Below are 72,089 nucleotides of genomic sequence, written 5' to 3' on the forward strand. Positions count from 1 at the left end.
GTAGTACAATTAGCAAGAGTAGAGATAGCCCCATCAACTTTGGGGATCTTTTCCCAAAACTCCAATGTAACTGCTGGCAAAAAAGATACATTTTTTTATATTAAAGTAATTTTTATTAACATTTTTATATCTTTACAAAGACAATAAAAAGGGCAAAAACAGTAACAATGTGTTGAATCATCATCTAACAGCGTTAATACTTTACCCATAAAGACTCGGCTGAAATTAACATGCTGTAGACATTCAATTGACATGTAAGGTTTCTTAACATAATAAAAGAAAACATAACAACACGTCTCATCACCATATAAAATGGAAAAACATTGTATAACGATATTTATTTTGCCTAATAGAAGAAATAGTAGAGAGTAGAGATAAGGAAGAAGAAAAAAAAGGAGTGAGGTTGGGGAGGGAAGGGAGGGATAGTAGGTGTAGGACTGTAGTGGTTTTAAACCATCTGATATGCTTTTACTGGTTTAACAAATCTTGAGACATTATTAAGACATGAGGGGACCCCGTGGCTGTGAATATAACAAGGCTGACAACATGGGCTCCTCGTTACTTCTGGACCCTAAACTATAGCGCGTCGTGCATAATCCAATAGTACCAAACCTTCTAGAAGGTTTCTTGTGTGTCCTGGATAATATCTGCTTGTTCTGACATATTATAATAATGTTTGATCTTGAGAACAACCTCCCCCCAAGATGGAGCTCCCACCTTCCAGTGTCGCGCTATACATACTCTTGTAGCTGTGCAGGTTATTCTAATGAATTGATTTATATGCTTGTCGAACTCTCTTAGTCTAGTGTGTAGTAGTGCTTGGTCCATAGTTAGACTGATGGGGCTATTTAAAATTGTGCTTAAGAGTTGAGATAATTGATTCCATGTTCTATTTGAGTGAGGGCAATCCCACCACATGTGTCTGTAACTGCCCTCTTCCCACATCCCCTATAGCAGAGCTTGGAGCCATTTCTTAACATGTGTGAGGTTATCAATGGGGTTAAATACCATCAAAAATTGGTTTTGATTACAGCTTTCAAGCATATCTGCGCCCTGTAAGCCCCTGCCCGTGTTGAATAATATTAGATGCCAGTTTTCTATATCAATTTCGAAGTTGAGGTCTCTTTCCCATTTAATTTGCAGAGGGGTTTTGGTTTTCCCCCCCGGCTGCTTTGATTGCCTGATATATGTGTAATATTGTTTTCTTAGGTCTGGAGGGTGAGCTACATATAGATTCTAGTGTGGTGGGGGGTTCTCCTATCCCTAAAGGGAAAAGATGGTGCACAGTTGATGTGATTTGCAAGTAAAAAACCACTCAAGTTTAATTGGATTTAATTTATCTTGTAGTTGTCTAAAGGTGAGTAGTTTACCTCTTTCACCAAGTCAGCTATCCTGTATAGTCCTCTGTTTTCCCACTTCCGAATAGTTAGTTTATGTTCTGTTTTAATTATACATCTAAGCAGGGTTTTAATGGATCTGTAAGGTAGTAGCTTAAGAGTTGAGGTTCATTTGGACCACTGTTCAGTCATGAAGTCTGAGATTGGAAATCTCTTGGGGATTTTATCTGGTTGTTGCTTTGGAACCCATAGAATCGATTCACGTGAGTCATTGTCTGTAATGTTTGACTTTAGGTTCATCCATATTATTTTGTCTTCTAATTTATTAAGAAGAATGGTTTGTGCAAGTCTAGCCGCCTGGTAGTAATGCTTGAAATTTGGAGCTCCAATCCCCCCCACCCTTCTGTGTCTATTAAGGATGTTTGAGGAAATTCTAGCTTTTTTATTACCCCTAATAAAGCTGTCAGTACAGTATCCGTGGTAGCACTGTCATCTTAATCGCCAATAACCTCCCAAACCAGGAGAATCCTAGTTTGTTCCAGTTATTCAAATTTTGTTTTACAGACTTATATAATGGGGGATAGTTGGCCTGATATAGCTCTGATGAGTGACTAGTTAGATTGATCCCCAAATAGTTTAGGTGATTTTTGACCCATTTGAATTCAAAGTTTAATTCTATCAGCTTTCTAGTATGAGCTGGGAGTTCTATGGGCATGGCTTCGCACTTTTCTAAATTTACTTTTTATCCAGAGATTTTGGAGAATAACTCAAGAGTTTCATACAAGTTTGGTAAGGTAATCAAGGGTCTGGTCAGAGATAGGAGAATGTCATCCGCGAAAAGAGTAAGCTTGTAGTCGCACTGTTTTATGGTGACCCCAGTAATATCAGGAGATTTTCTGATGTGTTGAGCCAGAGGCTCTATACACATTGCGAACAGTAGAGGGGATAGTGGGCACCCCTGACGGGTGCCATTAAGGACCGCAAATCTATCTGACTGGTGACCCATAGCCCTGACTCGTGCCGTGGGGGAGGAATAAATATTTTTAATAGCAGCCATAAATGATCCCTTTATACCAAACTCCGACAAGACCGCTTGCATAAAGTCACAATCAATTCTGTCAAACTCCTTCTCTGTGTTCAATGATTGCAGCAGAGAAGGTGTCTTTTTCTCATGTAGATAATCTAACAGTGCCACCATTCTTCTAATATTGTCTGGGGATTCTCTATTTTTAATGAAGCCCACCTGGTCAGGGTAGATAATTTTGGGAAGAAGATGTTTGAGGCGATTGGCTAAAATTTTTGTAAAGATTTTTAGGTCTTGATTAATTAGAGATATTGGTCTGTAGTTATGGCATAACGTCTTATCTTTACTTGGTTTGGGAAGGACTATAATCTTGGCCTCTAAAAGTTCGGAGGGGATAGTGTGCCCTTGAAGAATATGATTACATAATTTGACCAATTGAGGTATCAGAGAGGATTTAAATACCTTATAATAGTCTGCAGGGAAGCCATCAGGACCAGCCGCTTTCCCTGGTTTCAATTCTTGTAATACATGTAGTACCTCAATGTTCGTGATATCTGCATTTAGGGTGTCTAGCTCGTGCTGAGTAATATTGGGCAAGTCCGCCTCCATTAGGAATTTGTCAAGTAAGTTTTGTGTAAGCTTAGATTTATTGACTTTTCTCCCATCATATAATGTGCTGTAATAAGAGGCGAATATGTTGACTATGTCAATTGGTTTAGAGGTCATTACCCCTTCAGAGTTGCGAAGTGTAGGGATGGAGATGTCCTTGATTTTGTTTCTAATTTTATTGGCTAAATATCTGTCCGGCTTATTCGCGTAGATGAAGTATTTAGACTGTAGCCGTAACCCTGCCCTTATCGATTGATCGTTAAGTAAGGTATCTAAAGCTTGACTTTGTCCTGTAATGTTTTATATATGCTAGCAGAACCAGTCAGTTTGTGTCTCTTTTCTAAAATTGCTATTTCCGCTTGTAAAGTGGTAAACAGCTCTTTCGCTTTATGTTTAGCCCGTGATTTAATTTGAACTAGTAAACCCCTCAAGACAGATTTGTGGGCCGCCCACACCTGTATAGGATTATCTACCGTGTCAGTGTTAATGTCCCAGAATTCTAACATATTCCTCAATATTGCCTCTCTATGTAAAGGGTTTTTCATAACTGTGGGGTCGTAAGTCCAACTTTTCATGTAGCAGGGCAGGAGAAGCCCCTCCATTTTTAATTTGACTATGGAATGGTCAGATCATACACATGGGGAAATGGAGGAGGATCTCACATTGGTTAAAAGTGTTTGGCTCACAAATATGTAGTCCAACCTAAAATATTTGTGGTGAGCCATAGAGAAAAAGGTATGGTCTGAGGTTGCTCCATATAGAGCAATCCAGGAGTCTATAAGATTATGACCTTCCTTAGGCCTAGATTTGGAGTTCGGCGGTAGCCGTCAAAACCAGCGTTAGAGGCTCCTAACGCTGGTTTTGGGCGCCCGCTGGTATTTGGAGTCAGTGATTAAAGGGTCTAACGCTCACTTTTCAGCCGCGACTTTTCCATACCGCAGATCCCCCTACGCCATTTGCGTAGCCTATCTTTTCAATGGGATCTTTCTAACGCTGGTATTTAGAGTCGTTTCTGAAGTGAGCGTTAGAGCTCTAACGACAAGATTCCAGCCGCCTGAAAATAGCAGGAGTTAAGAGCTTTCTGGCTAACGCCGGTTTATAAAGCTCTTAACTACTGTACCCTAAAGTACACTAATACCCATAAACTACCTATGTACCCCTAAACCGAGCTCCCCCCACATCGCCGCCACTCGATTAAAATTTTTAACCTCTAATCTGCCGACCGCCACCTACGTTATCCCTATGTACCCCTAATCTGCTACCCCTAACACCGCCGACCCCTATATTATATTTATTAACCCCTAATCTGCCCCCCACAATGTCGCCGACACCTGCCTACACTTATTAACTCCTAATCTGCCGAGCGGACCTGAGCGCTACTATAATAAAGTTATTAACCCCTAATCCGCCTCACTAACCCTATCATAAATAGTATTAACCCCTAATCTGCCCTCCCTAACATCGCCGACACCTACCTTCAATTATTAACCCCTAATCTTCCGATCGGAGCTCACCGCTATTCTAATAAATGTATTAACCCCTAAAGCTAAGTCTAACCCTAACACTAACACCCCCCTAAATTAAATATAATTTTTATCTAACGAAATAAATTAACTCTTATTAAATAAATGATTCCTATTTAAAGCTAAATACTTACCTGTAAAATAAACCCTAATATAGCTACAATATAAATTATAATTATATTATAGCTATTTTAGGATTAATATTTATTTTACAGGCAACTTTGTAATTATTTTAACCAGGTACAATAGCTATTAAATAGTTAAGAACTATTTAATAGTTACCTAGTTAAAATAATAACAAATTTACCTGTAAAATAAATCCTAACCTAAGATATAATTAAACCTAACACTACCCTATCAATAAAATAATTAAATAAACTACCTACAATTACCTACAATTAACCTAACACTACACTATCAATAAATTAATTAAACACAATTCCTACAAATAAATACAATTAAATAAACTAGCTAAAGTACAAAAAATAAAAAAGAACTAAGTTACAGAAAATAAAAAAATATTTACAAACATAAGAAAAATATTACAACAATTTTAAACTAATTACACCTACTCTAAGCCCCCTAATAAAATAACAAAGCCCCCCAAAATAAAAAATTCCCTACCCTATTCTAAATTAAAAAAGTTACAAGCTCTTTTACCTTACCAGCCCTGAACAGGGCCCTTTGCGGGGCATGCCCCAAGAATTTCAGCTCTTTTGCCTGTAAAAAAAAACATACAATACCCCCCCCCCCCCAACATTACAACCTACCACCCACATACCCCTAATCTAACCCAAACCCCCCTTAAATAAACCTAACACTAATCCCCTGAAGATCTTCCTACCTTGTCTTCACCATCTAGGTATCACCGATCCGTCCTGGCTCCAAGATCTTCATCCAACCCAAGCGGGGGTTGGCGATCCATAATCCGGTGCTGAAGAGGTCCAGAAGAGGCTCCAAAGTCTTCCTCCTATCCGGCAAGAAGAGGACATCCGGACCGGCAAACATCTTCTCCAAGCGGCATCTTCGATCTTCTTCCATCCGGAGCGAAGCGGCAGGATCCTGAAGACCTCCAGCGCGGAACATCCATCCGGACCGACGACTGAACGACGAATGACTGTTCCTTTAAGGGACGTCATCCAAGATGGCGTCCCTCGAATTCCGATTGGCTGATAGGATTCTATCAGCCAATCGGAATTAAGGTAGGAATTTTCTGATTGGCTGATGGAATCAGCCAATCAGAATCTAGTTCAATCCGATTGGCCGATCCAATCAGCCAATCAGATTGAGCTCGCATTCTATTGGCTGATCGGAACAGCCAATAGAATGCGAGCTCAATCTGATTGGCTGATTGGATCAGGGGTATGTGGGTGGTGGGTTTAGGGGTATGTGGGTGGTGGGTTGTAATGTTGGGGGGGGGGTATTGTATTTTTTTTTTACAGGCAAAAGAGCTGAAATTCTTGGGGCATGCCCCGCAAAGGGCCCTGTTCAGGGCTGGTAAGGTAAAAGAGCTTGTAACTTTTTTAATTTAGAATAGGGTAGGGAATTTTTTATTTTGGGGGGCTTTGTTATTTTATTTGGCGGGCTTAGAGTAGGTGTAATTAGTTTAAAATTGTTGTAATATTTTTCTTATGTTTTATAAATATTTTTTTATTTTCTGTAACTTAGTTCTTTTTTATTTTTTGTACTTTAGCTAGTTTATTTAATTGTATTTATTTGTAGGAATTGTGTTTAATTAATTTATTGATAGTGTAGTGTTAGGTTAATTGTAGGTAATTGTAGGTAGTTTATTTAATTATTTTATTGATAGGGTAGTGTTAGGTTTAATTATATCTTAGGTTAGGATTTATTTTACAGGTAAATTTGTTATTATTTTAACTAGGTAACTATTAAATAGTTCTTAACTATTTAATAGCTATTGTACCTGGTTAAAATAATTACAAAGTTGCCTGTAAAATAAATATTAATCCTAAAATAGCTATAATATAATTATAATTTATATTGTAGCTATATTAGGATTTATTTTACAGGTAAGTATTTAGCTTTAAATAGGAATCATTTATTTAATAAGAGTTAATTTATTTCGTTAGATAAAAATTATATTTAACTTAGGGGGGTGTTAGTGTTAGGGTTAGACTTAGCTTTAGGGGTTAATCCATTTATTAGAATAGCGGTGAGCTCCGATCGGAAGATTAGGGGTTAATAATTGAAGGTAGGTGTCGGCGATGTTAGGGAGGGCAGATTAGGGGTTAATACTATTTATGATAGGGTTAGTGAGGCGGATTAGGGGTTAATAACTTTATTATAGTAGCGCTCAGGTCCGCTCGGCAGATTAGGGGTTAATAAGTGTAGGCAGGTGGAGGCGACGTTGTGGGGGGCAGATTAGGGGTTAGTAAATATAATATAGGGGTCGGCGATGTTAGGGCAGCAGATTAGGGGTACATAGGGATAACGTAGGTGGCGGCGGTTTACGGAGCGGCAGATTAGGGGTTTAAAAAAATATGCAGGGGTCAGCGATAGCGGGGGCGGCAGATTAGGGGTTAATAAGTGTAAGGTTAGGGGTCTTTAGACTCGGGGTACATGTTAGAGTGTTAGGTGCAGACGTAGGAAGTGTTTCCCCATAGGAAACAATGGGGCTGCGTTAGGAGCTGAACGCTGCTTTTTTGCAGGTGTTAGGTTTTTTTTCAGCTCAAACAGCCCCATTGTTTCCTATGGGGGAATCGTGCACAAGCACGTTTTTGAGGCCGGCCGCGTCCGTAAGCAACTCTGGTATCGAGAGTTGCATTTGTGGTAAAAATGCTCTACGCTCCTTTTTTGGAGCCTAACGCAGCATTTGTTTGAACTCTCGATACCAGAGTTAAATTTATGGTGCGGCCAGAAAAAAGCCCGCGGAGCGTTAACAGCCCTTTTACCGCCGAACTCCAAATCTAGGCCATAATGTTTAATATTGTTTTAATTTTCTTATTATTTCTATAGTGCAGGGTATGCTGATGTGTATATGGTGTGTGACCTTGATTATATAGATCCAACCCAATAAGAGAGCATAGAGCAGTAACAGTAAAGTAAAACGTAGCTTTTATTGAAGCAAAAACATTAAAAAGTTCATGGAGGAACGGAGATACAAATGGAGTAAAAACAGTATACGCGTTTCGGCAATGTGCCGTAATCACTACTGCTGGAAACACTCTGTAAGCTTACTTGTTTAAAAAGGGTGTGTAAAGCCCCTATTGGTTAAAATTTATTCAAATAAGGATACTCCTTATATGACATCACAAATTGTATCTAATGAGACAATGAACCTGTCAAAATCTATGTCTAACATAGCAAACAATGATAGAATTGATCCTGTATTCCTGAGACTCATATATGTATATCCAAACATCATTATGTAAAAATAAGCATTTATAAATAAATGAAAATTAAATAAATGAAGAAAGCATAAGTCCTAAATCTAGAATTCTAATTAGTTGTAAAATAAGCCCATAGCCAATATAACTATATATAAGAATGTATATATATATATATATATATATATATATATATATAGTTTTATGTTGGGTCATAGCAACAGAATTATGATAGGACAAATCTTATCATCCAACATAAACGATGTGTATAGGTTGGTAAAAATCACTAAAACATAATATAGTAAATATGAGAACATGCAATGTATCAATGATAGACTAGGGTAAAATGTTATATAATCACTAAGGTTGAATACCACACAGACAGCAAACACAGGTGTGTAATATTGTGGAGTTTTTGAATATCTATTGGAAGAGAATCATTCCCAATAGTTTATTAGGTCATACTCGGCATTGAGGCCTACGGGTATTTTAGTAGAAAGTTTAAATATCCAAAGCATCTCACACTTTTCAAGCAGATTTTGTCTATCCCCACCCCTTTTTGGAGTAGGTATGTAATCTATAGCCTGCCATTTGAAGGAGGAGTCGTCTTTGCTATGTTTAGTGCAAAAATGTTGGACTATGGGCGAGGATGATTTCCCTACTCTAATAGTGGACAGATGTTCCCTAATACGGAATCTTATGTCCCTTGTTGTAAGCCCTACGTACTGAACATTGCACAATGTACAAGTTATAAGGTATATTACAAACTGGGATGTGCAATTCAGACAAAAGTTTATCTTGAATTTGCGTTGAGTGACACAGAACGTGAAGGTGTCAGATATGTTTATGTAGTCACACGGTTTGCACCTACTGCTCTCATACCTGAACATACCCCTGTGGGTAAGCCATGAGCTCACAGTGGCCTGAGGATTACTCAAAACTGTGGGTGACAAATAATTGCCAAGTGTTTTGTTACGGCGATAGGAACACCTCATCCCTTCAGCCACACAGTTAGTGAGTTTATCATCTGCCACTAAGAGTTTAAAAGCTGGAAAGGAACATTACTAAAGCATTTTGCAACTTGCTTCTTGCATATATTGTTTTTTTCCTGGAACTGTCACCCAATTATTATATCACACTACGGGGGGTAGTTATCAAGACGTCTACTTTTCTGCCTTCGCCGGCCCAATACGCCGGCCTAAGCTCGCCTACCTTCGCCGCCGCGGACCTTGAATACGTTCGCCTAAGTTATCAAATAAAGCTGTCAAAAAGCCGCGGGGCGATGAGCAGCGGACTGTGAGAGTTATCTCTCATCCGATTTCGCTGCTCTTCGGCTTTATTGCTAGCCTGTCACTAAGCACTCACACTAAACTACACTGTTCTATCCCTATACCAGCGCCCCCGGAGCCTCCCGCAACTCAATAAAGTTACTAACCCCTAAACCGCCGCTCCTAGACCCTGCCGCAACTCTTATAAATGTATTAACCCCTAAACCGCCGCTCCTAGACCCTGCTGCAACTCTGATAAATGTATTAACCCCTAAACCGCCGCTCCCGGACACCGCTGCCACCTACAGTATACCTAGTAACCTCTATCCTGCCCCCCCTATACCGTCGCCCTCTATAATAAAATTATTAACCCCTATCCTGCTGATCCCGCACCTCGCCGCAACTAAATAAATAGTTTAACCCCTAAACCGCCGCTCCCTGAACCCGCCGCAACCTATATTAAACCTATTAACCCCTATCCTGCCCCCCCTACACCGTTGTCACCTATAATAAATTTATTAACCCCTATCCTGCCCCCCACTACACCGCCGCCACTGTAATAAAATTATTAACCCCTAAACCTAAGTCTAACACTAACCCTAACGCCCCCCTAACTTAAATATTAATTAAATAAATCTAAATAATATTTCTATTATTAACTAAATTAATCCTATTTAAAACTAAATACTTACCTTTAAAATAAACCCTAATATAGCTACAATATAAATAATAATTATATTGTAGCTATCTTAGGATTTATATTTATTTTACAGGCAACTTTCAATTTATTTTAACTAGGTACAATAGCTATTAAATAGTTATTAACTATTTAATAGCTTACCTAACTAAAATAAACTGAAATTTACCTGTAAAATAAATCCTAACCTAAGTTATAATTACACCTAACACTACACTATACTTTAATAAATTATTCCTTTTTAAAGCTAAATACTTACCTGTAAAATAAACCCTAATATAGCTACAATATAAATAATAATTATATTGTAGCTATCTTAGGATTTATATTTATTTTACAGGTGACTTTGCATTTATATTAGCTAGTTAGAATAGTTATTAAATAGTTATTAACTATTTAATAACTACCTAGCTAAAAGAAATACAAAATTATATCTAGGAAGGAAAGGATAGAGGGCGCCACATGGTGCAGATCATAAAAATAAATAAAAACAGCAGCAAATGGATCACAAGAATCCTACTCACACAGTGTAGAGCACTAATGTGCAGTATTCGCAGTCCGGAACCACACGTCGTCCGGTAGACCTCTTTCAGGGGATGTTGTCAGGTGGGATTCCTCGTCTCACCAGGGAGAGTCCAGGGAAATCCAAAATGGTATGATGGGAGCAAGTCAGTATCCAATATGGTTCATACCAGATAGTCCCCAAAAAAAACAAATGGATGGTAGTGATATAAAATTGGCCTAGGCCAAAAATGATGCAGCAGATAGAGAGTTAAAATGTAATAAAATTTATTCCAAATTAAAACAACAGCAACGCGTTTCTCAGTGTTCAACACTTTTTCATCAGGCTATCTTTCCTTCTCCTTTCCTTCCTAGATATATCATCTGTGTTGCGGCACAACACCCTGGAGGAGCAGCCTATACTATCTTGGAATACCCTCACCTGTCTATCAGCTTCTGGAATTGCCATTGTATATTCTTGGACTCTGTATCAGAATACACACATTGAACTTTACAGGTTTTATTGTTACTTTTACTTTTATTTTTTGAGTGTCATTACAAGCAATGTTCTGATACTAATATTATAATACTGCTATTGCCATTTCTGATACTAATATTATAATACTGCTATTGCCATTTTATATACATTATTATATTTAATTATTTTTTTTATTATTTTTATCTTTACAGTTCATATATTCTTTATATTATTAATCTTTGCAATACTTATCCTAGGCGCATCTTATAAGTGTTTTAGTGATATCTTCACTGAAACACTAGTTATTGTAAATACAAAATTACCTGTAAAATAAATCCTAACCTAAGTTACAATTAAACCTAATACTACACTATCATTAAATTAATTAAATAAACTACCTACAAATAACTACAATTAAATACAATTACATAAACTAACTAAGGTACAAAAAATAAAAAAAAACTAAGTTACAAAAAATAAAAAAATAAGTTACAAACATTTTAAAAATATTACAACAATTTTAAGCTATTTACACCTAATCTAAGCCCCCTAATAAAATAACAACCCTCCCCAAAATAAAAAAATGCCCTATCCTATTCTAAATAAATAAAGTTCAAAGCTCTTTTACCTTACCAGCCCTTAAAAGGGCCATTTGTGGGGGCATGCCCCAAAATGTTCAGCTCTTTTGCCTGTAAAAGAAAAATACAACCCCCCCCCCAACATTAAAACCCACCACCCACATACCCCTAATCTAATCTAACCCAAACCCCCCTTACAAAAACCTAACACTAATCCCCTGAAGATCATCCTACCTTGAGTCGTCTTCACTCAGCCGAGCAGCGATGGAACTGAAGTGGACATCCGGAGCGGAAGAAGTTAATCCTCCAAGCGGCGCTGAAGAAATCTTCCATCCAATGAAGTCATCATCCAGGCGGCGCTGAAGAAGTCTTCGATCCGGGCGATGTCATCTTCCAAGAGGCGCTGAAGAGGTCTTCTATCCGGGCGGTCATCTTCCAAGCCGGGTCTTGAATCTTCCTCCCGCTGACGCGGAACATCCTTCTTCACCGACGGACTACGACGAATGAAGGCTCCTTTAAGGGACGTCATCCAAGATGGCGTCCCCTCAATTCCAATTGGCTGATAGGATTCTATCAGCCAATCGGAATTAAGGTAGGAAAAATCTGATTGGCTGATGGAATCAGCCAATCAGATTGAGCTCGCATTCTATTGGCTGTTCCGATCAGCCAATAGAATGCGAGCTCAATCTAATTAGGTTTTATTTTATTAGGTTTAATTGTAACTTAGGTTAGGTTAGGATTTATTTTACAGGTAATTTTTGTATTTCTTTTAGCTAGGTAGTTATTAAATAGTTAATAACTATTTAATAACTATTCTAACTAGCTAAAATAAATTGAAAGTTACCTGTAAAATAAATATAAATCCTAGATAGCTACAATATAATTATTATTTATATTGTAGCTATATTAGGGTTTACTTTAAAGGTAAGTATTTAGTTTTAAATAGGATTAATTTAGTTAATAATAAAAATATTATTTAGATTTATTTAATTAATATTTAAGTTAGGGGGGCGTTAGGGTTAGTGTTAGACTTAGGTTTAGGGGTTAATAATTTTATTACAGTGGCGGCGGCGTAGTGGGGGGCAGGATAGGGGTTCATAAATTTATTATAGGTGGCGACGGTGTGGGGGGGGCAGATTAGGGGTTAATAAGTTTAATATAGGTTGCGGTGGGCTCCGGGAGCGGCAGTTTAGGGGTTAATACATATATTATAGTTGCGGTGGGCTCCGGGAGCGGCGGTTTAGGGGTTAATATGTATAGAGTAACTTGCGGTGGGCTCCGGGAGCGGCGGTTTATGGGGTAATAACTTTATTTAGTTGCGGCCGTGTAGGGGGGGCAGATTAGTGGTGTTTAGACTCGGGGTACATGTTAGGGTGTAGAAATCAATGGGATGTCTGTCAGCAGCGAACTTGTACTTTCGCTATGGTCAGACTCCCATTGATTCCTATGGGATCCGCCGCCTCCAGGGGTGGCGGTTTGAAAACCAGGTACGCTGGGCCGTAAAAGTGCCGAGCATACCTGCTAGTCATTTGATAACTAGCAAAAGTAGTGAGATTGTGCCGCACTTGTGTGCGGAACATCTGGAGTGACGTAAGAATCGATCTGTGTCGGACTGAGTCCGGCGGATCAAAGTTTACATCACAAAATTCTACTTTTGCCGGTCTCGAGCCTTTGATAACTAAGGCGAATCAGCCTCGCCACAAATACGCTGCGGAATTCCAGCGTATTTAAATTTGACGGCTTGATAACTACCCCCCTACGTGATCTTTACGGCCACATTAACCTCTTCCTCACCTTGCATACTTTTGGTCTATTCATTCTTGATTATATAGAGACACATTAAAATCCCCTGCGAGAAAAATCCTGGTCGAGTTCCAATCTGAGAGGAGATAGGACAATTTATTAAAGAACTGCTCCTGCCGCTCATTGGGAGCATACACATTGCAAAGAACAATCTCCACGTTATTTAAGGTACCTCTAACAATGATGTACCTGCCCTCTTTATCTGTGATGGTGTCTATGGATTTAAAATTCAGAGAAGAGTGCAACATAATTGAAACTCCTCTTTTTTTCTTATCAATAGTTGAGTGGAAATGCAGGGGGAACTGCCTCGCCCAGTATTTCGGAATTTGCCCAGTCTTAAAATGTGTCTCCTGCAAAAATATCATATTAGCTCCCAACTGTCTGTATTGTGAAATGGCTTTTCTTCTCTTAATAACAGAATTGAGGCCTCTCACATTATGTGAGATCAATATAATACTAGTGGATGCCATAGGAACAGATATTGTGTAAGATGAGTCCCCCGTGTCTTGTACCTGCTCAAATAAATGAGGTGCTACAACCGGCTCACCCAGTCCTTTGGCACCGAGGACCCAGACAGAAAAATCTGCCCTCCGCGAGAGTGTTACATATCTTTGCAGTCCTTTTGGGGGAAAGAGTATAGAGGGGGTATCAAGGAAAGAGAAAGGCGAAAAAAGAGAAAAAAGCAGGTTATTAACAGTTAAAACAATGTAAATGATCTGTATAGGCAAACCTGAAGTGAAAAACAAAAATTTATAAATCTGAAGTGACATATAATAATCTAGGGGGGAACATGAGAACTAGAGAGATGCCCTCAAACTCCTAGTATGGTTCTTCTTGCAGAGATTTATGAGACATCTTAGAAACTCAGTGAGTCAGAATAGATAACCACTCTTACTAAGTTTATTATAAAGTGGGGGAAAACTCTCTTAACTAAATTAGTTGCTACTGTACAATTTAACCTAGAATCCCGGGGACATACAGTATACCTGAAAATTATAGCATACAATTTAACAGACTTGTCAGCATAGACCTGCAGTATGGATGTCCATCCTGAAATTCAGTAAGAAACGCCAACCAAGACAATCTGCAAGAATGGAAAAAAAGGGAAAAGGGACCAGACATTTAATAATGAGTCTTTCACTTATTCCTTTGTTTCTTCTTAGGGGTCCTAGCCCACTGTGATCTCTGTGATTTCAGGGGAAGTCTTTGTGGTCTGGGTTTCTCCTGTTGTGGTGAAGGTTCTGAGGTGGCCGGGGCTTCTAGGCCCAGTGCTTCACAAATGTCCAGAATCCCAATGGCATCCCTGATTGTAAGAGTTTTGTTATCTTTGGTGATATGCAGAGCAAACGGGTAACCCCTCCTATAGGGTATTTGATTTTTTCGTAATAAAGTGGTTAGAGGGCGTAGCGCCCCCCTTCTTTGAAGAGTTCTAGTTCTCAAATCCTGAAAAAAGTGGATGACATTGCCTCTGAACTTGAAAGTTGGCTGTTTGGCTGCTTCCCTGAGAATATTATCTTTCTCCGGATATATTAAGAAAGCCACAATAACGTCTCTGGGTGGGAGATCAGCCTTGGGTCTGGGCTTCAAGGCTCTCTGAGCTCTTTCAATTTATTTTCAGTGGAGGAGTCCACCCCTGTTATGGCACAGAATAGAAGATGGAGGTAGGAGGGAAGATTTTCATTTTTGACAGATTCTGGAATACCTTTCAGTCGGATGTTACTTCTCCTATTTCTGTTTTCCATATCTTCAATCTTATAAAGCAGCTCATTGACCACTTGCTGTTGTTGTGATACCTGTTGGACCGCCATCTCCACATCTTCCACTAAGTTATCATTGTTGTCCTCTAAGGTTTCAACTCTTGTACCCAGCTCCTAAATGTCCTTTTTAATGTTGTTTAGGCTCTCATTCATAGAGGTGTGCATAGTGTCCATTTTGGCCCACAACTTGTCAAAGCTGCTAGTTATGTCTTGTTTAGAGACAAGCAAATGTAGGTCAGCTCTGGTTAAAGGGGTGTTATCCCCCAAATGGTCAGACCCTGTCGTTGCAGTCTCACTACTTGCCTCCATTTCCCTGTGCTGATCTTGAGAGTTATCCCCCTGGGAAGGTTTGAAAAAGGAAGTGACGGATGTGGGTTTGTTTGGCTTCTCTGGTTTATTTAGGCGTTTTGCAGCCATTCCACTCTCCCTAACCTTATTGACAAAGAGGAAGAGAGGTGAAAAAGAAAAAAAAAAGCCTTGTATCTAATTTCTGTACTCTTTATGTTCCTTTATTTTCGCCTGTTGAATGGCTGATAAGTAGTTTGGTAAACTTTACCACCTTTGGCCACAGGGTGTCAGTCTTGTACTGCGTGTGAAAAGTTGCTTGAATAAATGAAACTAGCAGAGGAGTTAGGAGTAGGCCCAAATCATGGACTACATTATTTCTAAAAGCCCAGCTCTTGTGTTTTTTTAGGGAGATGGGCCCTGAATGTAAAACACACCCAGTGACCAGTAATAGTAATAAAAAAATATTCAAAAGTGTCTGTCCCAAGGAAATCTCCTTATCTATCTGTTAAGGTGTATTTAAGAGCTCTTGCTGCCCCTACCACATGTAGTAAGAAGAAACAAACAGCCTTGTGTTGACTATAATGCAGCTTATAAGAACTGCACTTATTTCTGAGTGATGGGCTAATAATGTGAAGAAAGCGTTATGTTGCTTGATGAAAGTCCAACACCTCAGATGTGCATTTTTATATGGTGTAACGATTAACCCAGCAGTGGCTGATTGCCCTCTGAGACTGGGAACAAGCTTGCAGTCTTTTGCTGTGCTGATACGGCACCTTGAGCCCCTCTACTAGCTAGTGCTCACTTTATTACCTCCATCCACACGCAACCTCTGCGACCAACACCAGAGACCTCTTTTTATTTTTAGGGCCCGTGGTAATGACTTGACCGGTACTCACTGCGTATGTGCCTCTCGCAAGGCGAGATATCAGTTGCTGGTCCTTTTAGGGATTAGATGCCGGGCCATCGGGTGATCATCATCTGAGTTGTCCTCTCCAGTGCCTGTTAGTGAGATCTGCGCTGCGTATGTTAGCCTTGAGAGGAAGATGGCGACGTCCGTAGTTCGGGTAACAGTTCTCTGACACTTGCAGCCTTTATTGCGCTCCTCCAAAGGATTTCCTCCTTATGCCCAGCAACTTCATAGGGTGTTTTAGTTAGTTGGAACCTCTCATATTAGCCTGTTAGAGGAGTGATGGCTATTCTCTCCAGTTCCCTTAGCGGAGCTCTAGCTATAGACCTCCATCTTGGAGCTCCGTGAAGATACAATTTTTTAAACCTTGAAGAAGGAATAAAAGAAATACCAGGCCTATTCCTTTCCTTAGAAATCATATCAGAAATAGCATCAGGAGCTGGAAAAACCTCTGGAAAAACCACAGAAGGTTTATAAATAGTGATGTCGCGAACCTAAAATTTTCGGTTCGCGAACAGCGGACTCGAACTTCCGGTATTGAACCGCGCGTTCCGGTATTGAACCACCATTGAATTCAATAGGCAGGCGAACTTTAAAACCTACAAGGACTCTTTCTGGCCACAATAGTGATGGAAAAGTTGTTTCAAGGGTACTAACACCTGGAGTGTCGCATGCTGGAGGGGGATCCCTGGCAAAACTCCCATGGAAAATTACAAAGTTTATGCAGAGTCTGCTTTTAAGCCATAATGGGCCTAAATCAACTAACATTCCCAAAGTGGCTGTATCAAAACATCCCGGACAGAAGATAGATTGATAGATAGGATAGATAGATATACATAGATTGATAGTTAGATAGAATCGATAGAAGAGAAATAGATAGATTTGTTAGATATATAATTACCCTAATAAAGTCTAATAATTAAACATGTGTTCTTGGACCCAACTAGCTTGTGTTAAATAGTACTTTTCTTAGCACTTTAATCCCTGTTCCCCCCCCTATCGGGGGTGTTCTATATGGCCTGCCAGATTACCCTGAAAAAATATAATAATTAGACATGCGGTCTGGTACCCATTTTAACTAGGTTGTGTTTTAAGTACTACCATTCTTAGCACTTTAATCTCTGTAACTCCCCCTATTTGGTGAGGTCTATATGGCCTGGATGATTACCCATACAAAATATAATAATAAGACATCTGCTCTTGGTCTGCGACCCATGGTAACTATGTTAATTAGTAATGTCCCTCGCATTTTAATAGCTGTTACTCATACTCACCCTATCGGTGGAGGTCTATATGGCCTGCATGATTACCCTTACAAAATATAATAACCAAACATATGCTCTGGGACCCATGGAAAGTAGGTTGTGTTAAGTAGTACTGTTCTTTGCAGTTTAATACCTGTTACAACACCAAATGGTGGCAGGTCTATCTGGCCTTAATGATTAGCTGCACCCAAACCCAAAAAAAGCTGAGTGGTCTTAGACTAACACCCATGGCTAACTCGGTTGTTTCAATTAGTACTATTCTTAGCACTTTCATCCCTGTTACGGGTGGTCTACATGGCCATCATGATTAGCCGAACAAAATACTACAATCCAACCTTTGCTCAGTCTTCATAGGCCCTTCATTGGCTGTATTTTGATAGTACAGTTCTTATTATTTTTATAGCTGATACAACACCAAATGGTGGCAGCTCTATATGGCCTGCATGATTAGCCGCACCCAATACAAAAATAAATCCAAGCCTTCTTGGATTAACACCCATGGCTAACTCTGTTGTTTCAAGTAGTACTATTCTTAGCACTTTCATCTCATCATCCCTGTTACTTCCAGGACTCTCGGTGGTGGTCTACATGGCCATCATGATTAGCCTAACCAAATACTACAATCCAACCTTGGCTCAGTCTTCATAAGGCCCTTCATTGGCTGTATTTTGGTAGTACTGTTCTTATTAGTTTAATAGCTGATACGACACCGAATGGTGGCAGCTCTATATGGCCTGCATGAATAGCCGCACCTAAAGCCAAAAAAAAGCCAAGCGGTCTTGCACTAACACCCATGGCTAACTCTGTTGTTTCAAGTTCTACTATTCTTAGCTCTTTCATCTCATCCCTGTTACTTCCAGGACTCTCAGTGGTGGTGGTCTACATGGCCATCATGATTACCCTCACCAAAATATAACAACAATACATGTGTGCAGGGAACCATGGTAAGCTTACTTCCTTTTGCAAAATCGAGTATAACAGTTGCAGGCAGAGGTTCTGACCCTGCATTATGGCTGCACCTCTCCCTAAAAGAGGCATGCGTTACAGAGTCTGTGGGCATGTATGCAAAGAGCTGGCCTGCCTAAAAAGAGGAGCAAGGCTGTACAGGTTGTTCTCCTTCAGCCGTTTTATACGCTGCCCCACGGCCACGACCCTCAACAACCAAAACAGAATGAAACACCACATATTCCATCCTTTTGAACGACAGAGTACAGGTATGGCATTGATTTTAGTTACACGGCTATATTTATTATGAACCGTGAAATTGAAAACAAAAACATGATTGGACACCAAGTACAGTACAGGTCATTCTCCTTTGGCCTTTTTAGAATAGTGTTCCGGACCCCCAACAAAAACAACAGCAGGAAGAAAGACATATGACATCCTTTTAAACAATAGATGACAGGTAAGGCATAGATTTTACAAAGCCATAGATAATTTTTTTGCAACTGTGAAATAAAAAAAAACATTGATTGGACATCCAGCACACTTCTTTATCCTTAGGCCTTTTTATAAGAGGCTCCCGGAGCCTCAACTGAAACAACAGCATGAAAGAGGACATATGGCATCCTTGTGAACAATTGATTACAGGAAAGGCATTGATTTTAGTATCCCAGAGATCATTTATATGACCCGGGAAATAGAAAAAAACATTGATTAGACACCCAGTATACTTATTTATTCTTAGGCCTTTTTAATAAGAGGGTCCCGGAGCCTCAACCCAAACAACAGCATGAAAGAGGACATATGTCATCCTTTTGAATAATAGATTACAGGAAAGGCATTGATTTTAGAATCCCAGAGATCATTTATATGACCCGGGAAATAGAAAAAAACATTGATTAGACACCCAGTACACTTATTTATCCTTAGGCCTTTTTAATAAGAGGGTCCCGGAGCCTCAACCGAAACAACAGCATGAAAGAGGAGATATTTCATCCTTTTGAATAATAGATTACAGGAAAGGCATTGATTTTAGAATCCCAGAGATCATTTATATGACCCGGGAAATAGAAAAAAACATTGATTAGACACCCAGTACACTTATTTATCCTCAGGCCTTTTTAATAAGAGGGTCCCGGAGCCTCAACCGAAACAACAGCATGAAAGAGGAGATATGTCATCCTTTTGAATAATAGATTACAGGAAAGGCATTGATTTTAGAATCCTAGAGATCATTTATATGACCCGGGAAATAGAAAAAATCATTGATTAGACACCCAGTACACTTATTTATCTTAGCCCTTTTTAATAAGAGGGTCCCGGAGCCTCAACTGAAAAAACAGCATGAAAGAGGAGATATGTCATCCTTTTGAATAATAGATTACAGGAAAGGCATTGATTTTAGAATCCCAGAGATCATTTATATGACACAGGAAATAGAAAAAAAAATTGATTAGACACCCAGTACACTTATTTATCCTCAGGCCTTTTTAATAAGAGGGTCCCGGAGCCTCAACCAAAACAACAGCATGAAAGAGGACATATGTCATCCTTTTGAATAATATATTACAGGAAAGGCATTGATTTTAGAATCCCAGAGATCATTTATATGACCCGGGAAATAGAAAAAATCATTGATTAGACACCCAGTACACTTATTTATTCTTAGGCCTTTTTAATAAGAGGGTCCCGGAGCCTCAACCGAAGCAACAGCATGAAAGAGGACATATGTCATCCTTTTGAATAATAGATTACAGGAAAGGCATTGATTTTAGAATCCCAGGGATCATTTATATGACCCGGGAAATAGAAAAAAACATTAATTAGACACCCAGTACACTTATTTATCCTCAGGCCTTTTTAATAAGAGGGTCCCGGAGCATCAACCGAAACAACAGCATGAAAGAGGAGATATGTCATCCTTTTGAATAATAGATTACAGGAAAGGCATTGATTTTAGAATCCCAGAGATAATTTATATGACCCGGGAAATAGAAAAAATCATTGATTAGACACCCAGTACACTTATTTAGTCTTAGGCCTTTTTAATAAGAGGGTCCCGGAGCCTCAACCGAAACAACAGCATGAAAGAGGCCATATGTAATCCTTTTGAATAATAGATTACAGGTAAGGCATTGATTTTAGAATCCCAGAGATCATTTATATGACCCGGGAAATAGAAAAAAAAATTGATTAGACACCCAGTACACTTATTTATCCTCAGGCCTTTTTAATAAGAGGGTCCCTGAGCCTCAACCTAAACAACAGCATGAAAGAGGACATATGTCATCCTTTTGAATAATAGATTACAGGAAAGGCATTGATTTTAGAAACCCACAGATCATTATTTGCAACTGTGAAATAGAAAAAAAAATTGTTTAGACACCCAGTACACTTATTTATCCTTAGGCCTTTTTAATACGAGGGTCCCTGAGCCTCAACCGAAACAACAGCATGAAAGAGGACATATGTCATCCTTTTGAATAATAGATTACAGGAAAGGCATTGATTTTAGAATCCCAGAGATCATTTATATGACCCGGGAAATAGAAAAAAACATTGATTTGACACCCAGTACACTTATTTATTCTTAGGCCTTTTTAATAAGAGGGTCCAGGAGCCTCAACCGAAACAACAGCATGAAAGAGGACATATGTCATCCTTTTGAATAATAGATTACAGGATAGGCATTGATTTTAGAATCCCAGAGATCATTTATATGACCCGGGAAATAGAAAAAAACATTGATTAGACACCCAGTACACTTATTTATTCTTAGGCCTTTTTAATAAGAGGGTCCCGGAGCCTCAACCGAAACAACAGCATGAAAGAGGACATATGTCATCCTTTTGAATGATAGATTACAGGAAAGGCATTGATTTTAGAATCCCAGATATCATTTATATGACCTGGGAAATAGAAAAAAAACATTGATTAGACACCCAGTACACTTATTTATCCTCAGGCCTTTTTAATAAGAGGGTCCCGGAGCCTCAACCGAAACAACAGCATGAAAGAGGAGATATGTCATCTTTTTGAACAATAGATTACAGGAAAGGCATTGATTTTAGAATCCCAGAGATTATTTATATGACCCGGGAAATAGAAAAAAACATTGATTATACACCCAGTACACTTATTTATCCTCAGGCCTTTTTAATAAGAGGGTCCCGGAGCCTCAACCGAAACAACAGCATGAAAGAGGACATATGCCATCCTTTTGAATTATAGATTACAGGAAAGGCATTGATTTTAGAAACCCACAGATCATTATTTGCAACCGTGAAATAGAAAAAAACATTGATTAGACACCCAGTACACTTATTTTTCCTCAGGCCTTTTTAATAAGAGGGTCCCGGAGCCTCAACCGAAACAACAGCATGAAAGAGGACATATGTCATCCTTTTAAATAATAGATTACAGGAAAGGCATTGATTTTAGAAACCCACAGATCATTATTTGCAACCGGGAAATAGAAAAAAAACATTGTTTAGACACCCAGTACACTTATTTATCCTCAGGCCTTTTTAATAAGAGGGTCCCGGAGCCTCAACCGAAACAACAGCATGAAAGAGGAGATATGTCATCCTTTTGAATAATAGATTACAGGAAAGGCATTGATTTTAGAATCCCAGAGATAATTTATATGACCCGGGAAATAGAAAAAATCATTGATTAGACACCCAGTACACTTATTTAGTCTTAGGCCTTTTTAATAAGAGGGTCCCGGAGCCTCAACCGAAACAACAGCATGAAAGAGGCCATATGTAATCCTTTTGAATAATAGATTACAGGTAAGGCATTGATTTTAGAATCCCAGAGATCATTTATATGACCCGGGAAATAAAAAAAAAAATTGATTAGACACCCAGTACACTTATTTATCCTCAGGCCTTTTTAATAAGAGGGTCCCTGAGCCTCAACCTAAACAACAGCATGAAAGAGGACATATGTCATCCTTTTGAATAATAGATTACAGGAAAGGCATTGATTTTAGAAACCCACAGATCATTATTTGCAACTGTGAAATAGAAAAAAAAATTGTTTAGACACCCAGTACACTTATTTATCCTTAGGCCTTTTTAATACGAGGGTCCCTGAGCCTCAACCGAAACAACAGCATGAAAGAGGACATATGTCATCCTTTTGAATAATAGATTACAGGAAAGGCATTGATTTTAGAATCCCAGAGATCATTTATATGACCCGGGAAATAGAAAAAAACATTGATTTGACACCCAGTACACTTATTTATTCTTAGGCCTTTTTAATAAGAGGGTCCAGGAGCCTCAACCGAAACAACAGCATGAAAGAGGACATATGTCATCCTTTTGAATAATAGATTACAGGATAGGCATTGATTTTAGAATCCCAGAGATCATTTATATGACCCGGGAAATAGAAAAAAACATTGATTAGACACCCAGTACACTTATTTATTCTTAGGCCTTTTTAATAAGAGGGTCCCGGAGCCTCAACCGAAACAACAGCATGAAAGAGGACATATGTCATCCTTTTGAATGATAGATTACAGGAAAGGCATTGATTTTAGAATCCCAGATATCATTTATATGACCTGGGAAATAGAAAAAAAACATTGATTAGACACCCAGTACACTTATTTATCCTCAGGCCTTTTTAATAAGAGGGTCCCGGAGCCTCAACCGAAACAACAGCATGAAAGAGGAGATATGTCATCTTTTTGAACAATAGATTACAGGAAAGGCATTGATTTTAGAATCCCAGAGATTATTTATATGACCCGGGAAATAGAAAAAAACATTGATTATACACCCAGTACACTTATTTATCCTCAGGCCTTTTTAATAAGAGGGTCCCGGAGCCTCAACCGAAACAACAGCATGAAAGAGGACATATGCCATCCTTTTGAATTATAGATTACAGGAAAGGCATTGATTTTAGAAACCCACAGATCATTATTTGCAACCGTGAAATAGAAAAAAACATTGATTAGACACCCAGTGCACTTATTTTTCCTCAGGCCTTTTTAATAAGAGGGTCCCGGAGCCTCAACCGAAACAACAGCATGAAAGAGGACATATGTCATCCTTTTAAATAATAGATTACAGGAAAGGCATTGATTTTAGAAACCCACAGATCATTATTTGCAACCGGGAAATAGAAAAAAAACATTGTTTAGACACCCAGTACACTTATTTATCCTCAGGCCTTTTTAATAAGTGGGTCACGGAGCCTCAACCGAAACAACAGCATGAAAGAGAAGATATGTCATCCTTTTGAATAATAGATTACAGGAAAGGCATTGATTTTTGAAACCCACAGATCATTATTTGCAACCGTGAAATAGAAAAAAAAATTGTTTAGACACCCAGTACACTTATTTATCCTTAGGCCTTTTTAATAAGAGGGTCCCTGAGCCTCAACCGAAACAACAGCATGAAAGAGGACATATGTCATCCTTTTGAATAATAGATTACAGGAAAGGCATTGATTTTAGAATCCCAGAGATCATTTATATGACCCGGGAAATAGAAAAAAAACATTGATTATACACCCAGTACACTTATTTATTCTTAGGCCTTTTTAATAAGAGGATCCCGGAGCCTCAACCGAAACAACAGCATGAAAGAGGACATATGTCATCCTTTTGAATACTAGATTACAGGAAAGGCATTGATTTTAGAATCCCAGAGATCATTTATATGACCCGGGAATTAGAAAAAAAACATTGATTAGACACCCAGTACACTTATTTATTCTTAGGCCTTTTTAATAAGAGGGTCCCGGAGCCTCAACCGAAACAACAGCATGAAAGAGGACATATGTCATCCTTTTGAAAAATAGATTACAGGAAAGGCATTGATTTTAGAATCCCAGAGATCATTTATATGACCTGGGAAATAGAAAAAAGCATTGATTAGACACCCAGTACACTTATTTATCCTCAGGCCTTTTTAATAAGAGGGTCCCGGAGCCTCATCCGAAACAACAGCATGAAAGAGGAGATATGTCATCCTTTTGAATAATAGATTACAGGAAAGGCATTGATTTTAGAATCCCAGAGATCATTTATATGACCCTGGAAATAGAAAAAAACATTGATTAGACACCCAGTACACTTATTTTTCCTCAGGCCTTTTTAATAAGAGGGTCCCGGAGCCTCAACCGAAACAACAGCATGAAACAGGACATATGTCATCCTTTTGAATAATAGATTACAGGAAAGGCATTGATTTTAGAATCCCAGAGATCATTTATATGACCCGGGAAATAGAAAAAAACATTGATTTGACACCCAGTACACTTATTTATTCTTAGGCCTTTTTAATAAGAGGGTCCCGGAGCCTCAACCGGAACAACAGCATGAAAGAGGACATATGTCATCCTTTTGAAAAATAGATTACAGGTAAGGCATTGATTTTAGAATCCCAGAGATCATTTATATGACCCGGGAAATAGAAAAAAAAATTGATTAGACACCCAGTACACTTATTTATCCTCAGGCCTTTTTAATAAGAGGGTCCCGGAGCCTCAACCGAAACAACAGCATGAAAGAGGACATATGTCATCCTTTTGAATAATAGATTACAGGAAAGGCATTGATTTTAGAATCCCAGAGATCATTTATATGACCTGGGAAATAGTAAATATCATTGATTAGACACCCAGTACACTTATTTATTCTTAGGCCTTTTTAATAAGAGGTCCCGGAGCCTCAACCGAAGCAACAGCATGAAAGAGGACATATGTCATCCTTTTGAATAATAGATTACAGGAAAGGCATTGATTTTAGAATCCCAGAGATAATTTATATGACCCGGGAAATAGAAAAAATCATTGTTTAGACACCCAGTACACTTATTTATCCTTAGGCCTTTTTAATACGAGGGTCCCTGAGCCTCAACCGAAACAACAGCATGAAAGAGGACATATGTCATCCTTTTGAATAATAGATTACAGGAAAGGCATTGATTTTAGAATCCCAGAGATCATTTATATGACCCGGGAAATAGAAAAAAACATTGATTTGACACCCAGTACACTTATTTATTCTTAGGCCTTTTTAATAAGAGGGTCCCGGAGCCTCAACCGGAACAACAGCATGAAAGAGGACATATGTCATCCTTTTGAAAAATAGATTACAGGTAAGGCATTGATTTTAGAATCCCAGAGATCATTTATATGACCCGGGAAATAGAAAAAAAAAATTGATTAGACACCCAGTACACTTATTTATCCTCAGGCCTTTTTAATAAGAGGGTCCCGGAGCCTCAACCTAAACAACAGCATGAAAGAGGACATATGTCATCCTTTTGAATAATAGATTACAGGAAAGGCATTGATTTTAGAAACCCACAGATCATTATTTGCAACCGTGAATTAGAAAAAAAAATTGTTTAGACACCCAGTACACTTATTTATCCTTAGGCCTTTTTAATACGAGGGTCCCTGAGCCTCAACCGAAACAACAGCATGAAAGAGGACATATGTCATCCTTTTGAATAATAGATTACAGGAAAGGCATTGATTTTAGAATCCCAGAGATCATTTATATGACCCGGGAAATAGAAAAAAACATTGATTTGACACCCAGTACACTTATTTATTCTTAGGCCTTTTTAATAAGAGGGTCCCGGAGCCTCAACCGAAACAACAGCATGAAAGAGGACATATGTCATCCTTTTGAATAATAGATTACAGGAAAGGCATTGATTTTAGAATCCCAGAGATCATTTATATGACCCGGGAAATAGAAAAAAACATTGATTAGACACCCAGTACACTTATTTATTCTTAGGCCTTTTTAATAAGAGGGTACCGGAGCCTCAACCGAAACAACAGCATGAAAGAGGACATATGTCATCCTTTTGAATGATAAATTACAGGAAAGGCATTGATTTTAGAATCCCAGATATCATTTATATGACCTTTGAAATAGAAAAAAACATTGATTAGACACCCAGTACACTTATTTATCCTCAGGCCTTTTTAATAAGAGGGTCCTGGAGCCTCAACCGAAACAACAGCATGAAAGAGGACATATGTCATCCTTTTGAATTATAGATTACAGGAAAGGCATTGATTTTAGAAACCCACAGATCATTATTTGCAACCGTGAAATAGAAAAAAACATTGATTAGACACCCAGTACACTTATTTTTCCTTAGGCCTTTTTAATAAGAGGGTCCCGGATTCTCAACCGAAACAACAGCATGAAAGAGGACATATGTCATCCTTTTAAATAATAGATTACAGGAAAGGCATTGATTTTAGAAACCCACAGATCATTATTTGCAACCGGGAAATAGAAAGAAAACATTGTTTAGACACCCAGTACACTTATTTATCCTCAGGCCTTTTTAATAAGAGGGTCACGGAGCCTCAACCGAAACAACAGCATGAAAGAGGACATATGTCATCCTTTTGAATAATAGATTACAGGAAAGGCATTGATTTTTGAAACCCACAGATCATTATTTGCAACCGTGAAATAGAAAAAAAAATTGTTTAGACACCCAGTACACTTATTTATCCTTAGGCCTTTTTAATAAGAGGGTCCCTGAGCCTCAACCGAAACAACAGCATGAAAGAGGACATATGTCATCCTTTTGAATAATAGATTACAGGAAAGGCATTGATTTTAGAATCCCAGAGATCATTTATATGATCCGGGAAATAGAAAAAAACATTGATTAGACACCCAGTACACTTATTTATTCTTAGGCCTTTTTTTTTTTTTTTTTTTTTTTTTTATAAATCAAAGTTTTTTATTAAGGTATTTAGCAGAATTACAGTTACATTGCAATTTCATGGAAATTACCTCCACATTAAGAAAACAATCTCAGATTTACATGACTCATTATAGACACACAACTCCCGATATTCATCAGAAGCTAAATAATTGAGCTTATATAAGAGGATCATATAGCACGTGGAGGCCTGTAAAATCCATTCTTAGGGCTAATATGTCATATCATAATTCTGGCATAAAACAGTTTCCCAAATTGCTGAACTTACAATGATACCTTACATTTTTCATTTAGTGTACTTAACTATAGGACCTTTTTATCATGATAAAGTGCCTATTAGAATGAAACTTGAAATGAAACTATTTAACAAAATAATTAACTACCTTAACTGAGAGGTATAATTCTTTATGAAATTAAAATTAAGCTGCGGATGAATACCACTGAGGAATTAACCATACTGGGTGAATTTAAATAAAGGTTGCATATGTTAAAGCAACATAGGGAAAATACCAGTAACACTGAACATACTTTAGCAACCTTAGATATGTGTAAGCAGGGTGCAAGACTGGGTCTGAACGGTGAAGACTAGAATAAACTATTATGAATGGCTGAGGTTATTATTATTAGTCCCTTCTGACAATCCCCATTCTTTAGTGGGTAACACCTCTACCTAATCCGGTATTAGGGACTCAAATACTGTAGTAGCAATATAATAAAATAGTTTACCGCATAATACAATTCCCTGAGGATAAGGCATGACTTGGACCATAGGCATACATGCTGAGATAGGGGGTATACTCTTATGTTAATCCAATAATTAACTACATAACTTGTAAAAAAAAATTCATGACCCTTGTATAAAGTTCCTAAGTTGAGGGATTTAGTTTATAATGAATTCAGAGGGTGCTTGCTTTTTATGCTAGGTCTGTAAGAATTATCTAACAAATTGCCATTACAAAAATAAAATGAAATAAACCTCAAACTAAGGAGTCTGTATACAGCCTTATCCTATAACACATCTTTGGACCAAATAGTGATTAATGACACATAAATAACTAAACGGTAAAAATTAGAAATGATAGGACCACAACTTGGGTATATGGAAAAAAAAGAAGACTCCAGTCCCATAACAAGATTTCAAACTGAAAAGTCATCAATAAAATATGGCGAGCTGGTTAGTATGAGAAGACAGGCCATATTCCCGGGTTTGAAGTCGTCTGTCATATTCAGGTCACCCAATTCCTAGTCGAGTAAATCCAGACCCTCCTTTTGTGTGGTAAAAGCTCAGAATAAAGTAATGGTGTCGGGGGAATTCCCCCCTGTAGATCAGAGCTGCTATGAACCAGAGGCGTGGGTGAGTTATATGTAAGATCGCATCTGTCATAACTGAAGGAGGCCTCCTAGGGGGATTTAAGCCACCGGTCGTCACCGGGGCCATAAATGTCTCTTCATATCTCTTTGGGTGGCTGGCCGTATCCACCCGCTCTAAAATCTGTTTCCCCCAGGATGCCCTCTCGGATCTAACAGGCATGGTGTTAGACGCGACCTCTTTGTCTCCTTTTACCTGATGCCGAAGAGTTACGTCCCGCTGTTTCGCATGCGGGTTCTTCCAGGTGTCCAAACTATTCTGTATATTTTCCGGCATGCTGGGAAGAGGCGGTAAGATGTTATCTTGTATACTAGGCACCATTACAGCCGCCATTTGCTGATCCTTTGTCGGTTCTTGTTGGGGATGGGTCCTCGCCAGGAATCTGAGGTGAGCAAAGTTATTATCTAATTTCTGGGCCAGGGCTGCCAAGAGGGCCCGTACTGTGCTGCAAAATGCCTCATCCATATCTACAGATATCCTCACCGCATTTTGATATCAGTTAGATAGGTCTGCTGTATCCGGCGAACCGGGGGGGGGCATTTTAATGAAAAAGAAAATGTCTTCCTTGTCTCGTAGTGTTTTGTAATAGATCTGTAGTTGTGATCCCCATGCAAAGGGTCTCAAAGGATTCCGCTAAGCTTCATAAAACCAAATCCACATGGAAGGACTCTGATTTCAAAGCTGGGGATATAATAATCAGATGAAATCACCTTAAGGGATCTGGAGCTAGCAAGATATGTGTCTGGTCATGGCGGCAGCTACTCTTAGGCCTTTTTAATAAGAGGGTCCCGGAGCCTCAACTGAAACAACAGCATGAAAGAGGACATATGTCATCCTTTTGAATAATAGATTACAGGAAAGGCATTGATTTTAGAATCCCAGAGATCATTTATATGACCCGGGAATTAGAAAAAAACATTGATTAGACACCCAGTACACTTATTAATTCTTAGGCCTTTTTAATAAGAGGGTCCCGGAGCCTCAACCGAAACAACAGCATGAAAGAGGACATACGTCATCCTTTTGAAAAATAGATTACAGGAAAGGCATTGATTTTAGAATCCCAGAGATCATTTATATGACCTGGGAAATAGAAAAAAGCATTGATTAGACACCCAGTACACTTATTTATCCTCAGGCCTTTTTAATAAGAGGGTCCCTGAGCCTCATCCGAAACAACAGCATGAAAGAGGAGATATGTCATCCTTTTGAATAATAGATTACAGGAAAGGCATTGATTTTAGAATCCCAGAGATCATTTATATGACCCGGGAAATAGAAAAAAACATTGATTAGACACCCAGTACACTTATTTATCCTCAGGCCTTTTTAATAAGAGGGTCCCGGAGCCTCAACCGAAACAACAGCATGAAAGAGGATATATGTCATCTTTTTGAATAATAGATTACAGGAAAGGCATTGATTTTAGAATCCCAGAGATCATTTATATGACCCGGGAAATAGAAAAAAACATTGATTATACACCCAGTACACTTATTTTTCCTCAGGCCTTTTTAATAAGAGGGTCCCGGAGCCTCAACCGAAACAACAGCATGAAAGAGGACATATGTCATCCTTTTGAATAATAGATTACAGGAAAGGCATTGATTTTAGAAACCCACAGATCATTATTTGCAACCGTGAAATAGAAAAAAAACATTGATTAGACACCCAGTACACTTATTTTTCCTCAGGCCTTTTTAATAAGAGGGTCCCGGAGCCTCAACCAAAACAACAGCATGAAAGAGGACATATGTCATCATTTTAAATAATAGATTACAGGAAAGGCATTGATTTTAGAAACCCACAGATCATTATTTGCAACCGGGAAATAGAAAAAAACATTGATTAGACACCCAGTACACTTATTTATCCTCAGGCCTTTTTAATAAGAGGTTCCCGGAGCCTCAACCAAAACAACAGCATGAAAGAGGACATATGTCATCCTTTTGAATAATAGATTACAGGAAAGGCATTGATTTTAGAATCCCAGAGATCATTTATATGACCCTGGAAATAGAAAAAAACATTGATTAGACACCCAGTACACTTATTTATCCATAGGCCTTTTTAGCAGAGGCTCCAGGACCCTCAACAAAATTTTAATTTTGTTATCGTGGGAAGTACTTGCAATTACCTTGCTCTGGTGAATCCATATTGCAAATGTGTTTTTTAAGGCACTATTTGTCTATTTTTTGAATATCAGCACTTGGTAATTGAAACTCAACTAAAGGCTGGTGAGAACCAACGTTTCTTCTGGCTGTTGCAAATGTTGTGACTCTGGACAAACATGTGAATAAGGGGCCATCAGCCATATTCTGCATGCAACCCCTTTGATGAATGACGATAAACATGTGTCACCTGCAATCAGAGCCCGTTACTGTCTAAATCATCTTCCTGGTGTGGACAGGCCACTGTTTCCCACAGCAAGTCCGAAGCTTGAACTACAAGATTGTCTTGAGTATGGTAGGAAACCAAAGTTTATTTAATTCTGTACTCTCACCACAAAAGCTGAACTTCTTGAACCAAGGAAAATGCAAGCAATTTCATGTGCTTATGGATGACAAGGACGTCCTGTCCTGTGGTTCACAGAGATGGAGAGGATTTTGGGCGTCCCTGTACACTACCCAGATGTCTCCAACATCACCAGAAACACAAGACAGCAACTCTTGGGAAGTTCCTGGAGTGTTCCGGTAGCCATCTCTTTGCGCCCAGAAAGGAATACTTTATCAGTGTTTTTGTATACATCCGACAACAGCTTCGGAGACTGTGGTGACACACATGTTATTTACTGTTGTTCCAGCTGTGGCAATATCAATTGGCATTAAAAAGGTAAGATTTGTAGGGGGGGAGCCTATAGCTGTTGCGGTAGGACGTGTGTTTGAGGAGCTCCAGGTCTTACAATTTACTTTGGAGTTAGTTTTCAACCTTAATTTAATTTTTTTTTTGGGATTCATAGTCACACTTTCTGGGGCTATCCAAGAGGAACCTGGTAAAAGCACTAGTCACCCCTTATATCAACAGGTACGGAGACCTGTTTTTTGCGTTTCCAATATGGCGCTGGACACCAAACTAATCCTGAATGAAAAAAAAAAGGTAAGATTTGGACTAGTGATGCACATTTTATGCACGCTGTGGCAATTGCAATTTGCATTAAAAAGAATCTGCTAACAACCACTACCTACGACCACACTTCCAACAGCAGGTTACTGTTCAGCACTCTGTTTTTGAGGTTATTTATCCGTGCAGGCTGCAAGGGTCCATACCAGAAAACCCAAAAATAAGTAGAAAGTTCAAGCTGCAGCAGCACTGAATAAAAAGATTTTTATTTTTGCCAAAAAGTTAATACAACGTTTCGGACTTGAACTTTCTACCAACGACCACACCTGACTCCTGAAGTCATGCTTCAGTTATTAACTCAAGTCAAATTATTATTATTTTTTTTTTTATTTTGCTCAGCAGATTAAAAACATACCATTCTTCTAGTCATATCACACGACATGTCAAAATGCTGCATGGAAAATGGCAGTGTGCAAAGTCATAATCTTAGTGAACCTATAAGTGCATTACATTTTCTAAAATAAACAAAAATACAGAGAAAAAAAAAAAAAGGAAAGAGGACATATGGCATCCTTTTGAACAATAGATTACATTTAAGGCATTGATTTGAGAAACCCAGAGATAATTTGTTGCAACCGGGAAATCTAAAAAAAACTGGATTAGACACCCAGTACACTTATTTATCCTTAGGCCTTATTAGCAGAGGCTCCAGGACCCTCAACAAAACCAGCAGCAGGAAAGAGGACATATTGCATCCTTTAGAAAAATAGATTTCTGGAAAGGCATTGATTTTAGAAACACAGAGATCATTAGTTGCAACCATGAAATCTAAAAAAAAATAGATTATACACCCAGTACACTTCTTTATCCTTATGCCTTTTTAGCAGAGGCTCCAGGACCCTCCACAAAACCAGCAGCATGAAAGAGGACATATGGCATCCTTTTGAAAATTAGATTACATAAAAGGCATTAATTTTAGAAACACAGAGATCATTAGTTGCAACCGTGAAATCTAAAAAAACATAGATTATACACCCAGTACACTTCTTTATCCTTAGGCCTTTTTATAAGAGGCTCCCGGAGCCTCAACAGAAACAACAGCATGAAAGAGGACATATGGCATCCTTGTGACTAATAGATTACAGGAAAAGCTTTGATTTTAGAAACCCTGGGATAATTTGTTGCAACCGTGAAATCTAAAAAAAGATTGATTAGACACCCAGTACACTTATTTATCCTTAGGTCTTTTTTAGCAGAGGCTCCAGGACCCTCCACAAAACCAGCAGCAGGAAAGCGGACATATGTCATCCTTTTGAAAATTAGATTACAGGAAAGGCATTGATTTTAGAAACACAGAGATCATTAGTTGCAACCGTGAAATCTAAAAAAAACATAGATTATACACCCAGTACACTTCTTTATCCTTAGGCCTTTTTAGCAGAGGCTCCAGGACCCTCCACAAAACCAGCAGCATGAAAGAGGACATATGGCATCCTTTTGAAAATTAGATTACATGAAAGGCATTGATTTTAGAAACACAGAGATCATTAGTTGCAACCGTGAAATCTAAAAAAACATAGATTATACACCCAGTACACTTCTTTATCCTTAGGCCTTTTTATAAAAGGCTCCCGGAGCCTCAACAGAAACAACAGCATGAAAGAGGACATATGGCATCCTTGTGACTAATAGATTACAGGAAAGGCATTGATTTTAGAAACCCTGGGATAATTTGTTGCAACCGTGAAATCTAAAAAAATATTGATTCGACACCCAGTACACTTATTTATCCTTAGGTCTTTTTTTAGCAGAGGCTCCAGGACCCTCCACAAAACCAGCAGCAGGAAAGAGGATATATGTCATCCTTTTGAAAATTAGATTACAGGAAAGGCATTGATTTTAGAAACACAGAGATCATTAGTTGCAACCGTGAAATCTAAAAAAACTTTGATTATACACCCAGTACACTTCTTTATCCTTAGGCCTTTTTATAAGAGGCTCCCAGAGCCTCAACAGAAACAACAGCATGAAAGAGGACATATGGCATCCTTGTGACTAATAGATTACAGGAAAGTCATTGATTTTAGAAACCCTGGGATAATTTGTTGCAACCGTGAAATCTAAAAAAAGATTGATTAGACACCCAGTACACTTATTTATCCTTAGGCCTTTTTTAGCAGAGGCTACAGGACCCTCCACAAAATCAGCAGCAGGAAAGAGGACATATGGCATCCTTTTGAAAATTAGATTACAGGAAAGGCATTGATTTTAGAAACCCGGGAGATAATTTGTTGCAACCGGGAATTTGAATCAAACAAATGATTCGATGGACACCCAGTACACTTCTTTCTCCTTCGGCCTTTTTATAAGAGGGTCCAGGATCCTCAAAAAAAAAGACCAGCAGGAAAGAGGACGTATGGCATCCTTTTGAACAATATAGTACAGGTACAGCATTGATTTTACAAACCAAGAGATAATTTTGGGCAAATGTGAAATAGAAAAAAAAATTGAGTGGACACCCAGTACACCTCTTTCTCCTTAGGCCTTTTTATAAGAAGGTCCAGGACCATCAAACAAAATACCAGCAGGAAAGAGAACATATGGCATCCTTTTGAACAATAGAGTACTGGTACGGCATTGATTTTAGAAACCCACAGATAATTTTTTTGAAAAGTGCAATAGCCCCAAAAACCATGCTTGGACTCCCACTCCAGGTCATTCTCCTTCAGATTTTTTATAAGAGGGTCCAGCACCCTCAACAGAAACTACTGCAGGAAACACCACCACATATGCCATCCATTTGCACAAGCAAGTACAGGTATGGCATCCATTTTAGAAACCCAGAGATAATTGAGAGGAACCAGGAACATTTTTCTAAAAATTTGATGGGCCACCCATTACAGGTCGTTCTCCTTCAGCCTTTTTATACCATGGGCCACGACCCGCAACAGGCACAACAGCATAAAACACCACATATGCCACCCTTTTGCACAATAAAGTACAGATATGGCATAGATGGAACACGGAGATAATTTACAGCAACCAAGAGACGGATAAAGATGATTGGTCGGTCCTCCTCCTTCAAATTTGTGGCATTTTGCGTTCAATTTAATGGTCCACCAGATATGAGTGGTTTGCTAATGCTAAGTTGTACAATTCGTAACAGTTTAATCACTAGTGTTATGTGCCTTATTTTTTTATTTGAGTTTTGTACCCACAGAGCTGCAGCAGAGGCCAGAAAAATTAGGAATGTACAAATGACTGAAAAAATTGGGTATTGTTGTAGCAACTGCTGTAGCAGCGGCCAGAAAAATTGATGTTTGTAAAACATTTAAAAATTGCCCTAAAAGCTTGTGGCTTGAACACTAGTTGTTGGCGGATAAGTCAAGCAAGTACGCCGGCTTTATAACCAAAAAAAAAGGCCAGCCTGTGTACCAGTTGTAGCCCAAACCAGCCCATCTCTTCATCAGGCCTTTTTTATTCAAATGTATCGCCCAATGTCAGTCCCTTCGGGATCCAGCCCTCATTAATTTTTATAAAAGTGAGATAGTCAAGGCTTTTTTGACCTAGGCGACTTCTCTTCTCAGTGACAAAACCTCCTGCTGCACTGAAAGTCCTTTCGGACAGGACACTTGAAGCGGGGCAGGCCAGAAGTTCCATTGCAAATTGGGATAGCTCAGGCCACAAGTCCAGCCTGCACACCCAGTAGTCAAGGGGTCCATCGCTCCTGAGAGTGTCGAGATCTGCAGTTAAAGCTAGGTAGTCTGCTACCTGTCGGTTGAGTCTTTCTCTAAGGCTGGATCCCGAAAGGCTCTGATGGTGCATGGGAGTTAAAAAGGTACGCATGTCCTCCATCAACAAGGTGTCAGGAAAGCGTCCGGTCCTTGCCGCCGTGGTTGTTGGAGGAGGAGGATTAATTTCATCTCTTCCCCTGTTACATTCCCGTGGTGCTGTGACATCACCCTTATACGCTGTGTAAAGCATAGTTTTTAATTTATTATGAAAATGCTCCATCCTTTCCGACTTGCAGGAATTTAGTAACATTTCAGGCACTTTATGCTTATACCGGGGGTCGAGGAGCGTGGACACCCAGTACAGGTCGTTCTCCTTCAGCTTTTTTATACGAGGGTCCCTCAACAGGCACGACAGCATGAAAGAACCCATTTGAACAAGGTTGGATGCCGAGCTAATCATGTCCCGTTCCTCCTCCTCACTGATCTCACTGATGGTATCTTCTTCCCCCCAGCCACGTACAACACCACGGGTACCAGAGAGGTGACAACAACGAGCACCCTGGGATGCCTGTTGTGCTCGGTCTTCCTCCTCCTCCTCAAAGCCACATTCCTCCTCTGACTCCTCTTCCTCACAATCCTCTTCCTGCGTTGCCAGAGGTCCAGCAAGCGATGCTGATTCGGCTGTTTGTGGGGGTGATGGACACCACAACTCTCCTGCTTCCTCTTCACGCTCATCTACTGCCTGATCCAGCACTCTTCGCAGGGCACGCTCCAGGAAGAAAACAAATGGTATGATGTCGCTGATGGTGCCTTCGGAGCGACTGACAAGGTTTGTCACCTCCTCAAAAGGACGCATGAGCCTACAGGCATTGCGCATGAGCGTCCAGTAATTTGGAAAAAATATCCCCAGCTCCCCAAAGGCTGGCCTAGCACCCTGGTCATACAAATACTCATTAACAGCTTTTTCTTGTTGGAGCAGGCGGTCAAACATTAGGAGTGTTGAATTTCACCGTGTCAGGCTGTCGCAAATCAAGTGCTTCACTGGCAGGTTGTTTCGACGCTGGATATCGGACAAGTGCGCCATGGCCGTGTAGGAACGCCTGAAATGGCCACACACCTTCCTGGCCTGCTTCAGGACGTCCTGTAAGCCTGGGTACTTATGGACAAATCATTGTACAATTAGATTACACACATGTGCCATGCACGGCACATGTGTCAACTTGCCCAATTTCAATGCCGCCACCAAATTACTTCCATTGTCAGAAACAACCTTGCCAATCTCCAGTTGGTGCGGAGTCAGCCACTGATCCACCTGTGCGTTCAGGGTGGTCAGGAGTGCTGGTGCGGTGTGACTCAAGTCAACCCCAAGACGGCGTGACACTGCCGTACCCGGGATGTAGCATAGTACCTGGGGAGCTGGGGGGGTGCCATAGATGTGGAGCAAGATGCAGAAGTTGAAGAGGACTCAGCCGAGGAAGAGGTTATGGAAGAGGATGGAGTAGGAGAAGTAGAGGAGGTAGCAGCAGGCCTGCCTGCAAGTCGTGGCGGTGTCACCAACTCTTCTGCAGAGCCACGCATTCCATGCTTGTCAGAAGTCAGCAGGTTTACCCAATGCGCAGTGTAGGTGATATACCTGCCCTGACCATGCTTTGCAGACCAGCTATCCATGGTCATATGGACCCTTGCCCCAACGCTGTGTGCCAGACATGCCATAACTTCCTTTCTCACAACAGAGTACAGGTTTGGGATTGCCTTTTGTGAAAAGAAATTTCTGCCAGGTACCTTCCACTGCGGTGTCCCAATAGATACAAATTTTTTGAAAGCATCAGACTCCACCAGCTTGTATGGTAAAAGCTGGCGGGCTAAGAGTTCAGACAAGCCAGCTGTCAGACGCCGGGCAATTGGCTTCTTACGCTCAAACATGTCCTTGACAGACACCTGACTGTGGGCAGATGACCAGGAACTGCTACGTAAGAGAGACTGAGTGGAGGATGGTTGAGAGGGGGCAAGGAGGACAGCAGTGGTTGACATGGCTGAAGATGCTGGAGCAGGAGGAGGAGGGCAGCTTTCACTTTGTGTGCTGCTTCTACTCATGTGTTTTCCCATCGGCCTTTGTGATGGGAGACCATGTGCCTTCGCAAAGCAGTTGTACCTAGGTGGCTGTTGGACTTCCCATGACTCATTTTTTTTTGGCACAGGTTGCAAATGGCATCGCTGTTGTCAGAGGCAGACACACAAAAAAATATCACACTGCAGAGCTCTGCGATGACGGCATTCTGGTGGTGGCAACAGCATGCGTTGATGGGCGTCGGCGTGCTGTCTGGCTGACCCCTGGTGACGATGCATGCTGTCTGACTGTGCCACTAGCTCCCCATGCTTCCAAATCGTCTCCTCCTCCTCCTCCTCTCTGTCTCCCCATCTGAACTTTCCCCCTCTTCTTCTTCTCTTCTAGCAGGCACCCACGTGACATCCACCGACACATCATCATCAACCGCTTCACTTGTATCTGAAACATCAAGAAAGGAAGCAGCAGCGGGTACAACATCACCATCATCATCACACCGTACCTCCATGTCGGTAATGCTGCCTGACTGAGACTGATCACTATTATCTACATCCTCTGTCAATGATGGTTGCGCATCACTCATTTCTTCCAAATGATGTGTCAATAACTCCTGTGACAGATCAAGTGAAGCAACTGTGGTGCTAGTGTTGGTGGTGGCGACAGGCGGGGGAGTGGCACTAGTCACTTGAGACCTGCCCAAAGCACAGCTGGACTTAGATGGTGCATCAAGGTTAGGAGGACTAGCAGTGGAAGCTGAAGAAGATTGGGTGTCCTGTGTTAGCCATTCAACTAGGTCCTCCTCAGAAGTTTTTGCATCCCCCCTGGCACCCGGCGTCTGAACAATGTGCATTTTTGTAGGGTCTAAAGGAATCACAGCACCACGACCACGACCATGGAACCTGCGGGGTGGCCTGCCTCTGCCTGTCATTTTTTTTAAAAATGGACACTAACAATACTATTACACCAATTGAGTGGTGGCACTGTGAAAGTGGGCACAGTATACGCTGTGAGACTGACAACAACAAAAAAGACAGATGTTTTAAAAATCACAAATGGCCTGGCACAAAAGGCTGGCAGGCAGGCAGGAGGTAAATGCATATCAAGGACACTAGGAGACTGATTACTGACAGTCAAAACAGTGATGATTGACAATTTTTGCAATAGTTAAAAGAAATATGATTGCTGGCAATAATTGGCTAGGTGGGCCGGGCACACAGCAGGCTGCAAGGCAGGAGGAAAGTGCAATTCACTGGCACCAGCAAACTGAGGATTCACAACAACTATTAACAAAAATTTTAATTTTTAATTACTAAGAATACTGTGACAACAAATATGATTGGTGTAAATATTTTTCAAGTAGGCCTGGCACACAGGCTTGGAAGGCAGTAGAAAAGTGCAATTCTAGGGCACGAGCAAACTGAGGATTAAGATCATCAACAATCAAGATTTTTTTAATTTTTTTTTTTTTTGAATCAAAGATTTTTATTGAGGTTTTGTCATATAACATTAAAATGTAAAATATGTTCTATTATGAACACAACATTTATACAAATATGAGCACTATGAAATAAATTCAAACATGAAGATATGTATTTCCACCAAAACATACTTAGCTAAAGAACCTCAGTTTTTTTTAACTTTATATACCTCCTAACTAATTTCATGGGCCGCTCTTGAGCCCATCCCTAATGTCTTATGACGCCGGAGGTGATTATTGTGATATATAGCCACTTATGGGCATGATTGATATATCTAGATATGTGAGGATGCGGATTAGTACCGCTGAAAAAAAGTTCACCATGTAAGGTGAATGGCTAACATTACCCCCTAGGAACTCATGTTAACTCAGGGGGGGGGGGGGGGAGGATGATTTAAATATAGACAGTGCAGAGTAGTGATCTACTTTTCTCCAAAGGGACTCCATGTAAACTTGTCTTGTTGTCACACACACGCTACTTCTAGACATTATCCGGACCTTTTTATACCTATTGCCTTATCCTAAATGAGAGATATATTTTTCCCCTTGGGGTGCTTAATACTTATAACATTTAACAAATTAGGCCACTAATTTCCTCCTTTGACAGAGAGGGCAACTCTTGTACCTAAAGAAGCGCAGAATATGGTTAAGGAAAATTAGTGTTGCTGAGCGGTTTAATACCACTAAAGGAGTTACCAGAATGGGTGAATAATAAAATAAGGGAGGGGGAGGGGGGAGATGATATATAGCAAGAAAAACTAAATTAAAAAAAAATATACAGAGTATATGCTTTAATTATGGCCATTTTAGGTATTTAAATGTCTTATGGAGAGGTTAGTATACTTGGTGCACTTTACATTCAGATATGGTAGCGATAAGATAAACCCAAGGCAAACAAAAGGTGTAATTATATCGATGAAAAACTATCTAGGAGGATCCCAGTGGCACAAGCGATACAAGTACACTGTAACATAAAGGTACCTGTGAACTTCTAGGTAGATAGGTTAGTACATTAAGCTACTTCCTGCTATTATGCACTTCATGTGAAATGTATGGCTATATATATAGATTGCGCCCCAAGCACTAGCTTAATAGACACAGGATATTATGTATGCACGACTTTAAAGGTTGCTACAGGGTATCAGGTAATCCCCTACCAGAATACTACAGTATGCCGCCCCGGCCGCTGGCAACACACTCCAGCACCTAATATGACAAGGTCCACCTGTTTAACTTAGGTACCCTAATTTCCAGGGCCCTAGTGATGAGATTATATCCCACATGCATAACTCGGTAACATCTCCAAATGTTCTGCCTGAATACCCTGAGGATGGTGAAATATAACATTGCTCCTCTGAGCAGCATAACACAAGAGAGCTGTCATTAACCCATCAGATAATAACATGTAAATACAGTACAGTAATAATATTCATATCATGCGACTAAAAAACATGACATTCTATACATATGTCCCTGTCATCAGCTAACTGCAAAGATTGTAATAACCTTAGCCATCTATAGGATTTGATCTCCAGTATTCCACCCCACTAACTATAAACTTAGCAATATGGGAACTTACAATGTCATAAGTCTCATAATCTCCGGCAGGAGTGTTGAAGTTTTCCCTACTGCTGCTTAAATTAACTCTTAATGATTCTAGATGTATATGAGGTGTAATCTTAAGTTCCTGCAGGAACATTATTTATAGGCAAACCATAAACAATTGCATGCAACATAGTATGTGGTATGTGGCTGCTTATAACAGAAGTTACTTAGACTTATTTAGTAAAAAGTAAGTTGAATTAGAGGGATATTATGTTAGAAGTAAGAATAACATATTTAATTTGTCCGGACTTAAAATCTAGTGTCATAATAATGCAAGTGTGTACAGCCTTTGAACAAGTTCTGAAATATATATGAGATAGATAGGTCACAGTACCCTTTCTAAAGCATTCTAAGAGCAGCCTTCCATCATAGTCCCTCAAACTGGTATTTTAGCTCAGTAATGTCCATCATGGTATCGTGCTCTGGAACTGTGGAAGTGTCTGAGTAGGAACAGTATAGTAGCAGAGACATAGAAGTCATGAATCCTGACATCGTTCCAGCCAGAGAGACGCATAAACAATTTACAATGACATCATGTGCCCACGTTCAGTGTATATAAATCTTGTCTGCTTGACCTAGATTTGAGTGGCATACTTTAAAATAAGACAGTTGGTGTGGGTACATGTAACGATCCAGTTGTGTGGTGTCTAAACAAAGATTGCAGTATACATAAAGAGGTCCCAGCACACAAGCCCTCAAACTCAATTTGTGCTGTCAACCGTAGTCCTGTAACTTAACCAATGCCCGCAGCCGGTTCAACTCCCGCTCCTGACAGTTGTACTGTAATGGAGAGCTCATAGAGCCCGCCACCCAGGACCCAGACTATGCCTCCATGATACAGGCTTGGGAGGTAGCAAAAGTCCATCTCTCCATATAGTGGTGAACCTAGGTCAGCCCTGTAGATCAACTGGTGTGGAGTCGCTCCCCTGGATCTATCCGCACATACGTTCAGTTCTTCATCTGGAAATGGTTCCGGTATGGTGCCCTGAAAACTCGGCATTCTCATGCTGTTTAGCGATTGCTCATCATCTGAGCCACAATAGTGCTCACACATTTCTGCCGGGACATAACTTTCCGGTGCATTCAGGGGTTGCAACCGCGTTTCTATGCTGGGATCAAATCTGTCGCCACCATCTTGTCTGCCATGCAGGGTATAGTACTGTTCGTAGAGTTGTGCCAGCAGCTGGCTTATTGTTGAGAAGTGATCTTCCAGGATTCTAGAAGTATTATTTTCAAATCTGTATAACGCCGCTTCCAGATCCATTGTAGAACATAAAGAGAGTAAAGAGCTTCGCAAATGTTAAGGGGGATCTTATCCTCATCTCTTAGTGATACGGCAGAGGCCCCAGATCGTATCGCCCCTTCGATAACTCCACAACTCAGAATTCAAATTTCTGCTTCTCAAAGGGCTGGCAAATGTAGTGATCTTTAATTTCTGCACACTTTAGCCATTGAGTCTGGTCCATAATAGATATTTGTATATATTTAGCCAAATATATCAGGAGAGCTCCAAACTTACACGTCTGCTCCCTTTGCTGTCAGGCTCCGCCCCCCGATTTTTTTAATTTTAATTAGTAACTATACTGTGACCAAAAATTATGATTGGTGTAAATAGTTGGCAAGACGGCCTGGCACAAAAGGCTGGCAGGTAGGAGGTAGATGCAATTCAAGGACACTAGGAGACTGATTATTGACAGTCAAAACAGTGATGATTGACAATTTTTGCAATACTGTTACAAGAAATATGATTGCTGGCAACAATTGGCTAGGTGGGCCTGGTTCATAGCAGGCTGCAAGGCAGAAGGAAAGTGCTAATCAATGGCACCAGCAAACTGAGGATTCACAACAACTATTACCAAAAATTTTAATTTTTAATTATTAAGAATACTGTCACAACAAATATGAATGGTGTAAATATTTTTCAAGTAGGCCTGGCACACAGGCTTGGAAGGCTGTAGAAATGTGCAATTCTAGGGCACGAACAAACTGAGGATTAAGATCATCAACAATCAAGAATGTTTTAATATTAATTAGTAACTATACTGTGACAAAAATTATGATTGGTGTAAATAGTTGGCAAGACGGCCTGGCACAAAAGGCTGGCAGGCAGGAGGTAGATGCAATTCAAGGACACTAGGAGACTGATTACTGACAGTCAAAACAGTGATGATTGACAATTTTTGCAATACTGTTAAAAGAAATATGATTGCTGGCAATAAGTGGCTAGGTGGGCCTGGTTCACAGCAGGCTGCAAGGCAGGAGGAAAGTGCTATTCACTGGCACCAGCAAACTGAGGATTCACGACAACTATTAACAAAAAATTTAATTTTTAATTACTAAGATTACTGTGACAACAAATATGATTGGTGTAAATATTTTTCAAGTAGGCCTGGCACACAGGCTTGGAAGGCAGTAGAAAAGTGCAATTCTAGGGCACGAGCAAACTGAGGATTAAGATCATCAACAATCAAGAATTTTTTAATATTAATTAGTAACTATACTGTGACAAAAATTATGATTGGTGTAAATAGTTGGCAAGACGGCCTGGCACAAAAGGCTGGCAGGCAGGGGTAGATGCAATTCAAGGACACTAGGAGACTGATTACTGACAGTCAAAACAGTGATGATTGACAATTTTTGCAATACTGTTAAAAGAAATATGATTGCTGGCAATAATTGGCTAGGTGGGCCGGGTAAACAGCAGGCTGCAAGGCAGGAGGAAAGTGCTATTCACTGGCAACAGCAAACTGAGGATTCACAACAACTATTAACAAAAAATTTAATTTTTAATTACTAAGAATACTGTGACAACAAATATGATTGGTGTAAATATTTTTCAAGTAGGCCTGGCACACAGGCTTGGAAGGCAGTAGAAAAGTGCAATTCTAGGGCACAAGCAAACTGCGGATTAAGATCATCAACAATCAAGAATTTTTTAATTTTAATTAGTAACTATACTGTGACAAAAATTATGATTGGTGTAAATAGTTGGCAAGACGGCCTGGCACAAAAGGCAGGCAGGCAGGAGGTAGATGCAATTCAAGGACACTAGGAGACTGATTACTGACAGTCAAAACAGTGATGATTGACAATTTTTGCAATACTGTTAAAAGAAATATGATTGCTGGCAACAATTGGCTAGGTGGGCCTGGCTCACAGCAGGCTGCAAGGCAGCAGGAAAGTGCTATTCAATGGCACCAGCAAACTGAGGATTCTCAACAACTATTACCAAAAATTTTAATTTTTAATTATTAAGAATACTGTCACAACAAATATGATTGGTGTAAATATTTTTCAAGTAGGCCTGGCACACAGGCGTGGAAGGCAGTAGAAAAGTGCAATTCTAGGGCACGAGCAAACTGAGGATTAAGATCAACAATCAAACATGTTTTAATTTTAATTAGTAACTATACTGTGACAACAATTATGATTGGTGTAAATAGTTGGCAAGATAGCCTGGCACAAAAGGCTGGCAGGCAGGAGGTAGATGCAATTCAAGGACACTAGGAGACTGATTAATGACAGTAAAAAACAGTGATGATTGACAATTTTTGCAATACTGTTAAAAGAAATATGATTGCTGGCAATAATTGGCTAGGTGGGCCTAGCACACAGCAGGCTGCAAGGCAGGAGGAAAGTGCAATTCAATGGCACCAGCAAACTGAGGATTTACAACAACTATTACCAACAATTTTAATTTTTAATTATTAAGAATACTGTGACAACAAATATGATTGGTGTAAATATTTTTCAAGTAGGCCTGGCACACAGGCTTGGAAGGCAGTAGAAAAGTATAATTCTAGGGCACAAGCAAACTGAGGATTAAGATCAACAATCAAGATTTTTTTAATTTTAATTAGTAACTGTACTGTGACAACAATTATTGTTGGTGTAAATAGTTTGCAAGATGGCCTGGCACAAAAGGCTGGCAGGCAGGCAGGAGGTAAATGCAATTCAAGAACACTAGGAGACTGATTACTGACAGTCAAAACAGTGATGATTGACAATTTTTGCAATAGTTAAAAGAAATATGATTGCTGGCAATAATTGGCTAGGTGGGCCGGGCACACCGCAGGCTGCAAGGCAGGAGGAAAGTGCAATTCACTGGCACCAGCAAACTGAGGATTCACAACAACTATTAACAAAAATTTTAATTTTTAATTACTAAGAATACTGTGACAACAAATATGATTGGTGTAAATATTTTTCAAGTAGGCCTGGCACACAGGCTTGGAAGGCAGTAGAAAAGTGCAATTCTAGGGCACGAGCAAACTGAGGATTAAGATCATCAACAATCAAGAATTTTTTAATTTTAATTAGTAACTATACTGTGACCAAAAATTATGATTGGTGTAAATAGTTGGCAAGACGGCCTGGCACAAAAGGCTGGCAGGTAGGAGGTAGATGCAATTCAAGGACACTAGGAGACTGATTATTGACAGTCAAAACAGTGATGATTGACAATTTTTGCAATACTGTTACAAGAAATATGATTGCTGGCAACAATTGGCTAGGTGGGCCTGGTTCACAGCAGGCTGCAAGGCAGAAGGAAAGTGCTATTCAATGGCACCAGCAAACTGAGGATTCACAACAACTATTACCAAAAATTTTAATTTTTAATTATTAAGAATACTGTCGCAACAAATATGAATGGTGTAAATATTTTTCAAGTAGGCCTGGCACACAGGCTTGGAAGGCTGTAGAAAAGTGCAATTCTAGGGCACGAGCAAACTGAGGATTAAGATCATCAACAATCAAGAATGTTTTAATATTAATTAGTAACTATACTGTGACAAAAATTATGATTGGTGTAAATAGTTGGCAAGACGGCCTGGCACAAAAGGCTGGCATGCAGGAGGTAGATGCAATTCAAGGACACTAGGAGACTGATTACTGACAGTCAAAACAGTGATGATTGACAATTTTTGCAATACTGTTAAAAGAAATATGATTGCTGGCAATAATTGGCTAGGTGGGCCGGGCACTCAGCAGGCTGCAAGGCAGGAGGAAAGTGCTATTCACTGGCACCAGCAAACTGATGATTCACAACAACTATTAACAAAAAAATTAATTTTTAATTACTAAGAATACTGTGACAACAAATATGATTGGTGTAAATATTTTTCAAGTAGGCCTGGCACACAGGCTTGGAAGGCAGTAGAAAAGTGCAATTCTAGGGCACGAGCAAACTGAGGATTAAGATCATCAACAATCAAGAATTTTTTAATTTTAATTAGTAACTATACTGTGACAAAAAAATTATGATTGGTGTAAATAGTTGGCAAGACGGCCTGGCACAAAAGGCAGGCAGGCAGGAGGTAGATGCAATTCAAGGACACTAGGAGACTGATTACTGACAGTCAAAACAGTGATGATTGACAATTTTTGCAATACTGTTAAAAGAAATATGATTGCTGGCAACAATTGGCTAGGTGGGCCTGGCTCACAGCAGGCTGCAAGGCAGCAGGAAAGTGCTATTCAATGGCACCAGCAAACTGAAGATTCTCAACAACTATTACCAAAAATTTAAATTTTTAATTATTAAGAATACTGTCACAACAAATATGATTGGTGTAAATATTTTTCAAGTAGGCCTGGCACACAGGCGTGGAAGGCAGTAGAAAAGTGCAATTCTAGGGCACGAGCAAACTGAGGATTAAGATCAATAATCAAAAATGTTTTAATTTTAATTAGTAACTATACTGTCTGTGACAACAATTATGATTGGTGTAAATAGTTGGCTAGACGGCCTGGCACAAAAGGCTGGCAGTGGCAGGCAGGAGGTAAATGCAATTCAATGGCACTAGGAGACTGAATATTTGCAGTCCAAAAAATTATGATTTTTATTTTTTTATATACTGCTACAAGAATTGTGATTGGTGCCACTAATTGGCTAGTTGGGCCTGGCACACAGGCTGGCAGATATGAGTCGTGGATGGTAGGTAGGGCAGCAATTTAACACAGTATGCTGTGTAAGTGACAAAAACACAGGCCTGATAGAAAATTAAGTTAGATTACACTAGCAAAATATTTTAAAATTTTAGATTTTAATATTAAAATTATGTTAAGAAGTGCAATGCACATATGACTCTATGAGTGGTCGCACTGGCTGGCTGCTACGTAGGGCAGCAATTAACAACAGTATGCTGTGTAAGTCAGATAGACAGTTAGACACAGGCCTGATAGAAAATAAAATTAGATTACACTAGCATAATGATTTAAAGACTTTTTTTGGCAATTTAAAGAAAAAGGTTAAGCACATACATATGAGTCGTGGCTGACAGCCTTGGAAGGGCAGCTATTAAAAACAGTAGGCTCTGTAAGTCAGATACACACACGCCAGATAGAAAATACTATTAGATTACACTACAAAAATGATTGAAATTATTTTTTTGGGGGGAAATTAAAAAAAGGTTAAACACATATGAGTTGTGGCTCATAGACTAGGGAGGGCACAGTAGGCTCTGTATGTCAGCAAAACACACAGGCCTGATAGAAAATTATATTAGATTACACTAGCAAACAAATTTAAACTTTTTTTTTTTATATATTAAAATTAAGGTGAAGAAGAATGTATATGAGTGCTTGGTGGCTGCCTGGCACAGACCAATTAACCAAAAGACTGAAAAAAAATGAGGTATATTAAATTTAAAATAATGTTATAAACTGATATTAACACTGGTGGCTGCTGGCTGGCACAGAGCAATGAACCAGAGTATATGCTGTGTGACACTGGCCTGATAGAAAATGAAAAAGAAAATTGCACTAGAAAAATAATAAAAAATTTTGGTTAGTTAAATGTAACTAATGTTGCTAGGGAGATATCAGCGGTGGCAGTAGTCACAGCATATGCTGTGAGCCTTAAACACACAGCCTGAAAGCCAGGCAAATGCTATTAAAAAAAAAAAACGAAAAAAAAACGGCACAAAATATAGCGCTAAAAAGGGCTTTTTGGGGTGCTGTGCTTGCAGCAGAGATGAGTGGAGTCCTTATGGACTGTAAATACACTAGCCTAGCTATGTTTTTCCTATTAATGTCAGGAGCAAAAACACAACACGTCCTCTCATTAAGAAAGCAAGGTCGTTATGAGTCTAAAATGGCGGATTCCGAGTAGCTGGGAGGGTCTGTGAGGGAGTGTCTGATGTTGATTGGCTCTAATGTGTCAGGCGGCTGTGACATAAAGGGTCAAAGTTTCCACAATGATGACACATAGGGGCGGATCGAACATCGCCATGTGTTCGCCCACAAACGCGAACGCGAACAAGCTATGTTCGCAGGGAACCGTTCGCGGGCGAACAGTTCGGGACATCACTATTTATAAACAGAATCTAAATGTTTACTAGTTTTAGTATCAAGAGGACTAGTTTCCTCAATATCCAATGTAATCAACACTTCTTTAACAAAGAACGGATGTACTCCATTTTAAATAAATAAGTAGATTTGTCAGTGTCAATATCTGAGGAAGGATCTTCTGAATCAGATAGATCCTCATCAGAGGAGGATAATTCAGTATGTTGTTGGTCATTTGAAATTTCATCAACTTTATGAGAAGTTTTAAAAGACCTTTACGTTTATTAGAAGGCGGGATGGGAGACAAAGCATTCTGAATAGAATCAGCGATAGATTCTTTAAATTTCCCAGGTATATCTTGTACATTAGATGTTGAAGGGACAGCAACAGGCAATGTACTATTACTGATGGACACATTCTCTGCATGTAAAAGTTTATCATGACAACTATTACAAATCACAGCTGGAGATATAATCTCCACAAGTTTACAACAAGTATACTTTTCTTTGGTAGAACTGTTATCCTGCAGCAGGGTTCCAACAGTGATTTCTGTGACAGGATCAGATTGAGACATCTTGCAAATGTAAGAGAAAAAACAACATATAAAGCAAAATTATCAATTTCCTTATATGGCAGTTTCAGGAATGGGAAAAAAATGCAAACAGCATAGCCCTCTGACAGGGAAAAAAGGCAAGAGGCATATAGGAATAGGGCTTTAAATAATGAAAATATTTGGTGCCAAGTATGACGCACAACAGACAGAATTTTTTTTTTTTTGGCGATAACAACATCCAGAAATGACACACTAGCGTCATTGAAGACACAACCCTGTGAAAGGACGAATTTGCATCATCGAATGTAGCTTCGCGCCAAAAAATCTTGCGCCAAAAATGACGCAATATACTTTGGCATTTTGCACCCTTGCGAGCCTATTTCTGCCCGCAAATTTAAAATGACAGTCCATTGAAAAAAGACTATACCCCAGGTAAGAAATAAATGTTTCCTAAAAAATGCATTTACCAAATATGAAACTGACAGTATGCAAAAGGAAGTATACTGAAACCTGAATCATGGCAAATATAAGTACAATACATATATTAAGAACTTTATATAAATACATAAAGTGCCAACCGTAGCTGAGAGTGTCTTAAGTAATGAAAACATACTTAGCAAAAGACACCCATCCACATATAGCAGATAGCCAACCCAGTACTGAAACGGTTATCAGTAGAGGTAATGGAATATGAGAGTATATCGTCAATCTGAAAAGGGAGGTAGGAGATGAATCTCTACGACCGATAACAGAGAACCTATGAAATAGATCTCTCGTGAGGAAAACCATTGCATTCAATAGGTGATACTCACTTCACATCTATCTGACATTCACTGTACTCTGAGAGGAATCGGGCTTCAAAATGCTGAGAAGCGCATATCAACTTAGAAATCTTAGCACAAACTTACTTCACCACCTCCATAGGAGGCAAAGTTTGTAAAACTGAATTGTGGGTGTGGTGAGGGGTGGATTTATAGGCATTTTGAGGTTTGGGAAACTTTGCCCCTCCTTGTAGGATTGTATATCCCATACGTCACTAGCTCATGGCCAATACATGAAAGAAACAGTGGCATTCGAGCGGAATTGTGTTCATTCGCCCTCCTATTCGACATTATTTAAAGCTCTCACTAAGTTATCAAAAATTCTACATTTACGCTTGCGTCTTTTCTGACTCAGTGTACCTAGTTTTCAATTTGCCACCCTTGAGGTCGTGGATGCCATAGAACTCAATGGGAGTCTGAAAACACAGAAAGCTTATGTTCGATGCTGCAAGAGAATGAAGTATATTACATAATAAAAGTAAATTAGAAACTCTATTAAAATTTTATACCCTTTCTAAATCAAACAATATTATTGCTACACATTTGGTACACTAGTAGATATAGGGAGAAAAATGAAAAATACATTACTAATTATGGATTATGCTACAACTTTGTCTCTCATTACAAAGCAAGGGGACACTATTATTTCTATATATTTGGTGCAGTTTTGCCCCAAACTTATTGCACTAATAGATATAGAGATAAAAATTAAATAAATACACAACATAATATAGCTATCTTCCTTTTTATTTGTTGGAAAAATCTATTTGCACTATCTTTAAGCCATGTAATACAAGTCCCACTCTCCACTTTGCGCCATATTTGACTCAATACTTTTTGCACAAATTATGATGCAAACTCCTAAATAACCCACACACTAATGAATTTTTCAACCACTTTTAGTTGGAATATGCATAATCACATGATTTATGACATTAGCCAATCTGATTCAAATACACATTATAAACTATCACTAACTAATCAAATGGTTTGATACTCATCAGAACTTGTAAGTGCCATTTGTTACATTGTGTATTATACTTTAAAAGTATGTATATGTGAAATTAGTATTAAAGATAAACACTGATGCTGACATTAGGAAATAGTGTAATATTTTAGAGAAGGATTTTAAAATTAGTATTGATGCTTGATAGCCCACCTAACATTAAACTGTCATTATTCAGATACAGCAGAAATTAAAATCACCTCTTTACTGTCATGCTATTTTAGTGTATTTCTTCCTTCTCTTGAATTTCTTTTTCAGTAAGAAATGTCATCTTATATGTCAGCCCATATTACCTGCACCTGTGAAGGAGTGGTTTTTAAAAATAGATTGCAATCAGGAGAGGTTAGACAGGTGCAGAGAGAAAACTGGCCCAGCTCTTAAAGGGACAGTCTAGGCCAAAATAAACTTTCATGATTCAGATAGAGCATGTAATTTTAAATAATTTTCCAATTTACTTTTATCACCAATGTTGCTTTGTTCTCTTGGTATTCTCAGTTGAAAGCATAATCTAGGAGGTTCATATGCTAATTTCTTAGACCTTGAAGCCCACCTCTTTCAGATTGCATTTTAACAGATTGTCACCACTAGAGGGTGTTAGTTCACATATTTCATATAGATAACACTGTGCTCGTGCACGTGAAGTAATCTGGGAGCAGGCACTGATTGGCTAGACTGCAAGTCTGTCAAAAGAACTGAAAAAGGGGCAGTTTGCAGAGGCTTAGATACAAGGTAGTCACAGAGGTTAAAAGTATATTATTATAACTGTGTTGGTTATGCAAAACTGGGGAATCGGTAATAAAGGGATTATCTATCTTTTAAAACAGTAAAAATTCTGGTGTAGACTGTCCCTTTAAAGGGTCAGGAAACCCCAAAATATTATTTCATGATTTGGATAGAACATACAATTTTGAACAACTTTCAAATTTACCTCTATTATCAAATTTGCTTCATTCTCTTGTTATCCTTTGCTGAAGGAACACTGGCAGCTAGCTGAACACATCTGTTTAGTCAATCACAAGAGACAAATGTGTGCAGGCACCAATTAGCAGCTAGCTCCCACTAGTGTAGGATATGTGCGTATTCTTTTCCAACAAGGGATACCAAGAGTACAATAGTGGAAGGAAGTGCTGCTACAGAAGACGTCCGTCGGGTAAGGGAAAGGTAGTAAAGCAGACCCACTAAAACAGGGGTGTGTGTAGCCAGCCCATAAAGCGGAGGACAGCCGCAAAAGCCAAAAAAGAAAAGACAGGCGGCTGCTGACCTACAGAAAAAAAGGTTTTTATTCCAATAAAAAATATATTATGCACTAAAGCAAAAATAAGACACAACGAACCAAAGGAGGGAGACAGCAGTCTTACATGTGTCGCGCACACTTGCGCTTAATCATAGAAGCTGAATGCAAGTAGGATCAGCTGTAGTACTTAAAGGGACAGCGCACCAATGAAAAAGCTCAGTCTGAAAATTGACCTAATGGACAGGTGTCACACAGATACTTAGATGTGTGCTTCCACAGTGAGTACTACAGATCAGAAAAATAAAAACATAGTTGATATACTTGTGAAGAAAGGCAAAATCTGGCGATAAATTAAAATAAGAGAAACTGTATAACATTGCATTACAATTTCACAAAATGTATAAGTGTGAACATGCATATGTGTATATATGTAAAGTTGTACATATGTGTATATATGTAAAGTTGTACATATGTGTATATATGTAAAGTTGTAAATATGTTGTATATATGTAAAGTTGTACATATGTGTATATATGTAAAGTTGTAAATATGTGTATATATGTAAAGTTGTAAATATGTGTATATATGTAAAGTTGTAAATATGTGTACATATGTAAAGTTGTAAATATGTGTATATATGTAAAGTTGTAAATATGTGTATATATGTAAAGTTGTAAATATGTGTATATATGTAAGGTTGTAAATATGTGTATATATGTAAAGTTGTAAATATGTGTATATATGTAAAGTTGTACATATGTGTATATATGTAAAGTTGTAAATATGTGTATATATGTAAAGTTGTAAATATGTGTATATATGTAAAGTTGTAAATATGTGTATATATGTAAAGTTGTAAATATGTGTATATATGTAAAGTTGTAAATATGTTGTGTATATGTAAAGTTGTACATATGTGTATATATGTAAAGTTGTAAATATGTGTATATATGTAAAGTTGTAAATATGTGTATATATGTAAAGTTGTAAATATGTGTATATATGTAAAGTTGTAAATATGTGTATATATGTAAAGTTGTAAATATGTTGGATATATGTAAAGCTGTAAATATGTGTACATATGTAAAGTTGTAAATATGTGTATATATGTAAAGTTGTACATATGTGTATATATGTAAAGTTGTAAATATGTGTATATATGTAAAGTTGTAAATATGTGTATATATGTAAAGTTGTAAATATGTTTATATATGTAAAGTTGTAAATATGTGTATATATGTAAAGTTGTAAATATGTTGTATATATGTAAAGTTGTAAATATGTGTATATATGTAAAGTTGTAAATATGTGTATATATGTAAAGTTGTAAATATGTTGTATATATGTAAAGTTGTAAATATGTGTATATATGTAAAGTTGTAAATATGTGTATATATGTAAAGTTGTAAATATGTGTATATATGTAAAGTTGTACATATGTGTATATATGTAAAGTTGTAAATATGTGTATATATGTAAAGTTGTACATATGTGTATATATGTAAAGTTGTAAATATGTGTATATATGTAAAGTTGTAAATATGTGTATATATGTAAAGTTGTAAATATGTGTATATATGTAAAGTTGTAAATATGTGTATATATGTAAAGTTGTAAATATGTTGTATATATGTAAAGTTGTAAATATGTGTATATATGTAAAGTTGTAAATATGTTGTATATATGTAAAGTTGTAAATATGTGTATATATGTAAAGTTGTAAATATGTGTATATATGTAAAGTTGTAAATATGTTGTATATATGTAAAGTTGTAAATATGTGTATATATGTAAAGTTGTAAATATGTGTATATATGTAAAGTTGTAAATATGTTGTATATATGTAAAGTTGTAAATATGTGTATATATGTAAAGTTGTAAATATGTTTATATATGTAAAGTTGTAAATATGTGTATATATGTAAAGTTGTAAATATGTGTATATATGTAAAGTTGTAAATATGTGTATATATGTAAAGTTGTACATATGTGTATATATGTAAAGTTGTAAATATGTGTATATATGTAAAGTTGTAAATATGTTGTATATATGTAAAGTTGTAAATATGTTTATATATGTAAAGTTGGTAACTAATAACAAATAAGCAAATAATTGTTTCAATCTTATAATCTTGCAAAAATAAATACAGCAACAGGATTTAACAATTCAATATCAAGTTTGAAAAGAGACAGCAGCAACTGTACATTTAAAGGAACACGGTGCTATTTATATCACCTAGTAACAAGAAACAAGGTGCTGTTCAAAACATTAGGAACCATTCATGTCCTTAGATGTCATAATATAGGAGAATTCTTGTTAATATAAATAAATGGAAGCGTAAAAGAGAATTATGAAATTGAGTAAGCAAAATAAACAAAATAAACAAAAATAAATATAAACATAAATGTAAACAAAAGTTCAGAATTCGTAACGAAACAGTGGTTCATAGGATATCAATGATTCAGAAACTATCCATATTACACTCTAATATACTCTGATATAAGGGTTTTCATAGGATGAGAGAAAGCTATCATGGAGAAATGTAATAATGTAATATAATGTAAAAATTATACTAATATGAAAATATATGTATAACTATCCATATATTGAAAACACTATCTATTCTAGTCCACAAAGTATCTAATGTCCCATTCTAAATTCATACCCAAGGGTGACCTGGTGTTCAACTTATAGATCCAGAACAATTCTTTTCTATCAAGGACCTTGCATATGTCACCCCCTCTGTAAGGGGTTCTGGCTATATCTATGACCTTGATTTTGTGAAGTGAAAACAATTAAAATGTTTAGCTACCGCTGAATCTCTATTGAAATTTTTAATATCTCTAAGGTGTTCTCTCACCCGATCTCTGAGAGTTCTAGTTGACTGACCTGCATATTTGGCTCCACAAAGTTGGCAATCTAGAAGGTATACTACAGGGAGTGCAGAATTATTAGGCGAATGAGTATTTTGACCACATCATCCTCTTTATGCATGTTGTCTTACTCCAAACTGTATAGGCTCAAAAGACTACTACCAATTAAGCAAATTAGGTGATGTGCATCTCTGTAATGAGAAGTGGTGTGGTGATGCCAGCAAGGTGGAGGTGGAGTACTGGTTTGGGCTGGTATCATCAAAGATGAGCTTGTGGGGCCTTTTCGGGTTGAGGATGGAGTCAAGCTCAACTCCCAGTCCTACTGCCAGTTTCTGGAAGACACCTTCTTCAAGCAGTGGTACAGGAAGAAGTCTGCATCCTTCAAGAAAAACATGATTTTCATGCAGGACAATGCTCCATCACACGCGTCCAAGTACTCCACAGCGGGGCTGGCAAGAAAGGGTATAAAAGAAGAAAATCTAATGACATGGCCTCCTTGTTCACCTGATCTGAACCCCATTGAGAATCTGTGGTCCATCATCAAATGTGAGATTTACAAGGAGGGAAAACAGTACACCTCTCTGAGCAGTGTCTGGGAGGCTGTGGTTGCTGCTGCATGCATTGTTGATGGTGAACAGATCAAAACACTGACAGAATCCATGGATGGCAGGCTTTTGAGTGTCCTTGCAAAGAAAGGTGGCTATATTGGTCACTGATTTGTTTTTGTTTTGTTTTTGAATGTCAGAAATGTATATTTGTGAATGTTGAGATGTTATATTGGTTTCACTGGTAAAAATAAATAATTGAAATGGGTATATATTTGTTTTTTGTTAAGTTGCCTAATAATTATGCACAGTAATAGTCACCTGTACACACAAATATCCCCCTAAAATAGCTATAACTAAAAACAAACTAAAAACTACTTCCAAAACTATTCAGCTTTGATATTAATTAGTTTTTTGGGTTCATTGAGAACATGGTTGTTGTTCAATAATAAAATTAATCCTCAAAAATACAACTTGCCTAATAATTCTGCACTCCCTGTATATAACTTGTAAGACATGTTGCATAAAAATCAATCTCAAAGGAATCACCAGTTACTTTACTGAAGAACCTTCTGGTGAAATCCATGGTCTCGCAAGTGAGACAATTGGAAAGATGTGCCCTAAAATTGCCTGTACCTCTAAGCCAATTGTCACTTGACTGAGTATTAGATTTAACCAAACTTAGAGGCTAATAATGTAGGTGGCTTCTTTTCAACAAATCTACATTCTTTTATATACGGCTGTAGGATCTCGTCACCCTTCAATAAATGTAGATGTTTTCTAATGATTCCACATATTGATTTTTTTCAAATAAAGATTTTTATTGAGAAAAGTAGATACAAACATGTATACTATCAATATCCACACAGGGATAACAATTTGTTTGTATAAACACAGTTTCCAAGTAACTTATATATAATAAAGAAAAACATTTGGTCAAGAACAAATTATGACGACCAGCAGTGGGGTCTTGATATCATAAAACAATCTATATAAATATAGGATAAGGACCCAGATATAAGGGTTGACAAGACATTAATAAAAGTTAGACTCTAAAGTTACCAAAATGATTTCTCATTTTCTGATATTTAGTAATTATATGCAGAGATTTATACATTTACAGGGTTCTCGTAGATAGATCGGGAGGGGCAAGAGGAAAAAAAAAAAAAGGTGGGGGGGAAAGGGAAGGGAGGATGGGAAAGGAGCAGAAAGGGGTGTTTTGTGTAGGGGAGTAGGGGAGGGGGGATCTGGAGAGGTAGCTCAGGTTTCCACGAGGGTAAACTTCTCTACCTATGGGCGCCATATATCTAGGTAAGTATCAAATGCGTCTATGGCCGTATATGCGTAGGATTCCATCTTGTAGAGGAATGAGACAGTGGCTATGACCTGTTTAATAGATGGAGGAGATCTCTGTTTCCAGGCTTTCGCTATCTCAAGTTTAGTGGACATTAGCAGATATATGGTTAGGTATTTTTGTGCTGTGGTGAGTGGAGGGAAATCCAAATGTAGAATACATGTTTGGGGACTTAGTTGTAGAGTGATGCCCAATTGTCTGAGTATGTTGAAAAGTCGGGCCCAAAGGGGAGCTATGAGCGGGCAATACCACCATATATGACTCTGTGTGCCAAGAAGGCCCCAGCCTCTCCAACAGGTAGGTGGATGGGTATTATATATCTTTTGGAGAGTAACTGGGACTAGATGCCAACGTACTGTTATTTTAAAATGTAATTCCCACAATGTAGCACAGTGTAGAATCTTTCTAGTGATTAGGGTTTCTCTATGCCAGGTATCTATGTCGCAGGTAAAATTTAAATCTTTTTCCCAAGCTATGTGTTGGGATAACTTATGAATTGAGTAAGGCTCAATGAGTAAATTATAGTGGTAAGAGAGAGCACCTCTAATCTGTAAGGCTATTGACCAACGCCCTTCCCAGTTCGTTATTTCTCTAAGGGTTGTATTGGGAAATCCCCATGATTTGAGAATAGAGCAGAGGCGAAACGCCTCAAAATTAAAGGAACGGTTACACATAAGTTGGTATGAGAGAGCATATTTGACCGATCATATAGATCAGATATGTATTTAACATTATATTTAGACCATGCAAGCATATGAGAGTCTGGGAGGCATACAAGGGTACTGGATATTGTCTGTCGTGGTGAGGGGTGGGGGGCTACATTAGGGGAATGTCTGGTTTGGTCCCAAAACTGTAATGTGTCGAAAATTACTGGATGAGTCAATTTAAGGTCTTTCCTATAGTGTGTGGGTATCCATGGTAAGTCTTGTAACTGGAGGTTATCAGGCAATAAGGATAATTCAACCGTTCCCCACGAGGCTGGGTTAGCTGAATAACTCCAGCTTAATAAGTGGGTTAGGCGGGCTGCTTGGTAGTATAGTATAATGTTTGGGAGACTTAAGCCGCCTTTAGATACATGTCTCTGTAGGGTCTGTGTGGCTGTCCTGGGTTTTTTACCTTTCCAAACGTAAGATGTGATAAGGCTCTGCAGTCTGTTTAGTATGGGTCTAGGTATATTTATTGGGAGAGATCTAAATAGATAGGTAATTTTAGGGATAAAGGACATTTTGACCGCAGCTATCCTGCCTGTCCATGAAATCTCTCAGAATTCCCATGAATCTAGAAGCTTACGCCACTCAGAGAGCCTGTCTGAAAAGTTTTTGGATACTATAATGGAAGTGTCCATACTAAGATGAACACCTAACAATTTAATGGACTGTGCAGACCAATGAAATTTATACAGTCTCTGTAAGCGGTCAAGATCAGTTGGCAGTATATTTAGATATAGGGCTTCCGTCTTGGAGAGATTTCATTTGTAATGGCTTAGGGAGGAAAAGTGCTTGATGAGGTCAAACACGGTGGGGAGGGACTTAAAGGGTTGTGTTAAAAGTAATGTAATGTCATCAGCATAAAGTGAAATTCTATGCTGTGCTCCCGGTGTGCTAAACCCCATAATATTCGGGTCTAGTCAAATTGCCTGCGCCATAGGTTCTATTGAAAGGGCAAATAGCAGGGGTGATAGGGGACACCCCTGCCTAGTCCCATTGGATATTTGGAAAGGATCAGATTGAAACCCCACACCTTTGACTGAGGCCGAGGGATTTGAATAGAGTGCCTGTATGGCAGTGATAAAATCAGTTGGAAACTGATAAACCCACAAGGTTTCCAATAGATAAGCCCATCTCACCCTGTCAAAGGCCTTCTCGGCATCCAATGACAGGGCGAGCATGGGAGGTCTCAGTTCGGCTGCTTGGACCAGGATGTCTAAGACATATCTGGTCGCATCTGGACCCTCTCTCATGGGGATAAACCCTACCTGGTTAGGGTGTACTAGGGAAGGAATTATTTTAGAGAGGCGATTGGCTAATATTTTAGCGTACAATTTTGTGTCGAGATTCAACATAGAGATAGGGCGGTAGCTCCCACAATCCAGAGGGTTCTTGCCCGGTTTAAGGATAGTGGTGATAGTCGCTACAAGGTATTCTTTGCGGAAGGCACCTTTGCTCATTACTTCATTGAAAACTCTGCACAGAATAGGGGTTACTATGGTGTCATAAGTCTTTTAAAACTGGCCAGTAAACCCATCCGGGCCCGGAGACTTAGTTATTTTAAGTTCCTTAATATTATCACTAACTTCTTTCAGGGAGATCTGGGTAGTGAGATCCCGGGAGGATTCCAAATTAACCAGAGGGAGTTTAAGAGTCTCCAAGCGCCTACGTATCTCCTGTGTCTCAAGGAGAGGGGTCGGATCTGAATTCACCAGGTTGTATAAATCTGAATAGTACGCCCGGAAGGTTTCCCCAATGTCCTTTGGCGAGGTGACTACCCCGCAACTCAAGTTAAGTCGAACAATTTTAGCCTGTGCTGTTCTGTGTCGTAATTTGGAAGCTAAAAGTGAGGAAGTCTTATTACTTTTATAGTAGTAAATTTGCTTAAATTTTTCTAAATTTACCTGCGTTCTCTGAAGTTCTAAGTCCTTTATCTGTCTCGTAAGATCAGATATTTGTGTGTTCAGGTTCATAGTGTAAGAGGTAGCGAGACAGCTTTTAAGTGATCTGAGATGGCAAGTTAATGTGGCTAGAGATGTGTTTTGTGTTCTATGGATCTGTATATCTTTAGTAATATAATGACCCCTGAGAAAAGCTTTAAGGGATGCCCACAGGACTTCTGCAGAAACATGAGGAGTGTCATTTACTTCTAGAAAGTTCCTCATCAAGTCAAGGGATTCAAGTTTGAGAGTTGGATTGGTGACTAAGTGATTTTAAAGTCACCAGGTATATGAGGGCGTGCAAGTGGGGTGTGGACCTAATGTAAGTAAAACCAAGTCATGATCCGACCAGGAAACTGGAAACTGGATATATCTTAGCTAGCGTCACCCGTTCATAAAGAAGAAGTCAATACGAGTGTAAGATCGATGTGGTGGGGAGTAGAAGGTAAATTCCTTATCAAAAGGGTGTAATGCTCTCCAGATATCATACAGGTCAAATTTGGCAAGTAATTTCTGAAAGGCAATAGAAAGGGGATGTGTGGATCTCTCACCTGATGAGATTTTCGGGCCTAGTCTATCTACTGTGGAATCCCATATCAGATTCAGATCACCACCTAATATCAGCTCACCCTGCTGGATAGCCGATACCATGTCTAGTAGGCGCCTGAGAAATCTAATTTGTTTTGTGTTGGGGGCATAAGCGTTTACAATAGTAATTAGTTTGTCATTTAATCTGCATATTAACACAATATATCTAGCTTGCGGGTCAATTTCGGTATAGAGGAGACAGCATTGGTGAGCCAATGTGTTTCCTATAACAGGGCGACATCTATTCTGGTGCGTTGTAGCATGTTTAGCATAAGACTGCGCTTAGTGGGAGAATTTAGGCCCTGTACATTGAGTGTTAGAATGCGTAATTGGGCCATATCTACCTTATGGAGCAGACAGGGAGGGTAAAAAGGGTAGGGTAAGTGGGAAAAAAATAAATAAATAAATAAAAAGGGAAGGGGGGAAGGGGGTGAGAAAATATATATATATATAGCTTTAGAGTATCTATGAGAACAATAAATCAAACTGAATGCATAATAACACTATAAAAACTCAGAGTGAGGGGAGTGGATATTCAGCAGGCGAGAGCCGCTCATAAATTGAGGGGGTGAGGGTGGTGGGGGGGTTAGAGTAATATGTATATAAAATGATAATTAGATTAATGAGAGTAGCGTGAGCAGTACGCACTGTGTTATAAAAGTTAATAAACCAAGTGCTATATGGGTATGATAATAGGGATATGGGATAAAGATCCATGCTAAATCAAGCAGCTAAAGCTAAAAATTAAGGGAGACTAGTATGAGCTGCAATATACAAGAAGGGGGGGGTGCCTATGTTTAATAATAAAGGGGGAGTTCTCCAAGATTGACAATTATCGGAGTGTAAGAGGAATCTGTAAGGAATTATGACCTAAGGGATTTTAAGGAATGAACTTTGGATGGAAAAAAAAAAAAAACTGTTATTGTAACATTATAAATTTAATCTATGTCAAACTAGCAGAATAGAATTGGGGGTGTAGAAGATATCAAACAACCTTACTATATAGTATGACAATGGTATTCTCTGGTTTGGAGCATATTACATATACCCAACTAAAAAATATCATATACAATGTACAACACTCCAGGATACATTATGAGGAGCCTTGAGAAGAGAACCATAAATGAACCTAATGGCAGGTTGTTACATTAATAATATGGGTAAAGTCTGCGCTAATCTGGCAAAATTGAGGTGAAGATTTACCAGGTATCAAGTAATGCTAATCTGGTATAGGGGGGATTGAATATTCTAAGGGACTAAGGCAAGTAGGTGTTGGTATGTTAAATAGCAATAAACTCTCTAAGTCATAACATTCGACTATTGGTTTGATAACATAATATTTCGAAAGAACATCATAATAAACGTTATACAATTTAGAATACATCAGAAAAACCAGCAGGACATAGTTATATGTGAACGTAATAAAATGCTGTTGTTTTAACAGTATAAGGTTGATCTATATTTAACTTGTTTCATTGAGGTGGAGGTTTGAAACAGTCTCAAACTGCCTTACTATATGGTATGATAATGGTCATCTCTTGTTTGGAGAATATTACATATATCTAGTAGAGAGATATCTTAAAGAATGTTAAACACTCCAGGATATATTACAAAAACCCAGGATAACATAGTCATAAGTGAACCAGATAAAAGGTTGCTACATTACTAGTATGGAAGTAATCTGCGTTAACCTAGCATAAATGAGGAGGAGGCTCAGGAGGTGCCTAGTAGTGTCACCCAGGTGTAGTAATAAAGTAAATACTCCAATGAGACTAAGTTGTCTGAAGTTGGCATGGTAAATAAAAATAAACTCTCCGAGCCTCTACATTAGATCCTTGATCTGAAAACATAACAACAAAATACAAACTGGTAGCCTAAAAATCCTAACAAACATAACAAAGAACATTACCCATTGTCCGATTGAAAGATCATGTAGACTCCAGTCGGTGATATTATCGTGTGAATCTCATTAGAGAAGACAAGGACTGACTATTGAAATGCAGAGTATCTTTTTCATTATGAATAAAGTCAAATATCCCCTTGAATAGAGGGAATCTCTTTTCTTTTAGTTTGATAGTTGAATCGTTGTGGGAGAGGACGCCACTCCAGGGCGGCAGGATTAAGCTTCTCAGGTTGGGCTGAAGAACTTGTGGGTTCATTTTGAGATCGAAGAAGGCCAGCAGAATGAAGGATTTTGTATCCTTGTTCAGGGGTAGAGACTATATGTGACCGGTCTTCAATTTGGAAGAATAATTTGACTGGAAAACCCCATCTATATTTTATATTGTTTTTACACAGGGTCTGGGTTACTTGCTGAAAAGAACGTCTTTTGTTTAGAGTGAGTGTAGACAAGTCTGGGAAGATCTGGATAGACTGATATGGGTCTTTTAGTTGCTTGTGTTGGTATGCAGCTCTGAGCAATTTCTCCTTGAACGTGAAGTAGTGCAGTCTGAGGATTACGTCTCTGGGAGAGCCAGAAGGGGCATTTCTTGGCCACAGTGCTCGGTGAGCTCTATCGATCAAAGCCTCTTGTTCTTGAACCGAGCCAAACAATTCTTTAAACAGCTTTGAGAGGTATTTAGTAAGCTCAGTTGTACCCACTTCCTCTGGGATACCCCGAATGCTAATATTATTATGGCGGGACCTATCTTCAAGGTCCGCCAGTTTTGTCTCTAAGTCCGTAATCATTTCTGCTAGAGACTGAGTGTACACTAAGAGGTTAGAATGATCCAGGTGAAGAACTTCTTGTTTTTTTTCCAGGTTTTGGGTACCCTAATAGGGATACATCTCTTTTAAGTTCTGAAACTGAGGCTTTAAGCTCTTGTTTAAGTGAGGAATGGTGGGAGTCCATCTTGTCTGAGAGATCTTTAATAGAGTCCAAAATAGACGAGTGCAGGGTCTGTAGCCTTTCAGCTAGATGAGAAGTTGATCTATGAAGCTCTTTAGTAGAGGTTAGTGACTCCCTAGAATCCTCATCAGATAGATCTTGCTCATATGGGGTCTTATGTAGAAAATGATCCAAAAGGGTCCTCTTTGGTGGATCTGTATGTTTGGGTTTCTTTTTCTGAGAGTGAGACATATTGTACCTAGGATAGATGTTAGTGGACAAAGTTCCAGTGAGATAGGGTCACAGAAGTCTCCTATATTATGTAGCAGGTGGAGAACAGAAACTCAGCACCCCCCCCCTAGCAGAGTGCGCTCAGCACATCATTATGCCTAGTAAGCACATTTTGAAATGGGGGAAGCGGCCTGTTTAAGTTGTGTCGAATTTATAACTTGAGAGTGGGTAACCAAGTACCACTGGTTGGACTCTGCCTCTCCCACCAGGGCCGTGTGCTCTCCCTGAGCAGGACAGGAAAAAGGACTGTGGGGTATGACCCGTGGGTAAAGGAAGCCCATGGTAAAGGGAGGTGGGGAGGCAGGTACTTACAACATGGTGAGAGAGTATTAGGTCAAAGTTTCCACTGAATCAAAGCACCATCTGGCAGGGATAAGATAGATATTTGTGGAAAGAGGACTCTATTTCTTGAACCTGAGGTGTTAGTGCCTGAAATCTGTAGGTGTAGTTCATCAGATTACGCTTCTCAAGGTTATTGTTGTATAGTCTATGACCGTTATAGAGTCTTAGCTAGAAAGTCACAGTGGGAAAAAGTTTGGCTATTTACAGCTATTAGTAGCCGCTTACATGGAAAATTAAAGATGCTCTTTACTCTGAGTAGATGTTACTGGGCTCAATAAGTACAATCCCAGCTTCTATAGTGTGGTAAATTGCAGGCTGAGTCTCAGAGTGTTACAAAAGAGGGTGGCAGTAAAAAGTGTTAAAGCTGCAGTGCAGCTCAAGAGGTATTGTAGACCAGGTCACAGTTCAATACATTATAGTAAGTTAGAATCTTCCTCTGAATCTAGTGTAATAACCCCTCTTAGTTAATTAATGTGGATAGTAGAGATCTAAATCCCTTAATAAAATGTGGAGGAAACTTTTAGAAACTTACTGTCTAAGCACGGCTCTGGTAAGGCCTCCTGCGGCTGCCACGTGGGTATGTCTCTATTTCTTTACAGTAGGCCTCAGCAATGTGTGCACTTGTTCCGATCTTATGATAGACTTTGCAGTAAAGAGCAGCGGTAAGGTCTGTACCGGAGATCCGGGTATATGAGGATGTACCGCTTAAGGCTCACAGATCGGATATGTGAAGGCGCTTGCTGGATGGAGTCTGCACACTGAATTGCCAGGTAAAGATCACCGCCTGAGTTAAGCAGACAAGCTGTGAGCCGCGGGTGGGTGCGGAATTGCAACTAAGGGAGTGGAGAGCAGGTCAGTATTTTAAGAGATCCAAGTATATTTATAGACTGACGCCTCTGATAACAACCGAGTTGTTAGTGACCACAGTTCTGGCTGGTGAGAAGCAGATATACTGCAGGTCGGCACCGCGGTTGTGTCTGTGCGACACTCAAACTGAATTATCCTCTTTGTCTTTAAGTCCGGTGTAATAGGAGTTTGTAAAAGAGACAGGGAGTGTTAAAGAAAATAAAAGGGGAACCAAAAAATATAATATTGGCGTAGAAAATTAATATAAGAGGTGAAATATAGCACTTGGGCTGCAGAGCAAATTGTAGATGTGACTGCTCAGTAACGTGGCTAGCTCCGCCCCCCACATATTGAATTTTATTGGGGAGAGAACTGAGTAGAAAAAACAACACTTCGTTCATCTAGATAGTTTTTCTTACTTCTACTTGTGTTAATGTTCCCTTTGTTTTGTGATATCCTATGGACTGTTAAGCCACTAGTGTTAGTATTATCTGCTTCTGGTGATTGACCCTTTAAATGTGGTTTCCAGTCTTTATTTCTTCAAATATTTTGAGTAACTCTTTGCCATTGTACCCTCTGGCTTCTAATCTGGTAATGAGGTCTTTGCCACCTTGGATGTAATTGTCCAGAGTGCTGGCATTACGTCTGAGCCTAATAAATTGGCTTCTTGGAATTGATTTGACTAAATATAGGGGAAGACATGAGGTGGCATGAAGGATAGTATTACCAGCCATTTCTTTTCTATATGTAGTGGACATAATCTTGTTGGTTATGATGTCACCATATAAATTGAGATCTAAAATATTAACATAATCGTGATGTAACTCTCCTGTGAATTTTAGATTAACATCATTAGTGTTAAGGACTGTCAAAAAGTCATCGAAGGGAAAGTCCTCTTTTACAATAAAAATGAGATCATCTATATACCTCATGTACAGAAGGATGCCGGAACTGAAAGGTTCCTTTATATCATAAATGTGTTGGAGCTCCCATTCAGCTTCTATGATTAAGCTCAAGTGTGCGCGAAACATGTAAGACTGCTGTCTCCCTCCTTTGGTACGTTGTGTCTTATTTTTGCTTTTGTCCATAATATATTTTTTATTGGAATAAAAACCTTTTTTTTTGTAGCTCAGCAGCCGCCTGTCTTTTCTTTTTTATACCAGAGTACAAAGCACATTTGAAAATAAAAGTGAATTTGAAAGTGTTTTAAAATGACATGCTCTATCTGAATCATGCAACTTAAATTTTGACTTTCCTATCCCTTTAAAATATCCATTGATTGCAAATAAATACAAACACAGAGATATGACAGACAACATTGTTTATAACAAAAAATATATATATATATGTGCAAGGGTATATTTACAAATTCTAGCGTTAATAATAATTTAAAAAATATGACTCCTAGAAATACAAATATACATTAATTTCTGTGAAAGTATCATATAACAAATAAATATAAAAATAACTTTCTATGAGATTTTGTTTGTTGAGGTATAAATCAATCTATTTCTTGGACATTAACAGATGAAAAATAAAAGATTAATTTTAGAGAAGTGTGCTTGTTCATGGACAGTAATGGTATAAATAAAGTTGGGAAAAACCTTAACAACCGCAACATCAATGACTGTTAGTTAACACCAGTCCAAAGCTCTTCTCACCATACAGGCATGGTTTTGACGTTTTTTGCTAAATAAGGAGATCGTATTAAGGTCAGCAGCATGCAATGTCTGCTTAGCGTATTGACGCTGGTGAATGCAACATAGTTGACGCTTTGATAAATAGGCCCCATAGCCACAACAGTCAGACTGTTGTGTCTATGGAACCGATTTATCAAGCTCCGTATGGAACTTGATGCTCCTATTTTTGCTTGAGCCTTCAGGCTCACCGGAAACAGAATATATGAAGCAGCAGTCTAAAGACCGCTGCTCCATAACTTGTCCGCCTGCTCTGAGGCCGCGGACAGAAATCAACCAGGTCAAATACGATTGGGTTGATTTACACCTCCTGCTAGTGGACGATTGGTCGCAAATCTGCAGGAGGCGGCATTGCACCAGCAGTTCACAAGAACTGCTGGTGTAATGATAAATGCCGACAGAGTATGCTATCGACATTTATTGATGTACGGCGGACATGATATGCTACATCGTATCATGTCCGTTCGCACTATGATAAATCTACCTCTATGAATCTACATGTTTCCTCCTGTTTTTTATGCTTAATGCGTTGAGAACTTTTTTTCTTGTATCACAATGACATCACACAAGATACATATAATCACATCACTATGACATCACACAAGATACATATAATCACATCACCAATGATATAGTATAATTGCACCATCTGATCTCACTCTTGCTTACATAAGACCCTGGGCACCTTTTCATGCAGCCTCCTCCTCCCTCCTAACACACAATCTCCTCTTCACACTCTCACCTCCATTTCCCCTCCACACAATATTTCTTTACCTCTCACTTCCTCAAACTCATCTTCTCAGCAACCTCACACTCTGCTCACCCTCTCAGCCAACTAACCCTCATACACCAGCTTCTATTCATCCCTTTAGCCCTCCATCCTCAAACACAGCCACCTTGTCAGTAGTGATGTCCCGAACGGTTCGCCCGCGAACGGTTCACGGTGAACATAGTAAGTTCGCGTTCGCGGCTGTGGGCGAACACATGCGATGTTCGATCCACCCCCTATGTGTCATCATTGAGGAAACTTTGACCCTGTATGTCACAGCCTTCTGACACATTAGAGCCAATCAACATCAGACACTCCCTCACAGACCCTCCCAGCTACTTGGAAGCCGCCATTTTAGACTCATAACGACCTTGCTTTCTTAGTAAGAGGACGTGCTGTTTTTGTGCTGCTGACATTATAGTGAAAAAGATAGCTAGGCTAGTGTATTTATTGTCCACTACAGTCCAGAAGTACTCATCTCATCTATGCTGCAAGGACAGCACCCCAAAAAGCCCTTTTTAGGTCTATAATTCGAGCAGGTTTTTTTTGTTTTTTTTTCGTACTTTTATTAGCATTTGCCTGGCTTTCAGCCTGTGTGTGAGGCTCACAGCATATGCTGTGATTACTGCCACCACTTAAATCTGCCTAAAAACATTAGTTTAAATTTAACCAACAAAATTTTTTAATTATTTTGCTAGTGTAATTTTTTTTAATTTTCTATCAGGCCTGTGTCACACATATCCGTTTATAACATTATTTTAAATAAAAAAAAAATAAAAAAAAATAATCAGGCCTGTGTCTGTCAGGCTCACACAGCATTAATATACTTCATTTTTTTCAGTCTTTTGGTTAATTGCTCTGTGCCAGGCAGCCACCACTCATATCGTCTTCACCTTAATTTAAATTTAAAAAAAAAAAAACGTTTACATTTTTTTGATAGTGTAATCTAATATAATTTTCTATCAGGCCTGTGTTTACTTGCTGCCCTCCCTAGTCTATGAACCACAACTCATATGTGTTTAACCTTTTTTTAATTCCCCCCCCCAAAAAAATTAAATCATTTGTCATTAGTGTAATCTAATAGTATTTTCTATCAGGCGTGTGTGTATCTGACTTACAGAGCCTACTGTATTTAATAGCTGCCCTTCCAAGGCTATCAGCCACGACTCATATCTACGTGCTAGTGTAATCTAATTTTATTTTCTATCAGGCCTGTGTCTAACTGTCTATCTGACTTACACAGCATACTGTTGTTATTTGCTGCCCTACGTAGCAGCCAGCCAGTGCGACCACTCATATGTGCATTGCACTTCTTAACATTATTTTAATATTAAAATCTAAAATTTTAAAATATTTTGCTAGTGTAATCTAACTTAATTTTCTATCAGGCCTGTGTTTTTGTCACTTACATAGCATACTGTGTTAAATTGCTGCCCTACCTACCAGCCACGATTCATATCTGCCAGCCTATGTGCCAGGCCCAACTAGCCAATTAGTGCCACCAATCATAGTTGTTGTAACAGCATTGAAAACATTGTGAATCATCACTTTTTTGACTGTCAATCTGCAGTCTAGTAGTGCCATTGAATTGCAGTTCCCTCCTGCCTGCCAACCTGTGTGCCAGGCCCAACTAGCCAATTAGTGCCACCAATCCTAGTTGTTGTAACAGTATTGTTAATCTTTAAAATTACAAATTGTTCGCTTGTGATTCATCAGTTTGCTCGTGCCATTGAATTGCACTTTCCTCCTGCCTGCCAGCATGTTTTCCAGGCCCAATTAGCCAATTAGTGGCACCAATCATAATTCTTGTAACGTATATAAAAAAATTAAAATCATAATTTTTTTGACTGCAAATATTCAGTCTCCTAGTGCCATTGAATTGCAGTTTCCTCCTGCCTGCCAGCCTGTGTGCCAGGCCCAAACTAGCCAATTAGTGCCACCAATCCTAGTTGTTGTAACAGTATTGTTAATCTTTAAAATTCCAAATTGTTTGCTTGTGATTCATCAGTTTGCTCATGCCATTGAATTGCACTTTCCTCCTGCCTGCCAGCGTGTTTTCCAGGCCCAACTAGCCAATTAGTGGCACCAATCATAATTCTTGTAACAGTATATAAAAAAAATTAAATCATAGGCCTAGATTTGGAGTTTTGCATTAGAAGGGGTGCGTTAGCTACGCTTGCTTTTTTTTGGCCACACCTTTTAAATACCGCTGGTATTTAGAGTTCACAGAATGGCGGGGTTTTCAGTGCGTTAGGCTCCAAAAAGGGAGCGTAGAGCATAATTTACCGCCACTGCAACTCTCAATACCAGCGGTGCTTACGGACACGGACAGCTTCAAAAACGTGCTCGTGCAAGATTCCCCCATAGGAAACAATGGGACAGTTTGAGCTAAAAAAAAAACCTAACACCTGCAAAAAAGCAGCGTTCAGCTCTTAACGCAGCCCCATTGTTTCCTATGGGGAAACACTTCCTAAGTCTGCACCTAACACCCTAACATGTACCCCGAGTCTAAAAACCCCTAACCTTACACTTATTAACCCCTAATCTGCCGCACCCGCTATCGCTGACCCCTGCATATTATTTTTAACCCCTAATCTGCCGCTCCGTATGCCGCCGCAACCTACGTTATAGCTATGTACCCCTAATCTGCTGCCCCTAACACCGCCGACCCCTATATTATATTTATTCACCTCTAATCTGCCCCCCACAACGTCGCCGCCAGCTACCTACAATTATTAACCCCTAATCCGCCTCACTCCCGCCCCAATAACCCTATAAGAAATAGTATTAACCCCTAATCTGCCCTCCCTAACATCGCCGACACCTAACTTCAATTATTAACCCCTAATCTGCTGACCGGACTTCGCAGCTACTCTAATAAATATATTAAACCCTAAAGCTAAGTATAACCATAACCCTAGCACCCCCCTAAGTTAAATATAATTTTATTCTAACGAAATAAATTAACTCTTATTAAATAAATTATTCCTATTTAAAGCTAAATACTTACCTGTAAAATAAACCCTAATATAGCTACAATATAAATTATAATTATATTGCAGCTATTTTAAGATTTATATTTATTTTACAGGCAACTTTGTATTTATTTTAACCAGGTACAATAGCTATTAAATAGTTAATAACTATTTCATAGCTACCTAGTTAAAATAATTACAAAATTACCTGTAAAATAAATCCTAACCTAAGTTACAATTAAACCTAACACTAAACTAGCAATAAATTAATTAAATAAAATACCTACAATTATCTACAATTAAACCTAACACTACAATATCAATAAATTAATTAAATAAAATACCTACAATTAAATACAATTAAATAAACTAACTAAAGTACAAAAAATAAAAAAGAACTAAGTTACAAAAAATAAAAAATATTTACAAACATTAGAAAAATATTACAACAATTTTAAACTAATTACACCTACTCTAAGCCCCCTAATAAAATAACAAAGCCCCCTAAAATAAAAAAATGCCCTACCCTATTCTAAAATTAAAATAGAAAAGCTCTTTTACCTTACCAGCCCTTAAAAGGGCCATTTGCGGGGCATGCCCCACAGAATTCAGCTCTTTTGCCTGGAAAAAACCTAACTCTAAGCCCCTGAAGATCTTCCTACCTTATCTTCACCACACCGGGTATCAGCGATCCGTCCAGGCTCCGATGTCTTGATCCATGCCCAAGCGGGGGGCTGAAGACATCCATCCTCCGGCTGAAGTCTTGATCCAAGCGGGCAGAAGAGGACATCTGGACCGGCAAACATCTTCATCCAGGAGGCATCTTCTATGTTCTTCCATCCGATGATGAGTGGCTGATCTTCAAGACCTCCAGCGCGGATCCATCCTCTTCTTCCAACGACTAGACGACGAATGAAGGTTCCTTTAAGGGATGTCATCCAAGATGGCATCCCTCGAATTCCGATTGGCTGATAGGATTCTATCAGCCAATAGGAATTAAGGTAGGAAAATTCTGATTGGCTGATGGAATCAGCCAATCAGATTCAAGTTCAATCCGATTGGCTGATCCAAACAGCCAATCAGATTGAGCTCGCATTCTATTGGCTGTTCCGATCAGTCAATAGAATGCGAGCTGAATCTGATTGGCTGATCGGATCAGCCAATCGGATTGAACTTGATTCTGATTGGCTGATTCCATCAGCCAATCAAAATTTTCCTACCTTAATTCAGATTGGCTGATAGAATCCTATCAGCCAATCGGAATTCGAGGGACGCCATCTTGGATGAAGTCCCATAAAGGAACCTTCATTCATGGTCTAGTCGTCGGAAGAAGAGGATGGATCCGCGCTGGAGGTCTTCAAGATGGAGCCGGTCGTCATCGGATGGAAGAACATAGAAGATGCGGCTTGGATGAAGATGTTTGCCGGTCCGGATCGACTCTTCTGCCCGGATAGGATGAAGACTTCTGCCCGAAGATGGAATTCTTTAGCCGCCAATTGGATCCAGACTTCAGCCGGAGGATGGACGTCACTCTTCAGCCCCCGCTTGGGCTTGGAGGAAGATTTCGGAGGCTCTTCTGGACCGATCAGGACCCGGTGTGGTGAAGACAAGGTAGGGAGATCTTCAGGGGCTTAGTGTTAGGTTTATTTAAGGGGGGTTTGGGTTATTTTAGGGGTATGTGGGTGGTGGGTTGTAATGTTGGGGGGGGTATTGTATGTTTTTTTTTACAGGCAAAAGAGCTGAATTATTTGGGGCATGCCCCGAAAAGGGCCCTTTTCAGGGCTGGTTTTTTTCAGGGCTAGCTTTTCTATTTTTATTTTAGAATAGGGTAGGGCATTTTTTTATTTTGGGGGGCTTTGTTATTTTATTAGGGGGCTTAGAGTAGGTGTAATTAGTTTAAAATTGTTGTAATATTTTTCTTATGTTTGTAAATATTTTTTTATTTTTTGTAACTTAGTTCTTTTTTTATTTTTTGTACTTTAGTTAGTTTATTTAATTGTATTTAATTGTAGGTATTTTATTTAATTAATTTATTGATATTGTAGTGTTAGGTTTAATTTTAGATAATTGTAGGTATTTTATTTAATTAATTTATTGATAGTGTAGTGTTAGGTTTAATTGTAACTTAGGTTAGGATTTATTTTACAGGTAATTTTGTAATTATTTTAACTAGGTAGCTATTAAATAGTAAATAACTATTTAATAGCTATTGTACCTGGTTAAAATAATTACAAAGTTGCCTGTAAAATAAATATTAATCCTAAAATAGCTACAATATAATTATAATTTATATTGTAGCTATATTAGGGGTTTTTTTTTACAGGTAAGTATTTAGCTTTAAATATGAATAATTTATTTAATAAGAGTTAATTTATTCCGTTAGATTTAAATTATATTTAACTTAGGGGGGTGTTAGGGTTAGGGTTAGACTTAGCTTTAGGGGTAAATACATTTATTATAGTAGCGGTGAGGCCCGGTCGGCAGATTATGGGTTAATACTTGAAGTTAGGTGTCGGTGAGGTTAGGGAGGGCAGATTAGGGGTTAATACTATTTATTATAGGGTTATTGAGGCGGGAGTGAGGCGGATTAGGGGTTAATAACTTTATTATAGTAGCGACGAGGTCCGGTCGGCAGATTAGGGGTTAATAAGTGTAGGTAGGTGTCGGCAACATTGAGGGGGGCAGATTAGGGGTTAATAAATATAATATAGGGGTCGGCGGTGTTAGGGGCAGCAGATTAGGGGTACATAGGGATAACGTTGTTAGCGGCGTTGTGCGGTCGGCAGATTAGGGGTTAAAAAAATTTAATCGAGTGGCGGCGATGTGGGGGGCCTCGGTTTAGGGGTACATAGGTAGTTTATGGGTATTAGTTTACTTTAGAGCACAGTAGTTAAGAGCTTTATGAACCGGCGTTAGCCCAAAAAGCTCTTAACTCCTGGTTTTTTTCTGCGGCTGGAGTTTTGTCGTTAGAGTTCTAAAGCTCACTTCAGCCAAGAATCTAAATACCGGCATTAGAAAGATCCCATTGAAAAGATAGGATACGCAATTGGCGTAGGGGGATCTG

The sequence above is a fragment of the Bombina bombina genome, chromosome 3, assembly GCF_027579735.1.
Source record: "Bombina bombina isolate aBomBom1 chromosome 3, aBomBom1.pri, whole genome shotgun sequence".
Taxonomy (NCBI): Eukaryota; Metazoa; Chordata; class Amphibia; order Anura; family Bombinatoridae; genus Bombina; species Bombina bombina.